At 34.0% G+C, this 67,769-nt stretch overlaps 1 protein-coding gene across 10 annotated transcripts; it reads right to left on the bottom strand.

The window, feature by feature from the left end:
• Positions 1-11,686: 11,686 nt before the first annotated feature.
• On the bottom strand, positions 11,687-65,896 carry ich (zinc finger protein ichor). Of its 10 annotated transcripts, none has more exons than XM_073079401.1 (4): positions 65,763-65,889; positions 64,959-65,059; positions 64,716-64,884; positions 11,687-16,294 (listed from the first exon to the last, which is right to left on the bottom strand). In XM_073079401.1, the coding sequence occupies exon 4, from the start codon at positions 16,213-16,215 to the stop codon at positions 14,833-14,835; it is 1,383 nt and encodes a 460-aa protein (XP_072935502.1). In that variant the 5' UTR covers positions 16,216-16,294; positions 64,716-64,884; positions 64,959-65,059; positions 65,763-65,889; the 3' UTR covers positions 11,687-14,832. The 10 variants fall into 10 exon arrangements, with proteins under 10 accessions (XP_072935502.1, XP_072935512.1, XP_072935504.1 ...); XM_073079411.1 differs by having other exon boundaries at positions 64,716-64,849; positions 64,959-64,982; XM_073079403.1 differs by having other exon boundaries at positions 65,797-65,889.
• Positions 65,897-67,769: the final 1,873 nt, after the last annotated feature.

Here is a 67,769-nt window from a genome sequence, read left to right as displayed (position 1 = left end):
TCCTTAACCACACCCTTTAAACCAGAACACAGCAGTTTCACACTACTGTCATCAAACAGAAATATAATTTTAGTTCGTATCTATAATCAGCTTTAAAAAAGTTTGCCGAAAATTATATGAATCAAACAGTACAGATAAAATTACAGTTAATTAACAATTAAAAATGCAGATTATTCATCGCTTGTTAATTTTATCTCAGATCTTAGTTAACCGCTACTTGTAATTATGTCGGTCTTTAATTATTGCTAAAGACCTGTAAATTATACCGTGTTATTTACAAATCTTTATTTTATGTATCTACAAGAAGTAGTACGCATGAATATTTGATACTTCAGTTTTATTGCTTTTAAATTGGGCCCGAAATTCATATATCTTTCACGTTTTCTCTTGAATTCTATTTATCGCGAAACTACTTTTGAAAGATGATAGTCAGTATAGGGAAGTATAAACGTCCGTTGAGGTATAAGGTGTAAGGGTGAGTTAAATATGAGGTATGAGGCGACCATCCTGGTCGACAGAAGTGGCAACGTATTTGTGATCGGCCGCAGGTAGAACCTATTACATTTGGTGTTGGTCGGAATTTCAAAGGCCGCAGTGACCTCATACTGTCCAGTGAACAGCATGGTCTTTTGCTAATTGAAACACTTCTACTGCATCCATTTTGCATCCACTTAAACAGCTTTCGTGCATCTCTTTGTGTTCTTAAAGTATAGTCCATAAAGTACCGAAGCAACCCTTGGGCAGCATAATAGACTAAAGTACATTCATTTCTTATTCCATGGTACTTATATTTAGGTACTCAGAATAAGAATAGGTCTATGTTGATAAGATTAATGACAATGAATCCCCGGATCTGCGTGACAGACTGGCAGATGACTACTGTGGCACGCGTCATCAAAAATCCGCCTCTTCATAATACGTTAACTGGTTTGTTTAGAGTACTTGTCGAATTATTCAGACAAAGCATAACAGCGTCTGTAACGGGCGGCTCCCGCATTTGTAGTAGACCCCCCACTGGAGGGGGGGAGGTTAGGAAAGTAAAAGTCATCGTCGCAGGAATAACTGTAAACGTATTCGCTCTCGCACAACGACGTGACACAGTTACCGCGGTACGGATTGATTTTGTTTTGCTTTGAATTTTGTTAGCTTTTGAGAATTGTGGTTTCCACTATTTATTATTCATTTGATGGTATTTACTATGGCAATAATGTCATTTTTTGTTATTTGAAGGATGTTAGACAGCGATGGCTTCCCTTCAGGTGAACTCTGTCGATCGCAGTAGATAGTCGCAGTGTACGAGGTCCCATATGGTGATAACTTATGCAGGAAATCCAAATAGCGTAGTGATTTGACTGCAAAAGATGTGTTTTATATATTTTTCTTATCTAAGTCATTGACTATAAGTAATAGATCTTTTTTTGCCTCTTAATGGGAACCTCCTATCCACCTGACGATAATTCTACTGCTCTTGAAAATATGTAATCAATTGATACTGTTAGTCCTGTCTGTATGAATGCGATACTCATTTCTAGTGTAAAGCATTCTGGTGAATCGGTGTGGGTGGTGACTGACTTTCATATTAGTCCTCAGGGGTGGCAAAGCATCTATGATCGACTTCAGATATAACCCCTATTTTATCTAGAGTTGATTACAGATGTCCATGGGCGGCAGTAAATACTTGTACTGACACGTGGGCAAAACCCTCGTTTATTACTTCTATTTGGTTCCAAAATTACTATTTCGTTGAATAAGAACAATGCGTTGCTAAGAAGTATTTTATTTGTTAGCAATAGAACGTTTGTGTTAATTAGAACAGAATTATGCACAACGTTTTAATAAGTTTTTTGCTATGCATAATGAATATGCTGACCGAATTATCGCGCATAGCATCTAGCCGTGGACATAGCAACATCCGCCGCATAGCATCATAAATCGCTTAGTATTTTATCTACAATAAATGAAAACTGTCCAGGGGTGAACAATGTCTATTAAACTAAAAAACCAAACTTTTTTGCACACATATTTGCGCTATTCTTCTGTAGTTTGGAGGTCGAGGTAGAAGACGTAGAGGTCTGGGTATGTTTTTTTTTTATAATGTAAGAGTAGCAGACGAGCATGCAGTCCACCTGATGGTAAGTGGCTACTTCCGCCCATGGACATTTGTAATCAACCCCAGATACGATAAGACATTCCTACCTGAGGTCGGCCACAGATGCGCCGCTACCCCTGAGGACTAAGCTGGAACGCTTCGGAAAAGTCTGTCTCCCTTACCACACCCTTCAAACCGGAACACAGCAGCGCCTAACACTGCTGTTATTAGTTAGAAATAGGTGTGGCGGTGGCGCCGCCGGTGTCGAACCACAAAGAGTTCTACCACCTTCAATGTAAAAGCTGACACTACAAGAGTGGTTTTAACTCAGTTCTCAAGAGTAGCACGTCTATAATAACCTGCATTGTTTAGGGTGAAAGTTTATATTCATCATAAAAATATAAAGGTTCATAATCAAGTCGGCTCGACTCTGTTCTCCTAGTATGAGTTTTTACATTTTGACAAAAATGACTGCTTTTGTTTTTGTTTACGTATTTCCCATATATTTTCAATCAGTTCTGAATTTCTAATACAATCCGCTAGGGGCAAATACGTAAACAAATACCAAAACAATCATTTTTGTAAAAACGTAAAACTGACACTAAGAGTACTGGTAGCACCACCGCCACTTCTTTTCTGTCTTATAACAGCAGAGTTAAGCGCCGCTCTGTTCTGGTTTAAAGCGCGTAGTGTTGCTAGGGAGATATTATACTCGCGTTTATCCGACACATTCATACTTATGAGTAGTTCTCAGGGGTAGCAATACATCTGTGGCCAACTTAGGTACAAATATGATCTTTTGGTGTTGATTATACATTCACAATGCCCTTTGCAAATACCTTTTACTATCAGGTCGACTGCATGCTCGTTTCCTTTAAAAAAACTTCATGTTCAAATGATAGACATCACACAGATTCACAGATGACACTATCTGAGTACTAAATCACCGACAGCAAAATGCAAATCTTTTACCCTAAAGGCAACAACATAGTTTAAACAACGTCATTTGGAAAGGAACACGTTACAATAATTCCCATGCGGCCATGTTTACGGATGTGGCACACTTATCTGTGCCATGGCACACTTTCCATCGTGCGTCTCGCTCGCATGCGCACACTTCGCGCCCCTCTCGCTCGCACACTTCGCAAACGGAAGTTCCGTAAGGTCGCCATGGTCAAGGTTATGGGTTATCGTTTGGACTTGACCATCTGTGAAGGTTTTGGGGAATTTTGGAAATGTGTGACGATGGAAAGAGATGCAAATACAAAAAAATAAATGTCCTAAGGCAATTTATTGAGAAGAGTCTTCATCTCCCTTATCACATTTTGATTCACTGCAGATATGGGCAATTCTGTGAAATCGTTAATTCTGTGAAAAATATATAATATAGTATTACTAATTGTAGATTAGGTAGAGTATGCACTTTGAAAACTTTGACAATCTTATAAAACCTTTAATTTTCTTATAATTTTCGAGGTATATTTCTGTGACTATGACTAGTTACAAGCATTTAAAATTATTTTTTCTTCAGATTACATTTTAAACTATAGCCGCTATGTACTTGTAATACCGTCACAATCTACCTTTATATTGAGTTTCAAATGATAACTATTTTTGTTTGTATGTGTATTTTTATGGTACTATCTAAAGTTATATGATCCCTGTAGTCAGCGTATATCAAAAATCAATATATAAGTAGGTGCTATGGATCTATTCATCAGTTTTTTACGAGGAAAGTCCTATTCAGGAGAGGCAATACTAAGCCTGCTTATTGACTAGTGATCTATCTATCGTGTGGCCGAGGTGGTTTAGTAGGTGACCCCTTCACGGAGATTCGCCATCTTATTAAATGAAATACTTGCACTGTCTGTGTCTAGATCTAGATCATCAGTCTAGACCGATGGCACGAAAAAATAAGATTGGCTGTTATTAAATAAAGATAAAATTTCATTCATCATACACTCATTTCTGTCGTGCTAGACCGGTCTACTCTGAGCTAAAAAATGATCCAGGCTACTCTAGACTGTTTCCACTACACAGTGGCGGACTAAGTCGTCGTAGGGCCGGGGCGGAAAGTTGAATGGAGGACCCCAGTGTAAAAGTTCGCCTGCGATTCTGTCACCCTTATTTTTTGCTGACTTACACATATTTCATAGATTGTTTGGTTCTGACGATCTTTTAGCAACTACGAGTATGTTTGGAGGCCCCCCAGGGTCGGAGGCCCAGGTCGGACCGCTCCTCCCGCCCCCCCTTAAGCTAGCGGCTTATTATAGCCACTACATTGACAAAATGCGGATTGGTAGACTTTGTTCACTTTTGAGACGTTTTTTCTAGAACTCTATCTGTAGATTTCCACGCTATTTTTTACCTTTAAAGCAAGATTTTTAATTTCTAATATGCACATAACTTCATATATGCCTCAGACCGGAACCCTAGCCTCCCGGGTGCAAGAGACCGAATCTCAAATCACTAGATATTCTTACAAAGCAACTAATTTTGATTATCAGATTTCAAATAATTTATTAAATTGAATACACTACTAGAATACATTGATCCACAACTTAATGTCTCACTTAGGACACAAAACGGTCTGAAATTCTAAAAGCCTTTCAAGATTCGTGTAAAAAGTGAGTGTTAGTGTAATTTAATAGTCCCCTTCTCGTTTGCAACACTGAAAAACCAATTTAATGGTCGATTGAGCTGAAATTCAGCGGAGTGGTGCAAATTTACGAGTGGGTCATAATGCCGACAAAAAGAATATTGTAGTTTATAAATTCATTTTTGAACATTTCAATTGTTCATAATTATTAACTGGCTTTCGCCTCTGGATTGGTTTCTTGAATTATAAGGACTGGTTATGTGCAGTTTTGTAGAAAAAGATCTCTATAGAACTCTATAGGAATTTTGGAATTAATAATCATAGATCATTTAGATGAATGGTGTACTGTCTTTTTTACCCGACTGCGTATGTTTTTCGAGTTATATGTCTGTATGTATGTCTTATTCTTTGTTACGCCAGATTCTTATAATAATTGCCTAGTTTTTATAATAAGTATCTTACTTACTTGGATTTTTTCGATTCCATAATAGGTGATACACATACAAAATTGCAATTTTGTTATACATATGTATTAGTAGATGGTTACAACTTTATTAAACGGTGTCTCTTGTGATATTCTCTGCGTCTCGCTTGAATAACTTAATCGATATATTTTTTCCTAGCTAAATGTAAAATATTCAAAATCCTATTTACTATATGGAAATGTTTATATTATTTCTTATATAGATTTTAATGTAACTAACCTAGCTTGTCTAGTTTTTTATAAATTTCGTCAGGAGCATATTTATTATTATTATTATAACTACGGTGGAATCTAAAGACCATATTTATAAGTTCATATTCATTTTGGGAAGCTTTTTAATAAATATTTTATAAGCAAAGGGAAACCATGGATGGTGAAACTTTTAGTATAAGACTGAAATTGATGTGCCATTGGTGCCAATCAATCTCCATTACTTCTTTGTGTAAATATGTTTATATATGGTGTACCAACGGAGTGTCCTCTGTACCCTTAGCATGAGTTTTTACGATTTATGATGTTTGATATATGGAGGGGACTGTTCCGCTAGGGGCGCTGATTGGAAATGTATGGGCAAATACGTAAACAAATACAAAAACAGTCATTTTCAGAAACATGTAAAAACGTAAAAACTCATACTAAGGATACTGATCACAATTTATAGCTGGTGCATAATTTATGGTACACCCTGTATATGTATAAATATTGCACATAGATATGTGAACGTCAGTCATGGTCGGCGGCGCGGCGGCGCAGATGGTCAAGTTCACGAACGAAGTGAAGGCACCACGGATGCAGAGCGGCTTTACTTGAACTTTAATTCTTAGGGTTGTGTAAAGGATTACGTTTTAAGCAGTAACAGAGTTTAATTCGTATTTGATTCGTATTTTAAACGGTTTGCGAGGGTTCGGGTAGAAGTAACTATATATGTCTGTCACGCCATGGATTCTGGGTTCGATCCCTTGCATGGTAGAATAACTGATGAGTCTGAATTTTGGATAAATCCTTGTGTTATTCTGGTATAAGTTTTGTACAGCCTGATTTTAATGATCATATATATGTTCATATTTATTTTGTAATCAACTGTCTACCTATTACGGAGTAAAGGAATCATTTTTATAAAGAATAAACAAATGAACGAACCTCGTAGTTTTTAAAGTCGTAAAAAAAATATTAGTCGATTCCAAAAGATTTCATTGGCTTCGATCGTATATCGTTAATAATTCAAACACATATATTTTCTAACTTATTAGTATTACTATTCAAATTTGTATTCAAACTTATGCTTTTACAATGTATTCTTACGTATTATGGTTTTAACGCTTAAGCACGTCTCAACACCGGTTGTTTGCCATTTGGAAAGCACCGGCTTATCTGAAAAGCCGAGCGGTCAAGTTCAAGAATGAAGGGCAAGGCGTGCGATGCCGCGAACTTTTACTTAAACTCGTAGGGGTGGGGCAGATACGATAAACTGATATAATTCGATATTACTAAGGTTCTTTGTAAGGTTTTAATTAAGGTTTTTAAAGTGATAATGTTTGATAACGTTTTGTAATTAAGTAAGCAGTCATAGCTTAGAGATATAAATGACTTCTCACGTTCAGGATTTTAATATATAATGCTTTCTATAGTTACAGTCTCAAGCTAGTTTGTTATTTCGTCGTAATTGCCATGAACACATAGAAAGATGAATACACAACCTCTTGGTGTTTGTCAGAACAGAAATCTAAATACATCATTCAGATATCTTTATGGCCAGGTATCGAATAAGGAAGTCCACGTGGAACGTCAGCTAAATCCCAAGTATGCATAGAAGTTAATTTGTAATACGCTGTTATTAAATTATTTTAGTATTATACAATACATGCCTTAATTATGAAGACGTAATGAGGGCACTTAAGGTTCTCTAAGGTGTCGCATATAATCTTGTTTGGCCTAAACCTTCGCTAATTTGAGTGAAGACTTTGCAGTTCGATTATAATGACATGATGTTGAACTGCTGACAGTCTTAGCGTCATTGTCCCTGTAGTTCCGGGACCAGAATAGGGCTACGGTATCCTCTGCCTGTCGTAAGAGGCGACTAAAAGGGGGCTTCCGGGGTTGCGGACGGCAAGAGTGGGAGCTCAAACCGCCCGGCCAGCGACCCCGGGAAGGACGGCGGTATGTGTGGTCGCATACTGTCGTGCACACCAGACGGTGTGGTGAGTATCAAGCTCACCTGGGCGGAGCCCGACGGGGCACAGCGCTAAGAGGACTCCGGTTGCGTTCCGTTGGAGATCCCGGAGTCCTCTACGCAGCGCCGAGGACGGCCACCGGGGGGGTTTTAGTGCGGTAAGAGTCCCACATAACCCCGTGTCGCTCCCACGGCACCGGGTACCTTTTGAAGGTTTCCCCCTCGTTAACAAAAAAAAAAAAAAAAAAGTCTTAGCGTCATGTTTTCTATTAGAATTTAAAAAATCCAAATACAGAAATGACGCCTCATGTATGTTCTGTCATAGACGCATCAATGCATCAATCCTTAAAGAATAGATTGGGACTTTCTATATAAATAACTTGTTTAATTTACTACTCCTTAGGTAAGATTTGATCTATCTATCTATCTAAGTAGAGATGCATGCTTGGGACTCAAACCCGCAGAGTTAGAGGCATTTGCAATCAATAGGCTTTCAGTGCTAACGTTCAACCCTATACCTAAAGGTTACGGTGGCCTTTGATTCAGTGTTTTGGTAACCAGTTCTGGGATTCGGGTCGCCGGCACCATTTGATGCCATCGATTTATGATTCAGTTTGCTCATGACACCTCTTGATTTAAGCTCCTTTATTAAACGATGGATTACCAGGGTATTAGGTTCAAATGCATATGTACAAATATTTTAAACATAGAATTGGACTGCCGTGTCGATTTGTATCGAGTTAATACGAGTATGTTCTATAAAACGTTTTAAACTCAAATTAGATTAATCTATTTGGATTGATTGGAGTGTCGCTTTGTCAAACTGAATTTAATATATGTTGTGGCTGTTTTAGATAAAAATGGTACCTTATCATCAAACTACCATCAAAAAATAAAATAGGTTCCGTAAGAATGGAAGAGGACATATTAATAATATCCATATTCATTAAACAACATTAAACACATATTCTCAGTTCAATATACTATAATTTTTTGGAATATATTTTAACACAACTCGTAAAAAATAAATTTATCTGAATATAATAGCATTACTAAATCTTGCCGACGACCGGAAAAATTAATAGATTGCAGATAATCTTGCTTTAAAATAAAACCATATATGCGTCACGCATCTCGCTCAATGGTGTGTGAACCGGGGCTCTTTCTATGCATTGCTTTTGTAATTAACACGTCACATTAATTGGCGTGCTCGGGTTGAACAGTGCGTACAACACGACAAAAGATAGATACATAAACTGTGTATCTTTTCACACGCGACCAATTTGATAATGATATGTTTTCTTTCGAGCTTATCTTAAAACTAGCGCAGTAAAGTTGTAAAAGATATAATTATGATCTGCTTACTTACATTACTTACATCTGCTTGGGTTGAAAAAGACGATAACTAAATACAGTACCCGTATCTCTTGCAGTATGTCTTGGTGTTAAGTGGTCACACCTTGTACCGACTTTAGCTACAAATAGTACCACAAGTTTGAATGTCTCAAACTTCGTTGCCACTGATATTTTACTACTCTTGTAAGCAGTAAAGTTAATACAATGTCTTCGTCATTAATTTAAAATTCTTACATTTTGGAAATCTCAATAACCGGCAAATTAGTGAAAAATAGTGAAATGAAGGTGTACTTCTTAAAATATAGTAGTTTTAATAAAAAAGTTTGTAATGCAAAACAAGCCTTTTACATAGAATATAAGTATTAATCATTACTCGATTTCGCTGAAAAAAATGTTGGTAAAAATTATAGTTCTGTATTGACTTCTTTTATTTTTAGTAAGATTTACCACCGACAGAAGCGGCGTAAAATTCATATCACGTATATAAACACCACGTACGACATGCGTCGCGTTAGTGACCACTAAATATTGCGACTTTGGCTCTTCTTAGAGCCAGTTGCTATGTCGTTAACATTTTATGTTTATAATAATATATGAACACATATATGCGTTTTTCATATTATTTACTTACAAATTATAAATTAATTTGACATGGTTTCTATCTTTTCGATTTATTTCTGTTATTTCGGTTAAAGTTAATTTATTTTAAATATAATTTAAATATTAGTAATATGTATTAGAATTTAAAGCAACCTACATTTTTATATAGTAAAAGCATAGATACTGCATATTTTATTTAATGTGTATGCTGTTACTAAGTGGCATACCTTATTCTCAAATAAGTTAATTTGATTTTTTTTGACATTCGTTCAAGCGAGTAGTATAAGTGGTCGCGTGGCTGTTTGCGTGGCGGAGTGAAATCAACCTCGCTATGTAAGTAGGTTGGAGAAAGAATCTGTACGGGCCGGTAGCGTGCGCAGACTTGATTCGTGCGATATTTTATATATTAAGTTTTGAATAAAATATTAAATACTTTTTGATAATTATGACATACTTTTCAATACGCAGCAAGTTAGAAATTAGTTTCCTTGCGATTAAATAATAACATGAATTTTGATTTTTGGCCGAGTCCTGGTTATTTTGCGAGATATCCTAGCATTTGATTACGATTGTTGTATTTTTTTTAGGTATACGATATCATTGCTATGATAAAATCGTAGAGTATATTTTGCTACAATGCTTTAAAACTAGAAATAAAAACCATCAGTTGCATAAAAATACAAAATTATTTTTTGCTGCAAACATAAACCAGAATGTCTGTCAATAAGTTAGCCATCTTTAAAAAATAAAACGGTTATACCTCAGTGAACACTATATTTATAAAAATACTAATGCAATTACAATTTAGGTAAATAATCTATGACAATTATCATTTATAACCTTTAAACTTTAAACAATTTTCATGCCAACATAAATCTACAATGCTTAACATAATTCTATAATTTTTTTCAATCGCTGCCGATTTGTCATTTTTTTGATTACCAGGCCTCAGCACGAGTCAAATTATTTCGTTATATTATATAAATTTATCGGCAATTGTTGTTTACAGTATCGCAAATTGTAATTACAGCCGCGTCGAATGTGCCTATTTCGGATCGAGGCAATTAACTGCAATTTTGCAATAATCTGCAATTTCATAATTAGGTGTTAGGTATTGCATTTAATTAATGTACCATACCTAGATGTTTTAAAAAAATGTTACACGATCCTTTTTAGAATAGAACCTAGAAAATATTGTAAAACAATATGACGAAATACAATGATTTGGTATGGAAAATACAGTAAAATGTGAATAAACACATAATAACTATAATTAAATTGTAGTAATTAATATTAAAAGTCAGACAGATAGTTTCTTGTAAATTAAAACGTATATCTTTGGGTATATAATTTTGACCATATTACTTACTTACTTACATTTACATACTATTTAGTACTCATTAATTAAGAAATATCATGGCTTATTTTGTACACCGTACACACTACTACATACAAGCAGTTGACATTTTACGCTAGTGTGCTGTAGATGCGCGTTTTCTCTTGCGCCCTGCGCCTGCGCGCGCAAAAAGTAATTTGTCTAGTAAGTGAGTTAGTTAACATGTGTTCTGTAGAATCATCGTTAAAACTTTAAATAATCGATGCTTCATCTTGTCAAGTACATTAAATAGTTTGAAAAATTTTATTGGTTTATTTAATGCCTATCATTTAAAACTTCTTTAACGATCAGTCCTAAATTATTTATTACTTTAATATTGTTTAATATAATAGTATCGTTATTTTATATGCAAATATACCCTATATATAAATACAATTCCCAATAAGAAATTAAGATACCCGCTTCAATCGCACAGTTAAATGTTTTACAAAAATATGATTTCTAAACTCAATGTCATACAGCTAGAAATTATTATTTGTTTCACTTTACTTTTTTATTTGAAAATTTTAATATTAAATCAACGTTGGTCATAAATTTCATAGAGCAGTTAAAATAACCTAATATTCCATAATAAGGTATTGTGTACACGAGCGTTTACAAAGCGCTATGGACGTGCATTGTTGCTATTATAACATCTTACCTGCGTTTTCTCAGCCCCAGTACTTACGTTTACACTTGACAGTGCGTAGTTTCTCCCCGCACCCAGCAAAAAGGTATTTGTCGTACGTTCATTTCACATCCGACTTTCCTCCGCCCGGGAACCGCGTGTGTGAACTAAACTCTTTCTCTAAACAAAGGTTGTTTGGATATTGACCCAGTTGTGGTTAATTAGTTTTATTGTCTCATTCTTTTGTTGTATATCGTGGTGTCAGTTACAAGTGTTTAAGTGCGAAATGTTTTTTATTTGACCTAATTTTTAGATATTTTGATGTCAGTATGAGTAAATGATTTTTTTTAGGTTGTTTTTACAATTAGAAATAACAAATGCAGAGTATCGTTAACAAAAATCTCCGTTTATTTTACATTAATTTACACAATTTACTTATAATGGAAAACCTCTTCAAAAATATAACATTCTCTTCTTAAAAGTAAGCTATTATAATTAAGGCCATATTACACTATCACTTTAATTAAATTGCTGAATTGCTCTTTTGAAAATAAATTATTTGTGACCGAGCACAACAAAGCAACAAATTCGTTAAGAAATACCAAGTTTGTTATGATTTTAACAAATTTGCTTCAATTTTATCGGATAGTGTACCGATCTTTTAAGATACCTACGAACAAAGATTTACAATAAGAATAATTACAAAATTACAAATTACCAATAAATACTTAAGTACTAAACGCCTTAACACTAAAAAGGTACTTTATTAATGTCTACATACATGGCGAGAAAACGCCGCGTGTGAAACACTACTTGCTTAATTTTATCATGCAAAGTTAACTCAAATTGTATCCACATTTTTTTATTTTAAAATAGTAGAAAATAATGCTCTTCTTATCATTAAAATTGAAACGAATATTTTTGTGTATCAACAATAACATGTTCTTTTATTCTAAATTTTACTATGATAATTATGTATCGTGAATTTTAATTATAAAGCGTTTCACAAACGCGCGTCCTTCCCGCCATGTGTAGAGCGGTTTTCTGACCGCTGATATTCTAAAAGGCTGTAAACTTCCTTAGCCAGCGCTGGCAAAAATTGATATGCATTTTAATAATTAATCTTTTATACTGAATCAACATAACCAAAACGATCCAACAATTTTAAATTTAAGTGTTTCATTTTTGTTTTGCTTATTTTCTTCAATTAAGATATTTTCATACTTGATTTCATAACCGCTACACAAAATACAATTTTAAATAATTTTATCTGCACAAAACTGCACAGTTTTTGTCACGCCTATACATAGTAAAATAATGTTGTTACATTTAATAAATATACATAGGAATGTTAGCAACAGTTCGTAGTTTAAGTAGTTGTTCCAATTTACTGGGGACATGGAATGTAAGTCGACTTTAATCTACTTTTAATAAAAAATAACTATGATTTTGAATAGAAAGTTTACAATTATAAGCAACAATATATTATTATGTATACAAAGCTTGTCCGTTTGTGCTACGTGCACGAGCATTTTGCACGCGAGTATTCCGTCGAGCATTTAGCACAATCGAACAATAACATAAGTCATTCTAAATCAAATTAAGTCATTGTACACTTGAGTATCAAATTCTGAATATTATTTACATCGCAGAATACAGAAGCCACTTAATTCTTACATTTTTATGAACACATGTTAATGGTAATTCAGTATAATCATATAATATAAATTGTTTGTATATTTTCTTAAGAATGAAATAGGACATTGAAATCAATAGGATATTTTTGAAGTTATCGGGCAATCGGCATTAATTTCAGACTAAAAATAATTTATTTATGAGTTGTATAGCCACCGAAGTAGTGTTTCAAATACAATCATGTAGTACAGCTATACAACAAACTACATACATCTGATTCCAGAATAAATAAAAAATTTTAGCGCACTGAGAATATCTCTAACTGGTATGAAAATCTTGAAAATTGAAAAAAAAAAGTTCTTAGTTAACTTAGTTAAATTGGTATTATCAAAATTTCTTTGTCCATTAAAATAGATAGTAACCCTTTAAGTTATCGCAAATAGTATATTTCAGGGGGGGCAGTTTTTTTATTATTGTGGTGTCGTTTATAAATTATCGGTTACATTTACATATTTTCACTTGACAGGTATTTATAATCTTTTAATTGTTAAAATGATCCTTATCTGTCTGATGTTCACACGACGTATCCGTCAAGATCCTATTTTTCAATGTACCACGTATACATCATATGCAGTACATTTCAGTTTTTTCCGCCTTGCCCTAAATGCTTGGAGCGCGTTGCGTAACAACGGATCGGAATTATTAGAACATTGGATGCGTTTTTTCCCTCACTTCCCGGACGCGGATCCGGATCGCGTGTGCGCAAGGATCCGACTGTACTCGTACGTGCAGTAGATTAGGATACGATTCTATTTTAAAAAATGATTTTACGTTTTTGAATGCATTCTTAAATTAATATTTTAATGGAATATTTTAAAATAAAAAAGTACAATAGTATTTTATTGTTCTTTCTATTTTAATATTTGTTAATATTGTTTAATATTATTCTTCTTTTATAACTCATTTTTTAATTAACAGGAGTTCGCTTTATAAATTATTCGTTAGATTTTTTTTTCATAATAATTACATTTGAATGTGCCTATGTATTTTATTTTATATTTACGGATGTTGTGCAGTAATAACTATTTGAGCGGGAAAATTGGCTTCCATAAATGTTTTTAAAGGAAATACAAATTAAACATTGTTATTATTGAAAATATTAATTAGTATTAGCTAGAACATTAATTAAATAATTGGAAGTTATAGTTAGCCTCATTTGCTTTGTCTTTGTTTGTTAAATAATACAATAAGTACCTAACAATATACATTATAAAGCTAATATTATTTTTATTAAATTTGACTATAAGTAGGTAATCGGAGTAAGCATTCACATTAAAATATATAAAATTTCGAAATTTATTTTAGTAAGTACTCTAAAATCGTACTGCAATTTAGCGAACAGATGCTATCTGGCATTTACTAATAATAATTGAGAAATAACTTAAGCGTCAATACACATACAAAACATACCGAGGGACACTTAACTAAAGAAATGAGTAAGATAACGCTTATGGGAGCCAAAACTGTCTTTAGACAATTTTGCCTTAAACGTAACGATTTCATTTTGAAGAGGTTCGAAATTGTGATTTAACGATGTCTTTAAACAGTTTTACCCTCAAAGATCATCCGCCTTAAAACTACATTACATGGAATGAACGACGTTCCATCACTACGCAACAATAAAACAATAATTATCTACATCAAATAAATCTGGAGAGCTTAAAACTAGTCAACATTGCACTTGTCCTTAGGAGTGTTATACTACAGGGTGATAGAGTGTTCTTAGGGAATTAACTGGAGTCATATACAATACAGCATGATACGGCAATCACACGCACAATCACACACGGAACTAATCTACTGAAATGCTTTTTGAGCTAGCGTCGAGACCCTCGCCTAGTCCCTGCCGATCCGCTTGTGGATCTGCTGATGCTTGATTAGATGCGCCTTCTGCCTGAACGCCTTCGCGCACACGTCGCATCTGAACGGTTTCTCCCCCGTGTGCGTGCGCAGATGCACCTTGATGTTAGATTTGTTCAAGAACCCTCTATTACATATCCCGCAGCGGTGCACCGGCTTCTCCTTGCCCAACAGCCCGCTCAACTCCGCGGCCGTCGCCGATGGAAACGCTAACGAGCTCCCGTGGAGACTGCTACTGTTCGCCTGCTTCGCTTTCGCTCGACTCCTTTTGCTCTTATTCGACGGTGTCACCGTTGTCGTGTGCGCGTGGGGATAGCCTAGTAATCTCTCAGGACTACAGAGACCGTCAGGCTTAAGTCCTAAAGCGTAATGAGTAGCGTATCTCCCGTTCAAAAGACCCCCGACACCGTCCGTAGTGGAGACCGCATTTCCAGGAGGCGACGATGTTGATATTACGTCCATTCCGTAACTCGTCGAGCTCGGCGCCTCCTGCTTTACGGGTGGACCGTTTTGTAGCCGATTTTGTAGTAAAGGCATGTATCCATGCGTCAGTAAACTCTGAAGGGTAGAACCTGCTTGACCGAGATTTTTCTGTAGAAACTCCGAGCTTTTGGAGAACTCTTGCCCCGGTTTACACGGAAAATCAAGGCCCGAATGGTGACTATTTTGAGATGGAGGCGGCGAGTTGGGTAAACCGAATTCGGCGAGATCCTGCGGCACTATCTTGTCCCCGTGTTGACCGCACGCCCCCGCTATCCACGCATCGATATCCATCCAACTGTCTCTCGAATCATTTCTTTCCGGATCTTCGGGTTGGGAGGGCACTGTGGTGTCTGCTATTGCGGAGCCGATTATAGCAGCTATATCTTCTATAGAACTAATATCATACATGTCTTGTTTGTGGCCATCTTCGAACAATTTAGTGGGAGGCGAGCAAGATCGTGCGCAGGAGTCGGCTGCACCAGGGGCAGTGGTCTCGGCGAAGGGTTTCGTGTCTGGCGCATCTAAGGGAAAGGGTTTCACATCCTCGAGGTCGGGGGGTTCAGAATCCGCAGCGCAAGTGGAGGACGAGACCACGTCGTGATCGGTGCCGTAGCCGCTCTGCGTGGGGTAGTTGTTGTTCTCTTCGGGAAGACGTTGCGCGATTGCATGGAAGTGGTGGCCGGAGATGCCGTTGATGGACAAGTGGCCGGTGTAGCCGGTGAAGGGGGGGAGAGGTTTGAGTTCGGCGAGGGGTGGGGGAGCGAGTAGGGAGTCGAGGAGGTCGGTGGGGGGTGGGGACTGTGCGTCGAGCTTGGGGTCGAGCCAGCAGGCGCCCAGCAGCAGCTCGTCGCCGCCGGGCACACCCGCACACTTCATGCCGCGCCTCACCGCCACCCCGGAACCGAGAGACACCCCGCCACCGCCATACTTGGACGCCGCCACCCTGCCGCGCTGTCTGAAACAATACAAATAATTGTTATATTAATTATTTTCCCATGGAAATTTTCTCAACAATTTTAAAACAAAATAATTATTAACTGTTATTCAATACCATTTTTATGACATAAATACAAGTAACTAATTTATTCTTGGCAAACTATACCTTATACGATTAGTTGTGTAAGTTTTAGTTAGAGGTGGTAGTATTGTTCCTATAAATAAACCATGACTAAATAGTAACTTACATTACAACAAAGCAAATAATTAAATATACTAGTTACGTTACATCAGAGAAACAAAATAAGTTTTAAATTGTATTCTGAAAGATTTTGTAATGGAGAGTTTATGAAATTATCTCAATTTGTAACTTGTGTTGTATATTTTTATGTTTTAGTTCGCGTTTATAGTACCTATAGATAGTCCTTTTTTTTGGAGTTGGAAACCTTCAAAAGGTACGCGGGGCCTTGGGAGCGACACGGGGTACGTGGGACTTTTACCGCACTAAAACCCTCCTGGTGGCCGTCCTCGGTGCTGCGTAGAGGACTCCGGGATCTCCAAAAGAACGTGACCGGAGTCCTCTCAGCGCACTACCCCGTCGGGCTCCGCCCAGGTGGGTTTGTATCACCACACCGTCTGGTATATACGACGGAATGCGACCACACGTACCGCGGTCCTTCCCGGGGTCGCTAGCCGGGCGATTCGAGCTCCCACGCTTGCCGCCCGCAACCCCGGAAGCCCCTTTTAGTCGCCTCTTACGACAGGCAGCGGACACCGTAGCCCTATTCTGGCCCCGGAACTACAGGGACAACCTATACATAGTCCTGTTCGGTGATCAGCCACACAAAATAGTGAGCTGATTTTAATCGGAAACATTCAAACTATACTTAATCAAAAAACTTTGATTGACAATAAATGTGAGTGACACTTTGATCATATATCTACATAATATGCTTATTTGTACGATAATAAATCTCAAAAACCCGTTTCAAATTATTCGTCTGTCTGGACCGATTAATCTTGAAATTGGCCGAACCAATTTTAATGGGACTTTCACACAGAAATGTATTCGAATGAACTAGAATGAGGTAGGTTGCGTTATACTTCGAAAATCTACGTTGAAAATGACAAACGTTTATTGATATACGTTCCGTATGTAAACCGCGTCGGGATTTTGACACGAATATATTCGATTCGATTCGACAATTAGGTTCGACTCCGGAGGCACCACAGTCACACCTATTTCTACCTAATTACAGCAGTTCAAAGTTTCGCTGCGTTCCGTTTTGAAGGTTGCGATGAGAGAGATATACCTTGAGGCGTCCTAACTTGGTAACCTGGTACACCATACCATAGCAACGCAATGACCAACTTCAGGTAGGAGTTTAATCTTATCTGGTGTTGATACATGTCCATAGACGGCAGTAACCGCTTACTATCAGGTTGACTGCATGCTCGTTTGCTAATTCAATATTTAATCTACGGTTCAAGATTACTTATATTTTTAAATATTTTGATATCATTCATAAATCATTGGACTTAACATTTTCACTTTTCTTTTGCGTATCACACATTTATTTTAATGCAAAAATTTATTAGTCCACAGCCACAGCCCACATCTGGTCTCCTTAAATCGGTGACCCAAACATTATCAGCACAATGGCTAAAGTCGCAGATTTTGCAAACAAGGAATATAGGCCATCGTGTGATGCAATCGACACGGTATAAGATACGGAATTTTCAGATTTAGATAAGACTTTATAAGATTGGGGAAGCACACGAGCTTGTCTACCTGATGATAAGAAATCAGTGTCACCAACTGTATTTAGAAAAGGGTCTACCGATCAGACAGATTGTTCAAGGCTCATATGTGATGCCACTTCAGAAGATTAAGATAGGTTGCTTTATATATATGTCAAACAGAGCACACATCCTTCCACTCAAACGCAAGAAATACTTTACGCTACAAAATACGAGTAGATGCAATGGTTCCATCGAGCGACCCAACTCGAACTATAACTACTAGGTTTTCAATCTGTACCTTTTAAATTTACTGTAGATTAATGTATAAGTATTTGAATAATGTATTTTTATACATCCAAAGCAAATAGACACTGGAGTGTTCAGCCGTTTCAATTTATACGTAGATCCGGTCTTAAATTTAATTGTATATTACAATATTAAACATAATTGTGTATTTTAAAGACATATCAATTAACTATTACAAGGAATATAGGCCGCAGTGCAAATAATATAATTGGAAAAATTAGGGCTGTCACATATTGTAGTTTTTGTGTTGGTATTCATTTTACTATGTTAAAATTATGCTTACCTTAATGTATGCAATATTAGAACATATCTAGAAGGTATATAACCCGTTAGCGGAAGCTAAAGACATTAAAAAATAATTTTATTATTATTGTTAACTTAAATGCTATACCGCACTTCCTTTCTATATTCCTACAAACACACTTTACATTTATTTTATGATATTTTTCCGGTTTCCAAGGCTTTTCAAGTGCGTTTCAGCCCTGCCGGCGGTGTCGGGCAACACCGATGCCTAATGAAGCGGAGCGCATGAAACGAGCGTTTGGCTCAATATCTCAATTTCGTAGATATTAGAGTTACTACATTTTCACGGGCGATATTATGCTTTTGTACTGTTTTTGTTTTATGCTTATCGTATGTGTTGGTCTAATTGCACATCCTCGCAGTAAAACACAAAATTGTAATCACTTTATACCATGACCCTATATTTATGCAATAAGTTATTGATGACTGAAAAATCACACCTCTGTGGTAAGACAGGGATACACGAGGCACTCCAACATACTCCTCAGGATATACATTTCAACTACCTTTAGGTAATACTTTGGAGTCTTAGTAATAATGGGTGGTAGTGACTTCTTACCATTAGATGGACTCCACGTTCGCCACCTCTATAATATAAAGAGAATATCGCTTTTCTGGAATCTACTAGTCGCCTCTTACTACGATTATGAAGAAAACTATTAGGTTATTCTAACCCGATAACATGACTGCTAACCAATAATTACCAGGAATAAGAACTTAACGTGCACTGTACAACACAGAAGCGCATGACATTTAGCTACTGTCGTCACCCAGCGAGTTCCCGACCGTACCACTCAATAGATTGGCTACATTTACACAAGCAGAGCTATGCTTATCCGTTAACAACCAACTAATACAAATCTATTCGCGATGCACGGACAACACGATAATCGCGATGTCAGTGCATGCACAATTAACCAAGTTACCGGCCGCCTGACCGTGTTTTTGCAACTTGTTACCCTCTGTTATCCGCGGTATCTGCTACTTGAGTATACGTCTAAACTGTTACGGTTAGATCTTTTTATAGCATAGACGTAGAATAAACCATTCGGTGGTTAGTGTCTACAGCTTCATAGATATTTGTAATCGACTCTAGATAGGACTCAAGTCATATCTGTATCCTTACCATGAGTTTTTACGTTGTGACAAATATGACTGTATTAGTATTTGTTTACGTGTTGGCCCATACAATTTCCAAGTTCTGTTATGATCCGCGAGGGTCACTAATTGGAAATTGTATGGGCAAATACGTAAACAAATAATGGATGGAGTAAACGTAAGGTAAAATTGTGGGATGTTTTGAAAACTCATGGTAAGGGTACTGAGGCGAGCCACAAATGCTTTGCTACTCCTGAACAGTGTGTTGAAAGGTCTCGTGTGTCTCTATCATCATAGTACGCACACTACAATTATAATAAATGTTGTTTTAAAAGCTTCTTCTTCTTTTAAAAAATAAAACTAATAAGCGGTATAGAAAATAGCAAATTAAATATGCTATTTATTTCTTTCTTTTTATTTAAATTTGCTAAAAGTTACTCCAACAAATAGGTAAGCTGGAAGGCTGGCCACAAAGGAAGCACGAGTCTTACCCGTTTTAATACTGAGAAACTCCAGTCTTAGGCAGAAAAATGAGACTATGAACAAGTACGGGATTTGAACCCTTGGCCCTCAATGTGAGAAGCTCGATTGCAATAATTCGACGAATTTCACTATTTAAATCGTAGCGGTAAAGATAAAAGTAACTTGCCTTTGAAGTAACAATAAATATTTTACGAAAAATATCGGATACCGTGCGGCAGACAAAGGAGTTTTCACTTTTACTTTATTTCCGAGAAAACAAGATTGAAGTCTGTACCCTTACCATGAGTTTTCAAAACATCCCACAATTTTACGTTACGTTTACTCAATCCATTATTCTGTTCCGTTTGCTTAGTAGACTGAGTAAACGTAACAATAAGTAAGTGCTCAAGTCTTTTGTCTACCTCACATGCTCGCAAAAAAGAGAGACAAAACATAAAGCGCCGTTTTGTCAATTTAGACATTTAATGTTACGTTACTGACACTATAGTTCTGATATAATCCCCTAGGCGCGCTGATTGGAAATTGTATGGGCAAATACGTAAACAAATACCAAAACAGTCATATTTGTCAAAACGTAAAAACTCATGGTAAGGGTACTGATTGAACATGACGTCATCATGACACACGCACACCGACCCCATTCCTATTGATTTTGTATTCGGAAATTAAAATCTGAGATACTTAAAAATTTGTGTTGTTAAACACTATTTTTTAGGCTGAGATTTATACAATAGCGGTTATTAGGATTTTCGGTAGTCACTGACTTCGGTGGTGACCGTGACGATCCTAAATAACTTCGTACATAGACGTTGTGGCCTAGTCCCTGTATTGTATTTTTTCATAAAATCGGTGCTATAATAATCATGATTGGTGCTCTAAAAAATTATAAATAAAACATATAGGTTAGGTTAGAAGTACATTAATCAATGTTTTAAAACGATTTATTATGCTCGTATCGAAACATCCTCATTACTGAAATTATACACTTAAAATTGACTTCAACGCAGAAATATACGAGCCAAGCGATCATCTACCAATATCCCATATCATCAACATCCCATTACTGTTCCACGGCTGGGTACGGGAGACCCGTCTCTCATAATGAGAAGGATTAGGTCATAGTCCACCGCGCTGGCCAAGTGCGTGTTGGTAGACTTCACATATCTTTGTGATTTTGTTTTATAAATCTCTCATGTGTACAGGTTTCCTCACGATGTCCTTCACCTTCATTTCCTTCACCGTTTAGCAAGTGATAATTAATTTCTAATACGCACATAACTTTGAAAAATCAGAGGAGCGTGCCTGGCATTTGAACCTGGGACCCCTCGATCGAGAGACAGAGTTTCTTAACCACTAGCCACAGCTATCACTGCTTTTTTTTGCAAAATATATCCCATATATATTTTTATTATTAAATTATTCAGAACTAGTTTTTGCCCGCGGCTTCGCCCGCGTTTAAAAGAAAATAATATAACTATATACTAACATACATACATAATATACTAACATACATATAACTGAAAATTCGTACCTTCAACTTTGCTGAAATCATCACTTGATCAAATGCATAGTTTACGATTCAATCCTTACTAATATCGATTAAAATAATCGATGTTTTGGGTCCAAAAGATTGATTCTCCATTAATCGATCTTAGATCGCCATCCCTAGTTCCCGTGGGATTTCCAGGATAAAAACTATGCTATGTCCTTTCTCGGGTCTCAAACTATCTTTGTACAAAATTTCATTAAAATCGGTCTAGTGGTTTGGGCGTGAAGAAGAGACAACCAGACAGACAGACAGAGTTACTTTTGGAAGTATAATATTAGTAAGGATTCAAAGCTAAAGATGATGCTAGCAAAAGGTATCTGAAGCAGAATGGTTCGACCAGGTACTACCATCACATTTATTCCTAACGTAAAATAGTTTTTTTTGTTTTGGTGGGAAGGTGTGGACTGAGGAGGCCAACTTACATGAAGTGAACGTCTTACTCTGATAGCATGGAAGTGAAAATGCGCGTGAGATTTAACTTTAAGATCAAAATACGGACCTTAGACTACCCCAGTAACACGTGTAGTAGGAAATAAGTCTACACCATACAGCAGTGTCAACACGCACATTAAGCAACAAGTAGCACGCAACAATTTGTAATAACTAACGTAAAAACTATCCATTATAATATAAATTTGTCTCGGCTAAGAACGTGGCCTTGTGTATTTTTCGCAAATGCCCACTGCATTGATAGCGATTGCGGTCGTTGGCCCGTGGTGGTGGCGCAATGGTGGTGGAAAAAAATTGGAATTACAAGTCTGGATTGCGAGCAGAACGTGACGGCTTTCAAAAAAACAATAATTTGGTGGTCGCTGAGCAATCGACACTGCGTTGCTGTTCCGCTGGAGAAAAACCTTTGTATAGTAGAAGCTGTATACTAATGATTGAGTTTTGACTATTTTATTTGTAATTTCACTTCCACAATTTTTAAATTCCCCATAAGTGTATGTGTTTCTCGTTAAGATTACATTTTTCCGTTTAATTATTTTTAAGTTATGTAAATATTCAATCTGTTACTGCGTCTAACGTCATATTTCTTTCTAACGTTATATTCGCAGGACAAGTGGAAAGTAAAGAAAATCTTAAGGCTAATTTTAGAAATAAATTTGATATAAACGAGATAGAAACTATAAACATGACTGTTTTTAAATAAAAAATATTGTCATGGCAATGAGCCTATAAATATATTTTATTTTCACTTGGAAAACCTTTAATTTTATTTATGTGTGTTTATATCAGTAATTATTTTATTTCATTTTATTTTAAGAGTATTGAAATACTGCAAAACATAGAAAAACTATTAAGTAAAAACGACAAACATTTAAAACTTTTACGGATAAATGAATACTAATTGCTATCGTGGTAACTAATCTAGAACAATTAAATATTGTTACTCGTTCGTAACTTCAAGATATTTAACATTATCTACGGAATCATTTAACATAGTATAATTTGTCTCTAAGCTAAGCTGTCACGTAATTGATTTATGTTGTAATTAAGTATCAATTAACTGATTACTTCAGATTAAATTGCTACTGTTTAAAGACGAAATTGTAAATCAATAATTTTTCAGATATGATTTTCGTTATATTTTTTATGTATATTATACACATTTACACTTATTAAAATGTATCACTTAAAATATATACTTGGTTTTATAATTTCAATTATTGTTGATAAGTGAAAATTCTAATCTATTTTAAATATGTGAGACAATAATAACTTATTATATAGGCGGCATTAATAACTTTAAACCAGGTGAACAGTCCGCTTATTTACTATTTAAATTTATAGGTATGCTTTTTAATTTCAACTTATAATATAAAATATTATCTTAGTATCCATCGGCTGTCATAAGTTTACTTTTGAATATATTCCTCCCGTAGTAACATTTTTATCTACTCACTCCGCGTATTTAAACATGTTTGCAAGTAGTTTCAGTTGCAGCAGTTTTAAACATATATTTGCTACTGCATTCTTAGACTTAACCCTTTTTCACCACGACATCCACTTGCAAAAATGGTGTTACTATTCGAGGTCGAGATGTTCTTTTATTAATAACAATTAAATTATTGACAGACGAGCCGAATTCTGAGAAAGCGCTCGTTATCTGCTCTGCTGGACCGGCGAGTGAAAGTTGTGGCCATAGATCGGACAGATTATACTAACATATTAATACTATATTTCTATTGAACGCTGATATGATAACGTTTTGGATACAGTTTGTCGTGCTCGACTGTTTATTAAATAGTTATCGTCGTCAACGCATTACTGTCCCACTGCTACGCGCGGGTCTCAGAATGAAAAGGATTAGGCTATAGCCCACCGCGCTGTCCAAGTGCGTATTGGTGGACTTCACATACCTTTTTTTAAAGATCTCCCAGGTATTCAGGTTTCCTTATGAGATTTTCCACCACTGTCAAAGCAAGTGGTTATTAATTAATTTGTAACACATAACTTTAAAAAGTCAGAGATTCGAACTTCGCACCCCTCGATCGAGAAACCGAATTTCAATTATTCACTGAGAAAGCTGATCCTATCGAATTTATTTCAAAACTTAAGTTTCTTAACATATAGCAAAAATGGTCACGCTGTCCACCTGATGTCTAGTGGTCCCTGCTGCGCATGGACATCTGTACAACTTCAAATGTGACAGGTGTCAAAATGTATTTTTTCGGTTTACTGAAATATAACATTTATTGTAGGTTTGATATAAAATATTTGGCAAAATTTTCACAGAATGTAGTGGTATGACTCCAATCCGATTTGCGCTCGGCTTTTTTATAAAATAAGAATTATAAAGTTTTTTAATCATATTTATGTAGTTGTAAAAATAAAAGAGCCTCCGTAATTCTTTTAGCACGGTTACAACATTGTAGTGGTGTATTACAAGATTACAATTATTTCTAGATTAAAGAATAGATAATGCTGAAGCACGACCCTTGTTCTTAGGCGTAGTCACTGAATTCAGAGAGGACTTCAATTCTTGTTCGAAGTTGATTACGTATGTTCAATTGTTCATAGGCGGCAACGATGATTAACCACCAGGTGGATTGCACGCTCAATTAAAAAATACGAATTTAAATACCTTTGTCCATAAAATATGTGCAAAATTATTCCAACTAGCGACATTTCTACTATCACATTTCTTGAATATATTTAGATAAATACAGCGCATAAATAATACAAACAAACATAATGGCGCTGTGTTATAAACATATTTCTTGCAGTTAAATTCAATTAATTATTGGGAACACACCTGTGGCTAAAGAATGGATTCAAGTTTATCAATTAATATGCACTTATCGTCACGCTATATCTTGTGGGTAATTAGAAATGTAATAAATTTTGCAAATGCCATTTGTTTATTTTTCGTTGGAGAAATGTTAGCCATGTTAATGGAGGGAAGATACCCAGTGCATACAAATATGCATCATACAGATCTACATAGATACACTCTCAGACTAAATTAGACATAGTTATTTGCTCTAGGTAGCTATAAAGTATTGTGTTGATTTGCTAGTTAATTTATTAATGTCACACTATACCTATGATAGGTATATGGTCAAGGAATAAGATCAGTGAAAGCAACTTATGATTTGCATTTTAAGCTTAGATAGGCAGTCATTGCACTAAGATGTATAGTAATTGAGTAATTTCGACTTAAAAGTTAAAACAATATACCGGTATATAAGTTATAAAATTTTTCAATGATGAATATCTTTAAGGGAAACATAATAAATAATGAAGCATGTAATAATATCTAAGTAAGTATATAATAATAAGAAATACTAATATATCAGCTGGAAATCTCAAAAATATTGTTGTACCAATATAGTTTTAATTTTACGTAGCAACTTGAAACTAAACAAAAAAATATGTCAAATTATATGACTATGCTAAAACACAAAGTAAAATCATAAAATGTAGTATGAGATACTAAAATTGGAGTTTTAATTACAGGCAAATTTGAATTTAAAATAAGTAACATAAAATTTGAATGCGGTGCCGTTACTATTTCATGACCTGTGAAATGATCAACATCTGACCAACTAACGGATAACTTAAAATGTGAAATTCGTGGCGAAAATATTTTCTATTCTTCTGTTCTTTATCTGAAACTAAAATATTAATGCGTACGAAGTTCATCTCATAGTACGTGGGTTGTTCTCCTGTAAACGTTTACAGTAATATTCAAGTAGGTCGATAATCCTAATTGAAGCCCATCATAAAAGCGATATTGCTTGAAGACTAATTCGGAACGCGTCGTTGTACCACTAATATCAAATTATTCGATCTAGAACATCAGCGCTTGACATTGCTCTTATGAGGAAAAAAGTGTGAAGAAATGCCAACGTAGTCGTCCCTTGACTTCTAAAAGACTAATCTTGAGAATTTAGCAAAGCCGCGAATAGATATATTTCACTAATCACTATTTAGGATGTAACCTGTACGAACGATATGCGTAGTTCCATTTAAAGTTTAGGGCATGTCTTACTAAGGTACTATTAACGGGGAGACATATGATAAAAATTTCGCACACGTAACATGCATGAATTTCTTTCTATAAAACATCCACGTCTAATAGTAGGCTTCTATTGGATAAAGTTATAATTCTAATGAAAAAGTGGACCTCGACGTCACAACAACGTCAATGTGCACTTTATCAACCATCGTGAACCTTATCAAAACATAAATAGAAAGTAGATTTAATCTTAATTAAGAATCACGGTAAAGAATCAATTATAAATTAAATTCTAAGCCAAAGAAATATGAGTGTTGAAATATATAGAGATGACACTTCACAACATCAATCATTATTCCAAGACTTAGATTGAAATTCGTACATTGACATCTATAGACTCTACATACATGAAAAGATCTCTACAAAGAGTCCATAGAGACGTCAGTACTAAATGATAACACGTTTTGCACGTGAAATGCACTTAACCGGCTGCGCGCATCGTTTGGTCAAAAATTTGAATATGTTTCTAACGGCACACAAACACTTGGCCTTAATGCTTTTAATGCGTCTTCTAAGCAAAATACTTACTACGCGTAAAATATAGTAATGGACGGACCTACTCCTAATATTGACCAACTAGACATGCCTATACATTCTTCTCTCTTTAAAAAGAGACTTTATATTTTAAGTTGTTTCTCTAAGTCAATCAAAATTGTTATTATTAGCATACAACTATGTTCACGCGATCGTAAGCCATAGGATGGTAAACTGTAACCGATGGATATCTGTATTCTGTAGTCAACCCCGAATAGGACTTGACTGCTACCAGGTCGGCCTTAGATGTTGCTACCTCTGAGGTGTTAGTTAAAACCTTCCTACACTCTTCAAACCAGAATACAGCGTTTTATTTAAGATATTAGACAGAAATAGCGTGGAGGTAATTTTACTCGACATAGTAATAATCATTATCTTAATTTTAATATTTAATTAAAAATTGAATTTTATCAAAATAACCTTCTGTGTAATTTTAATAAATAAATAATTATCTATGGTAGAGTTATTCTATCAGCGGCGAAATCAGATCCCTATCACTTGAAGTCTATTTATGGTAGTTTTAAAATAGTTCCAGCCTTGGGGCAGGTTAAAAACTGGAGGCTCTAGAAATAAGCAGACATAGCTCCATTGTCGTGAATCAGTACCGTGAAAATCGAAAACCAGATCGCGCGTCGCCAACTTCCGATCGTATTGCCACAGGTCAAGGTTGCGTTTCGAACGCGCGCCACAACAGTTACGATCTACCGACACTGAGTTACGCTTTACGCCACTGACACACTTCCGTGTGGTACCGTTAGCCGGCCCTGTTCCGTTCGCCCGTCTCTTTCACTCTCGTTCGCGTTCGCTTCGAGTTGATACGCCGTCTCGCTCGTCGGAGACAAATTTTCGATGCGGGCGCCGTGTGGGTTGTCCCAAATATTAAATTCGTGATACGTTTTTTTTAAGAATCCGCCTCGGTGGGGGCCAGGCATGTTGGTCAGTGTGTCACGTGGCTTATCGTGCTTTATGCTAATGATGTAGGAACAATATGTGGGATCCCGAATGGGTACCAGATTAGCTCGATTCGGTGAGTAATAATTCCTAATGAGCGGTTAACTGAAATTAGCGGAACGGAACACGAAGGTACTAAAACATTCAAGCGATGTCGTAAGTGCGATTTTCTTAAAAGGCTAGGAATGTCGCGAGTGTTTAAAATGATACCTACCTAACATTCACTTTCACATACACATCACAACATTTCTTTTGAGCGTGACTAATATTTAAGTGCCGTGTGATGCGGTCTCGGCACCGCTCCCTCGATTTCCGCGGATGTCGTAGACGACTAAAGGGATTCCATCATAAGTATATTTTCAAAGTTATTCATCTACTGCCATCACCATTTACAAAGTCGTCCTCTAAAAATACTTATATAAAAATATAACAATAAAATTAAATGCATTATTAGATGAATAGATAGAAAGTTGCTTAAAGGAACTTATAATAATGCCAAGTCGTTGATATTTATTAACTTTATCTACATTTAACAAAGTAAATACTAAGTAACTAATTAAGTAAGCGAGATAGTACGCATCTTTTTATTTTCATACATAAATTGATTTAAACTTTCCTACGAATATCTAAGTCTTCGGAGTTGGCAACGTGTTGGCATTTACTCTAGTTTAGCCGTAAGTCTAGCGATAGCGACCTTTTACTATTAATGAAGTAGATTTGTCGAGATACCCTTTTCTAAGGAAAAAAGTATGTTTATAATTTCAAAATAAATTAAAAGCCTCGTAGATATATTATACAAATTAGTCCTAGACCCCACTGAAAATAATAAAAAAAGTGCGAAATAAGATATGAATATTATTACAATGTTAACTGATTGAACGAATAGATAATAAATGCTAAAAATTACTTAGTAAAACTTAATCCTAATTTCAAACAAAAAATTATGTACTAATAAATTAAAATAACATAACAGTTATCACTTGCCTCATTATTCCAATTAAAATCCACAAATAACACAAAACTTATAAACACCGTTAAAACATTCGCAGATGTTCACCGCACCGGATTACATTTCGGACTGAAGACATAGATAGAAAGAAAGAAAGAAAAAAGTTTATTGCATCATATTTACGAAAGAAAAGATTTTTTTATTTCCATTTGGAATTTGAAGTACGGTTCACGGTGTCGGGTCCTCTGATCCTAATTGCCTAATATAAACATTGACGGTCTGTCAAGGCTGTAGTACCGTTAGTTAGTACAACGGGTTTTTGGTGGTCCGCGTGCGCACGTACAGCTTGACCAAAGTGTGCGTAGGGCAATAGATTATGTTTAATTTTTGATCGAGTGTACATAATGCTATATACCATTTAGGGATTATTTGCTACCCAATTATGTTTTGTTTATGAAGCGTTTTTATTTTATTTAATATCAAGGTTTAGTATCGTTTAATTTTTCAAAAATATAAAGTTTTTAAAGTAATTATAAAATCCATCTTCCATTTTGAGTAATTTTGCAGGTTCAGAACTTAAACTATTTTGTAAAAATGTATCAATGATTGTTTCTTATCTTTCAAGGATTTAAAAAAAATGATGGACATGTTGAGTTTGAATATTATTTATTCTAAATTCTATAGATAATAATCTAAATTACAGTGTAAACTCTTTATAACGCCACTGAAGGGACTGTGCATTTTATGGCGTTATAGAGAGTGGTCGTTAAATGGAGAGAAGAAAAATCAGAATTAGAAAAAGAAAAAGTTTATTTCAGTCTAGTGTTAGTAGTTATGTACATAAAAAAGAATCTTTTTGAACGCTATTGCGTGTAGTCTGTTATTTTTTTCTGAAGTCTTTTGCTGCACCAGTAATTTTGTTGTATTTTTTTAATCATTTTATTCATATCTTCTGATATTGAAGCATCTTGGTGACAAAGGAAGTAATTTTCCAATAATTTTGTGCAAGCAATCCAATTTGTAAACAAAAAGAACGAATTTCTTAGAAAGTTTCGTATGCATGATGCCGACAGACGAGTTTATTGCGGGCTAGGATAATAAAGCGACAAAAGTACACAGGCGCGCAGTTTTTACTAATTTTAGCAACTTAAAAGGTACTTTTTATTAAAAGTAACTCAATTGTGGTCGTTATTGAGAGTGGGTGTAATGCTATGTAGAGTGTATCATTGTATGGAATACAAGCTAACCCAACTAAGCCAATTGTTTTCGACGCTTTAGAGAGTTTGTCGTTAAATCGAGTGACGTTACATGGAGTTTACACTGTATATAGATCATTCTTTAATATTACATTACTAAATGATTTTATAAATTATGCTGAACCCTTATCCCTGCACTCAAGCCCGTAGGTAACACAGTACACAGCTAAACTAAACCAAGCTAGTGGGAGAGACATTTTATTTAACAAACGTATGCATTTCCATTACAAGTGCGAGCTAATTGCATCGTCTTCCGCATGCACAATGCACTCTCAATAGGGTTGCCAACAATATATAATTGTTTATTAAAGATACGAAAATTTGTTCTAGCTTTACCACGTATTACTACGAGAGGAGGGGGAATCTAAACACCGTAATCTATAGGAGATAAATAGGGTTCATTAATTTTTTTTTACTAAATAAACCCTGGGATCATAAGAATATATTCGTTATTGTAAGAATAGAATACTTGTATCTTTAAGATATACAGATAGACATCAGCCGTAAGGTATCACAAATTCCAGGTTACATTTAAATTAAACAACTCAGCACTAAATAACAATAGATATTGTAACAAAACACATAACAGATAACTGTTACATGTACATTACTGTAATGTTAAATATAACAAATAACGTGAATAAAAATATATTTTAAAATTAATACCTATTGATTAAATTTAATACATTATAACAGTTACGAAAAAACATAAAGAAATAAACAACGTGCCCGTTACTGTTGATTACTTGCCGGATCTTCTCAGTAGAGGTCGTGTTTTGATCAGGCAGATTAAGAAGAATATTTGAACCGATTGTTTGTTAGTGCTTCTGAAGCCCTTTACAAAATAAATACATTTCATTTCATTTAATTACAGAAGGTAACAATAAGAACAAAACAGCATTGTTAATCTAGTAATAACGTATCATTCTGTATTTGAAGGTATGCGTCATTTATTTGCGTGGATTATTTACTTTTTTGAACTCTAGTGAACTTTATATAAATTGTAGTATTAGCGCTCTATGTTATTATTTAAATGCTTTGCTATGCTATTTTATGCTTTCAAGGGTGTGTCAAGGGAGCAACACTTATCTTATCCGAGTTCCAAATTAGTTTTTAAGGGTAGCAATGCACCTGTAACCGATCTCAGAATAATGACTTGTCTAGGATTATAGGTGTCCATGGGCGGTTGCCAGGTGAACTGCATGCTCGTTTTCTACTTGCAAAAAATCCTGCAAGAAGTCATCCACTATTATTAAAAGCCTATAATTCTATCATCGCTAACCCTAGCCACTGCACGTTCTATGCAAATACGAGCTTACAGCTTTATTTCCATGTTGGCCGGCCTTGTAAAGAAATGCATTTGCATAACAATTGATACCAATATCGTTGTCTTACGAGGAATTGCTTTAAATGCTTCCAAAAGTTTATTTTGTCGTTTCAAGAAATGCTGTTAATAAAGTTTGTCACCTTTTCAGTTTGTAACATTGCAAATGACATTCGTTAAAAATATATTTATTTTACATTGTGTATTTCATTTAAATAATCTAACATTTAACTACTCATTTTCATGTAATACACTTTTGTGAAATGTTTGTTTTAAAAATAAGATATCTATTAGTAAAATATAACGATATGACCATGCTCTACCTTGTTCTTTAGTTCTGGCAAATGTAAACATTATATATTTGAAATAATTTGCCACTTGGCTACACTATTGTCCTAAATTTAGTGGCAGTAGACTACTTAGCATACACTTAAGGTCCGTTACCTACATTTATTAAGTCCTACATAAACAAAAACATCCTCAATAACACTACTTTGCACATCAAATTGTACCGACAACACAATTACAATGTTATCATTAAAACTCCATAACACCGCTACAGGTAGAAAAAATTCAAACAATACGCATTCGAATCCTTCGGGACATAACGCATCTTGCCGCGGTCAACGCACCCTCTTTTTTGACGGGATAGCCCGGGAGCGTAACGGGACCGCGGGTCAGTGGCCTGCCCGTGACGTAGTGGCCTTGAGGAATGTCCGAATGGCGTTCATTTTATTGGATTACGTGTGTCGGGTGAGTGTTGGTGGTCTACGGGACTGGGTGTCGATTTGAAGGATTATACGGAGATTTGAGATGACTGATACGATTCCATTTTTTTGAGTCAAATTCGTTTGGGTTTTGTGGTTAGGTAAGTAGCTAATAATTTTGAGTGTTGGTAGATTGCAAACTAATTTTTAGTAAGTGATTTTCAATGCTATAAATTGTTTTGTGTGACCAACCGGCGTGACCGTCACCACGTATGTCTGAAACGCAGAGTTCCAAGTTCGATCTCCGGTAACGAGTTATGAAAATTATGATTATGGGTTTGTGTGTTTATATCCTCGTGTGTGTCGGCAACACGTCACCGGGAATGCTATATGTATAATGAATGATGGTAAAATTGTTAAAAGTATTTTTTTAAGCATATAACACACATATAAAGATTCATCGTGCCATTTACACTATCACATGATTAATTGCAATGTATTGCAGGGTACTTATTATATAATATGTTAGACTGTCTTTATAGTGTAACTCATCATTTAACAATACACTTATTATTATACGCACATTTCTTTCAAAATTAACATGAAACGATGACTGTAAATGTGTTGTTAATTTTATAGAAATACAACGCAATCATTTATTTATTGCAGCCAAACGAACTAATAAATAAAAACTTCTTTTTATATTTCACTTTAAGCGAAATTGTGATCACTAGGGTGGATAACATAAAGTATTTGTTACTTTCTTAGTTCTTTAAGAACTCTTTAAGAAAAACATATCTAGGAGTTATTTGTTATGTAGTTTGATGTGACTATTATGCATATAAAATCATTAGCAGATTATGCTGGTATGCACAATTTACGGGATACAGCTTTGGTTATTTAGACGAGACTTTTTTGAAACAACAGTGCTGTGTGTCAAGCGTTGCTGTGTTTTAATTTTAAGGATAAAATAAACGCTTATGTATTTCAACTTAGTTTTTAATATACGTAACGCCCCTAGTCGGTCTTAGGTAGTGTTTCTATTTTATTCCGATTCATTATTATTTTTTTAATTATGGAAAAACAAAAGCGTTCCACTGCCGACAACTGCCGATAAACTGTTACACAGTTTGGCAGACTAATAATATATGTGTGAATGTACCTTATGAGAGAAAACAAATAAAGAAAGAAAGAAACTGATGGCACAAAACAACTGCTGCTCATAGACACCTGTAACCCATTCCGAGTAGGATTAGAGTTTGCCAAAAAGCGTTGTGGCTATTGCGGGCTAAATAAGAACGCTTCGTATGCGTATCTCGCCCTTTCAACTGTTGTTCATGGCGATGTTGTTACAGTTACATTTGCATCTTAAATAAAAACCGAGTGAACTGTGGTCGAAAGCTCATTTCGATATCGCTTGCACAAAGTGAAATTGCAGTTGTTTAATATTGACATTTCTGCACCTTGAGGCAGTTGTGGCAGTTGCGCTCAGTGCGGTGAATTTATTGTAAATATCGTACACGTTGCGCTATAAACAAAGATAATTAGCCAATTTAAATAGTAAGCAGGACTTTAGCAACGAGGATCGGTGAACGTTACTTATAGAAAGTACTTTTGATAAACACTAGCGCTATTTTTTCAAAAAATGTTTAGAATTAACCTCTTGATTATGCAATAGAAGTGGCAAAACTAGAAGTCATTATTTCGTTGACGCTGATGAAATTAAAGTTACTGCTTTAAATTATAAAAAAATCAATAACATAATTATATTTTAAATTTTAAAGTTGGTAGAATCCTCAATGGCCCGACCTCGGCGGCACCATCGTCACACTTATTTCTGCCTAGATACAGCAGTGTTGCTGTGTTTTGGTTTGAAGGATGTGGTAAGGTAGATGTCTTTTGCGAGGCATTCCAGCTTAGTCCTTCGGGGTAGCGGCGCATCTGTGGCCGACCTCAGGTATCAATCTAATCTTGTTTGGGATTGATCACAGATGACCATGGGCGACAGTAGCCACTTATCTGGTGGACTGCATGCTCATGTACTACTCTTATGTGTATTACATTCAAAATATATTCATGTGCCAATAACTACAAGTGTGCAACTACGTATCAGCTGAAAAATAATTAATTCCTTAATTACTTTAAAAAATATCTTCTTTAAAAATACTTCGTCATATACTTCGATGTACAATAACAATAATATAACGACCTCAACGATAAATGGTATTATCAACAATCCAACCGTATATGGACACTGTATTATAGAACAATAACATATACTTTTAACATTCTGTAAATGTAATCGATATCTTTTAAAGTCTCTTTGACTATAATTTTGTAAACTTTTTACAATAATTTTTACTTTGCTACAAATAAATTATGCCAAAACGTAAATATGAGAATAAATGAAGTATGTTAAGGTATACTCTGTTAATATAATATATGTTCACAAGATCTTATATAAAGCGAGATTTGCATATATTGTTTAGACTTATTTTAACTAGTTTAGCCAATGAGTGTAATTATGACTGTCTGTCTGTATGAAGTTGGTAGAACCATTCACGGCTCGATTCAGGTGCAGTACAGCAACATACTTTACTATCTTATATTTGCAACGTTTGGTACTACTATGTTTTCCTATGGAGGACTTCTATCCTATCTGGAGTTAAAAAATAGAAGCTAATCAAAAAATATTGGCTTACTTTGTCAATTTATATAACCTATGCATGCATATCGTATGTAATTTGTATTACTGCAAAAAATCGAATAGAAAGTTTACCCGCAAATACCTCTGTAGGTGACAAATTAAACCGCAAATAGTGCATTTAACATATCGATATTAATTTATTTAATGCTCATAAAATTGTACGTTTCATGAGAATAATGGCTCGGTGTCCTATAGACTCTATAAACTAAGTGGTAGAGTAAGAAATAGTTTGAACGCAACACAACCTTAAGCTACGTGTGTCGCATATCGTGATGCGATTGTGACGTCACGGCACTCCCACAAATACAGGTTGATTAAAATTGTATAAAATGTCCATTAAAATATTGTTACAGTAATCAATAATACTAGTTATTTTTTAAAATAAATAAACATCGCTGATAAATAAGGATGTCGTGTACACATATTTTTTTACGTCGGACATGTTTTTGAACCAATTAATTAATTTTAGCTTCAATTTTTTAACTTTTTTATTTTTTTTTAATCAACCGAATTTCACGTAAATTACTTAATGACGACAGAGATAATGTAGAAGTAGACAGTATTCAAACTTAAATATGGTCTTAAACTGCAACAATTTTCCTAATACTGCTAATATTTATAACAAGAATTGTTCTTCTTATAAAATATTTGTAATAAATTTTACCGAATGATTATTTACACTCGATCTGTGTATGTACAATATTATACAGCGTGTTATAGTTTTTAAATCACATTCTTTCATTCGTCGAAAGTTATATCTTACTGAATTCTTGCGCTTGGTGTCGAACGTCGTGTCATAATTTTTAATAAACTTTCTCCATTTTACACATGTAACTTATAGCCGCAATTCTGGAGCAGCAACACCCTATATAAGCGCGGTCAAGTACCCGAAACAATCGCTTTATTCATTGCGCCTTCGTTTGGGTATTAACTCTTACGCAGGTGCGTTCATGTAAGGTCACTCCCACCGCGTTTGCTAAAACATAATGTAAACGGTTACCGTATCACTACCGCTCGATGTACTAGTACATGCTTCGGGCTTCATCGATTATTATCGTCTGTACGTTTTTGTTCAGTAAAACGGCATTGATAAAGAATGAAAGTATCACTTAGTATGTTTTATGAATTTGACGCATGCAGCTCACTTCATAGTGTAATGTAGATCTTGAACAAAAAACATAACGCTTAAGTATAATCCAAACAGAATTGGAGTCTTTCCCGAGGTCTGACTGATGCCTGTTAGTCATATTTAATGTAACTAATGTTCTGTCCAATTTAAAAAAATTGACAATCCTTACCTGCTAGAACAGTTTACATTTGAACTTTTAAAGCAAAAATTGGATAGATCGGTTATTAATAACGGGTGTAAGTTGGCAAGTTTTGTGTAAAGCTTTACATAACAGTACCCTTAGTATGAGTTTTTACGTTTTGGCAAAAATGACTGGTTTGTTTTTCCATATATTTACAATCAGTTCTGATACAATCCGCTAGGGGCGCTGATTGGAAATGTATAGTCAAATACGTAAACAAATACCAAAACAGTATTTTTTATCAAAGCGTAAAAACTCATACTAAGGGTATAGTTATAAAATAAAAACAGCCTATCAGTAGTGTACCGAAATCGATTCACGAAAAATTTAATTTTATGGGTACCAATTTTAAAATGAATATCATTGTAAGCTGCAAAGTTAATTTACACGTACGAGGGCGGGTCAAGCACCCCAAACAAAAGCCTCAATTAGTCCACGTTTGGGTATAAAGGCTGCCGCAGGTGTTGGCGGCTAAGGTCAGGCGATAGAGTCACCGGTACGAGAATTGTAAACATTCGCAATATCTCTACTTGTTTTTGGACAATTAACTGTTATTATAAATTTGTGACTGCATTCATAAAAACAAATCATGTTTCTTATAAACTTAAACTTGTTTTTTTGGGCAGTTCGGGCATTATTCCAGTTATTATCTTGTAAATAAAAAAGGGGGAAAAAACAAAGATAAGAGTTTATAAAATTAAATATTCTAAGTTAAGGTTGTCTGTCGATCCGATAGCGAATCTGTAATATAACTACAACAAGAAAATATTGTTACTGGTGTACGTACCCTCGTAGTGCAACGCAAAAGTAAATACTTTTCATTTCTACGAATTCTTTTTAAAAATAGAACCTGAAAATAGGTAGACCAATTTCCAGTCCGAAAGTGACCATTGTTGGGATTATTGGCATTGCAAAGCCACAGGGTTCCCCAAGGTTGTTCTGGTAAAGGCGTTTTTGCACTTTTTAAGCAATTTGATAGCATTCCCGAGTACCTTATTAGGACCAATACCATATCTTGTGGCAATATTACGTAGGAATGGAATGATAATAGGAATTTATATCTTAAGTTAATATTTGATAGAGTTATATATGAGCCTAACTGGAATAATGTTGTTTAGTTTTTACTTTGTATACTTTATACTTTACTTACTTTGTACTTTACGTACAAACGTACGTTATGATTTAAATTAAGAGCTCAATATATTTTGGTTCTATGGAAGCACTGCTTGTTTCGATTTATACCCTTAGTTTGAGTTTTTATGCTTTTACAAAAATGACTGTTTTATATAGGTTCCAATGCAAATTAAATTATTTATCATCAAAATGCAAATAAAAATACGGTGGTAGTAATATTTTCGAATCTTTAATTTTTGATACACTTGACATACTTTTCTCCTAAGGGACACGTCTGTCTGTGTACAAAACTCAGTATGAATATTTGAAATGTAGCATTACTTTTACTTGGCAAATAGAAAGGTCATCGTTAATGTACATAAGAACCCCGCAAGCCTTATTGCATTAGCTTAAAGTCTAAATCTGTTCAATACTGCCTTCATTTATCACCCAATTGTCAAGTTTTACATTTCGCACAAAGGCACTAATACGGTTTTCTATCGTTCGTTTTTCAAACAAGGCTTTGGGCAAATATTTTTATACTATGATTTTTGGTAAAATTGAAAGTACATGTATTCCTTATGCCTACTAGTAATCCATATTATGCCTACTAATCCAGTACTGAGAAAAGCATAAATGAACTCTGTTGAAGTAGGTCTTATGCCAACCTCAGTTAGGAATCTAATCTTATCTGGAGTTGACTACAGGGGCCCAAGGGCGGAAGTAGCCACTTAACATCATGCGGACTGCATGTTCATTTGCTACTTCTATACTATAAATAATTCGCTAAGTACGAGTCGTACTCGCACATGGAGGCTTCCGTACCACCAAATGTTCCATATATTTTACTTATTTTTATTCATTTTATTATTTTCAACAATACTTAGTTATATGACACAACAGTAGATTGTGTTGGGGTAATGATGAATGATACGTAAGCAACGTATAATAAAATTAAAATACATAACTGTATTAAAATATGTTTTATGACTCTTATTTGTATTTATTATAATACCAGTTATAATAGTAAACGGATTGTAAAAATTGCATCCGTTTTCCTAGTACGGTTTAAAAGTTAGATCGAAAAATGCCGAAAAATTCCGGTTTGTTGTATGGAGACCCCTTTTAACATCCAACTTTATTTTATTTTTAATATTTGTTGGTATAGCGGCACGGTTATGCATCCTCTGTAAAAGAATCATGGGTCTATCTGTTACGGTTCGGTACGGTTGTGACAGACGGACAGCGAAGTCTTAGTAATTGGGTTCCGTTTTTACCCTTTGGGTACGTAACCCTAAAAAAATGCGAAACAAGCCAAGGGAGCATTAAGCCGTTGATCTTAGTTGCCATCATTGCATAACAGTTATCTTTGTTATATATCTAACGGTCAGAGTGATAACATATCGCATCTGTAACCGAGTGTCACTAATATCAGGTAGGCTGCTTTTTCATCTGTTACGTCAATTACATTGAAAAAACTAAAAATACAATTAAAATCAACGTACACCTGAAGACTAATAGCAAAAAAGAAAAATCAGCATCTCAATCACAATTACTACGTACAACTTCATTAACAAACAAACGTCTTAATTGTCGTTACACGTTACAAATTCTGTGCCCACATCCGAAGCACTTATCTAGTAGAAAAGACATCAACGCGTTACTGACCTACTGAGTCAAGTGTGTGCGTGAACTTGTTACGACTTGTTGTCATTACACATGTGTGTGCACATACGTACACGGATTTATACATGTGTGGTACTGTGTGGGTATACAAACGGCTTTTTTACTCCGTAGACATTGAATAAGTGTCTGTAGTATTTCAATATTAAAAAGTGTGCTAAGTCACTTCGATTATTAATTGTAAACTTTTTTTGTAATGACCTGTTAAGGTAAATATAATAAACGTTTTCAACGACTCTTTTTTACAAATTAGATAATTTTTATTAATTTTTCGTTTTACTTTTACTAATGATTCGATTAACAAGTTATTTTCATAATAATATGTTTATGGTTAGTTTGTGAGTCTATGTTGGATATTGGCTAAATAACATATTTTAGAATTAATAATTGTAATCATCGTATAGTGTTTTTTTATGAATATGTAATTGATATACCACTATTATTTATGGTGACATTTTATAATTGCGTTATTGTCAATAAATAATTATTTTAACATAAATAATCAGGAGGTTCATCATTAAGTTTTAGTGTTCCGTAATGAAATAACACATTCTTCTACCGATTGCACATAATATATCCACAAAATACTAAGTACTTATTTACCAATGTTGTATTTAAAATAAAAATAAGTCAACATATTTTTTTTTCTGTAACTGGGTTATTCAAAAATTCTTATTCTTAAAAACCATAATTTTTCGAGCACGGTTCACGCTTAGTTATTTATTTGCATCGAAATTAAGGTGTATATTAATATGCAGATATTTCATCTTAATATTCAACAGGCGGATGTCTGGAGTCATTACGCCGATATTAAGATCTCCACCGGCTGACCCACTAACTTTATCTATATATAAAAAAGGCAATGTCCTGACGGAATATTTCTATTATCAATGTCTCGATCGAGTAAATTTGTAAGGACAGAAATATTTTTTGTGGTAATTTATATGTGGAATGATTATCATTAGTAGTAGATGTGTTTTTTTATATTCCAACTCTTAAGGAGGTATAATAAAAATAAAGAGGTATAAAAAACATACATTTTTTAAGGCGATAGAGGCTTTTGTGTATCAAATCCAGAGGTATCACAGCAACACATATTATTTCTGCATAACTAATAACAGCAGTGTTATGCGCTTCTGTGTTCCGTGCTATTAAGATGTAGTAAGAGATACATGCTTTCCTGAGGTGCTTCAATTTATTCCTTAAAGGTATGTAGTCGACCTAAGGAAGGAATTGAATCTTATCTAGAGTTGATGATAGGGGCGGGTAGTAACCACTTATCATTAGATAGACTGCATGCTTGATTGCTACTTATACTTTATATAAAAATAGTAGTATTTTTATAATGTGGAAGTCAGAAGATATCTTTATGTATTTACTTACCATAGAGATTCATATATAACTTAAATCGAGGAAAACGTAGTCGCAAGCGGAAGCCAGTATGAGAAATTCATGCAGGAGTAAGTCAGTACTTCTAAAAATTACTTTGTGTGTGTCTTTATCGAAGAACATTTTTTACTTTAAGGAGGTGGTAATTTACCTGTGCTACAGTCGGTGTCATGTTTCAGTTATGGTTAATGTTACTTAACTTTTATGTTAAAAGAAATTACGTGAAAAATCGAGGTCAATTTATTAAATAACTAATTTCATTTAACTAGACGGTTATGACATAAGGAAATGTATGTATGTATTTTTTAAATTATTATTTGTGGTAGCAAGAGTGTTAATAATTGGGCGATTGTGTTTACTGCATTTTGTTTCAATTATTTTTTGGAAGTAGGACATCAGACATAACTACTTCGCAATACATTTTTGATGGCATATATGTATTAATGGTCCTATATGCTAAATCCTTCCTCCCACACAGGACGCGTGCATCGACAAACAATAAACATATTCACCGGCGAACATAATACATTATGAGTTTTAAAAAACTGAATAGTCAATTGTAACGACATTTAATTTTACAAATATAAATAGAATGCATTTATTTTTACATTTTTAATTTAATTTTGATAGCGTTATAGTTCCGTTTTTTAACTTTTACTGCTGAATTTTAGTTCCGATACGGTTCACGAGAGCGCTGTAAGAGCCTATTCGTAAACGTTGAGCGTTTTCGAACAAACGTAAAAACTCGTACTAAGGTTAATGATGTAGTTGTCTCTGTAGTAGTCTGTACGAAGGGCGGGCTTAATGCATGATTTAGAAATATATAATTGTTGGTCGCAGTTCATTGGAATATATGTTATCCAGATCTACTACTAATATAATTTTCTCTATGGACTTAACACTTAACATTAGACTATCTTTTTAGGTCTGATTCAAAACCTTCTACCTTTAACTTGTACATAAATACGGCGGTATTTTAGTATCATATTTATTACTTCACATTTACTTGTGGAGTGCATCTGCAACACACAAATAAACCCTTAGTTGCCATTGGGACCAACTTTTTATAATAAATTATTAGTCCACCTGATGGTAAGTGGCTCCTACCACCTAAGGATATTTGCATTTAGCCTCAGGTAAGATTAGAGGTGGACTTTAATGTTAGTTTGACTAAAGCTGCATTGCTATCCTCTAGCAATAAGTTGGAACGCCCCGATCAAGTATGTGTCCCTTACACCATAAATAGGAACGCCACGTGCTCTAAACCATGCCATCCATACAAAATAGATGGTTTAGCGGCCAGTATGTGACATATCGACTATATCTTCTCCGTTATCGCTGATCTTTATAGCTTACTTCGAAGCTCGCCTGCACTTAGATAAGCTCTAGCAAGGCAATCTATATCTTATCTGTAATCATCTAGGCAGTATCTTTAATCTTTAGTAACGTAATAGACTTATCTTTTTGAATAGTGTTTGATTGAAGAATACATTTTATTAATGATGTACTTTGCATACTATTATTACTATCACATACGTACATGATATAGTAATTTTAAAATCTAAAACATGTAGAAAGTTGGGGCTTTATAGTTACGAAAATTTAGTAATTCGAATTATGATTTTAAATTAGTTATACTAGTTGTTCATATAATAAAAAAAATATTTATTAACAGAATCAGTATCATAATTTCGCGTTATCTATATATGCTCTATTATTTTTATAATAGCATTTTTAATCAAAATATTTCTATAACATTATTGTTTTATGAAATTTGCAGTTGCTATTTTTTCTTTCCATTGTATATTTAATACAAAACCGTTGTAAAATAAATGGCGTATCGACCAAATCTTAACTACTCTATCGTACAATCTTTATTGCAAAGCTCGCGTACGATAGATGATCTCTACGAGCTCTACTGGCCGACTTTATATTGTGTTGGCAGATGAGAAAAGCGCTACTTATTGTAACTCTACATTCCAGTGGGAAGATTAAGTTCTTCCTTTGTAAAGTATGCATGGGTTAATATGTACATTGTGCGTTCATATTATATATGTAACTAGCAATTCTTGTATCTAAATTCGCGTGGCAGAACGGTCACCATGCCGCTCTAACGCGCAAAGGGTCCAGGTTTGATCCCCGCCAGAGAGATATCCGAACGAGGAATAGTTGTTCTGGGTCTGGGTTCTTGTGTATTCATCGTGTGCACGGCCTCAACGACACAGGGTATCCTAATGTAGGGGGTTGGATTTAGAAATATCGTTTTTAAATTGTTTTTTTTTGAAAACAGTTAAAAACAAGTATTTCCAGATGTCTCTTATGTAGTATTGACTATACACCAATATTATATTTAAGATATTATTACTTTGCTATAATATAAGGTATCATGTATTTGTCACTATTATTCGTTTTATGGTATTATCAATATTTTGTATACGTACTAAAATCATCAATATGATAAATTAATAACGTAAACTAAAACCATATCTAAATTATTTTGACGGTACATTCCACAACCTACAAAAGGTGAATACCACACAATCAGAATTCCGTACAATTAAAGCGTGTATAAACCTATCGTTTAACGGTATTGTGGCGAAACGTCTAGTTCATTATGCATCGGCTAACTGTTACCGCCATCATACTGCTCTGTCAAAATAAGCTCGGTAAAGAAGCTTACACACTATTCATAACTTCTAATAATAAAAAAATAAGTAGATAGCTGTGAAATTGTGTATATACGCGTGAGAACATACGCTCTTTTGGCATTAATAAAATTGAAATATATTCTCTATTGTATTTGTGTGATAACTGAAAAATATATTATCACTTCAGTGTGGTATTCAATTTCTATACCTAAACGATGAATAATCAAAAGATATATTAAATTAATTAATATCGGTTATTAAAAAGGTGCGGTGCGAACGCCATGGAGTGGCTACTTTATTCATAATTGTACTTTTGTATGACAACTGTATAATTGGTACAATTATGATCACTGCAAAATAGTAAACGAGACACAGTTGCAATATTATTTTAGTAAAACCGTCAGTGACCGGTTAAGCTACGAGTAGAACGCTAACACGGATCTTGTGAACGCGGCCTTATCGTGATTCCCACCTGTCAAAATATCAGCTAGATAAGTGCAAAAAATATTTGGAGTAATACTGATTGTTGATACAGTTTGAGCGAAGCGGCTCGCTTTGAAAAGTTTGGGGATTTTTTGTAGATGGAACAATAAATAATACATTACGGTGATAAAACAGAAGTCAACTGTATGCCAAATTATTTATAACGCATAGCCTTTTTACGCCATTTGATGTGTAATTAAATGAGACAGAAAATATAGTATACTTAGAAGCTCACATCTTTGTTACATAATTATGTTTGTTAGGAATAAGAAACTCAGTTACAACTATCAGTTTTTTGAAAATAGGAATCGAAATACTAAAGGCGTAGACACTGATATGTAATATATTACTTTTTTACACGTATATTCCGTAAAATTATTATAAACAAAGAAATAAATAAATATAACCATTATTCAATGAAATTCTTGTCTTTTACTAAAGTTATTTAATTCATGAATTAAATAAAAAATAAAAAAACTAACGACGTTACTTAAACTATTATTATTACACAAGCGACTTATTTTAGAGAATATTATTTGAAACACGCAATAATTTACTAAATTATTCGAATAGGTCTTCACACTTTTCTTTATCAAAATTCACACGTCGTCTTAAACAGCAATTAAATCGCGATCCGCTTTTACATGAAGTAAATTGTAAGTTTCATTTGGACGAGTAACGGCGCCTGGATCCGTGTAATTGGGAGTTTGCATTGTTGATGTGCGTGTGGTACAAGTTATAAGCAACAGGCGATTTCTTTTCATGTATTAGAATTGGCAAACATGACCCGCCACCTGTATATAAGTGCTCGTGTCCAGAAGCAATGCTTAATAGAATAGCAATTTTAGTAATTACCATAATTTTAAGTAATTAATGTTAAAATATCTGATAAATAAATTTTATCAAAGTATAGGTTTCAGAAATTTTAAGTAGTAAAACTCAGCGTGATTTATTCAGCAGTGCACCTCTGCCATATATTTCTGTCTAATAATAGCTGTTGAGAGCATACAGCCTTTAAACCAGAAAACAGTAGTTTTGTCATAGTAAAAATTAGGCGTACGATACGTATTGTAAAGTTGCCTTTATCTTTCTACATCGGGTGTCTAAAAAGATGAATGTAATCAAGTAATTAATGCTGAAGCTTATCCCTTGTACCAAATCACGCCATAAATATTTATTTATGATACCTGTGATTACAATCAGACTGATGGACGGACACAAGATATCAAGTTAATTGATGAGCGGAAAGATATCGGGTTTATGAGTAAGAGGTTTTATGATGATATCGTAAATATCGTATTACTAAACAAGTCATACTAATGTAACGAATTAAATGCGAAAGTTTGGGGCATGTATGCGTGGTTCAGTACTTTTGTGGAATTTTGTGTATATAAGCGCTTAAGTCACAGTCCTCCATGGTCTATTTGAGAAAGCGCTAATTTGTAGACTTCACACAATTTTGATAATTAACAGGCGTTTTTTTCTTACATAATCTGTCAGTTATGAAGTTTCTTTGCAATGTTTTTTTGCATTTAAGGAAATTATTATAAATGTATTATATACATAACTTCTACAAATGAACGGTGTTTACGATTTAAACTCATTTTTTCTATGCTCCGTATCCATCATGACATACAAGTAACTCGTGTGCGAAATGTCATATTTATCGACGTATCTATTTAAGCTGTGCATTGTCTGTCAGTCAGTCTTAGAATATTAATCAGTAGTAAGCGTAATTGTAACCCGTGTAAAATTTGAGGCTACCCAAAGAACATTAATGCAATAGAGTTGCGATTTACTATATTTATATATTTAATTATGTATATTTTGTAAAGAAATTGTTGAAATAGTACTACTATTGTTTTAATTTTGTCTCACTAAAACTTACTTTATGCGTTTAACATACCAAAGTTTATTGAAATGAATCACTAAAAAAATATTTTTTTAATACTACAACCCCTACCTTACAAATAACAATATAAATATTTCTCCAGTCTAAAATACCACCGTTGTATTGTACTAAATTAACAAGTGTGCATTTCCAAAAATTTAAAGCGATTTGTTTCCATAGCGACGCAACCTCTAATTAAGGTTGTTAAGGCTGATGAGCTCGCGGGATGAATTTTAAACAGCTAGCTGTTCACGGAGTACGGTCCGCAGCAGTAGCGGCGGTACCGTTGGAATGGTTCATATGTTTCGGTAGTCAAGTTTGCGATGTATTTTGGCGATTGATGGCGTGGAATGACGCTGTTTTATGGTATGATATTATGTCTTCTTAGCAACAACAAAAAAAACAAAGAATAGATTTTGATTTATTTAAGATTGACAGTTACTAAATTATACGATTACTAGCTGACCCGGCAAACGTTGTGTTGCCATATAAATAAAAAAAAAATGTTAAGGGTGAACAACCCTTATCACTCAGGGTATGAAATTTACCAGCGGTTACAGTTTTTAAGCAAAATTTTATTATTTATAGATAACCAGCTATCCTCTACATATTATGGTCCAAACAAAATAATATTTTATTAGACTCATAAAAAGAAGTTCTTTATAGCCTCGCAAACTCCAACTCGGACTCTGTTAACGCGTAGTATTCCAAAGTACCACGTGTTGTCAAAAATGTGGCCGTATGTAGGTTTACGAGCGTCGCGACACGACCGTGTCACCTGTCACGACACACACCTCACGACGACGTGCCATCCTTACCTTTTACCCTTAGTATGAGTTTTTACGTTTTTACAAAAATGATTGATTTGGTATTTGTTTACGTATATGCCCATATATTTCCAATCAGCGCTCCTACCGGATTTTATAAGAACTGATTGGAAATATATGGGAAATACTTAAACAAAAACAAAAACAGTATTTTTGTAAAAACGTATAAACTCATACTAAGGGTACTTAGCTTGTGACCTTGTTTAAGCAAAAACGTTACTTGTAAATTTTACGGTAGCAACATGTAAACGTGTTTCTTTAAATTGTCTCTTACATTGGAGAAATTTATAAGCTTATAAATTAAAGAGGGAAATTGGTTGTTTAAACTTGTGCTAGCCACAATGCCTTGTTCAGAAATTTGAGCTGAAATTATTTTTAGCTATAAAATTATTTACCGCACAACTACCATTTGTCACAATTACTACATGATATAAGACTATGTAAGTGTACCAATATTTTTTTGTACATTTCAATTCTTTTAATGTTACAATTTCATATCGGAATCCAATGTAAATAACTCAATTTTTTGAAGATTCGTGCTCTTTGAAAATTGTGCATTGCTTGAACGGTGAACGAATACATCGTTTAGATGCCTACATGACTGATAATTCTAAAAAATCTCAATGACTACGAATTCGGACGTAGCTTTGGACACTTTGGAGTATGTCTCAAATCTTAGTTATTGTATGAAATCGTGTATCAATGGGACAGTAGGCCTTTAATGCATATAAAAAAAATAACGCTATTACTATTCTGAATACCTTTTCTATACATCGTATTAATCCATTGATAGGTACAGTAAGTACCCTAATTCACATAGTCAAATCATGCATTCTTGTTACTATTGGGGGCAATCTACGTATAATAGTTGGCATACGCAGTCAATACGTAACAAATTGTGCCCGTTACGCGTATTATAATACGCTGGAATACCGTAAATGTAATACGTCAATTAGTTATTATATAGAGATTATTGTGGTCAATTTGTAAGCAACACAAGAGAAATTTATAATAAAAAAGTTTACTTAATTAGTTTTTATTATTTCAATGTTGTCAGGGTTGAGTTTTTAAAGTAAATAAGGTCAGAATATTTTGTTACATGGTACATTTCAAATGAGATTATACCTGAGTATACTCGTAGCTTGCGAGTTAGCTTGATTTGAACTTTTTTAATTTTTAATGTTGTCTCTTAAGGATCGGGTCTCTATCAAAATCAAAATCTTCGTCTTTAATAAGGAGTTCCTCACAGAATATATTTTTAATTTGTAAAAGTTATCTATCATCATGACGTTAGTATTATTTTACATATTAATAATAATATTTGAAAGATTTTCCAGTAAGAAACAAAGTACATATAGATGGCCTATCTATGACTATAGGGTTCAAAGATATAACTTCTAGACGTAAAAAGCATTGATCTCAACAATTTAAATATGTATATTAATAAAATCCTACATTTTCCATACAGCCGGCTAGTTCTATGTACCGGTGGTCCTGCCGAATCCGAACAGGTTTGGTCCCTAACGGGACGTCGACCTCAATACGGTTTTCGGAACCACGCCGCCGATCTCAATGCCCCGTAATTGTTTTTCGGTTACACCCTTCTTTTAGTTTGTTATTTATGTTATTTGTTTTATTTCACTTTGTGGCGTACGATTGCGTATCTTGTTTTTTAATTGTGAGTATTAATTTTCATAGAGTAAACAAATACGGAGACAAGCAGTTAAAATCTGAGGCATATTTATCATATAATACTTTATATTATTTATTCTATAAGAATCTATAAGAAACCTTGTGTTTATAATATGTAATATATTACAGGCTTATTTATAAAAAATATTGCAAGCAGATAGTTATAAGTTATAAATACTACATAGAAATATCAAAATAGAAACTCCCAAGAGCTATTAAATGTATAGGAATATGTGATATTTTATTTCGTTCATTATTTTACTTATCAATAAATACATAGATAAATAATTAGACATTAAATACAGGTAAGTTAAAAATTTAATAATTTATTTTATCATTTTATGTACCAGCCTACCGAACAACACAACATTGAATCAAAAAAAATGATTTGTCTTAAAATTCTTGTCACAGGATGAGTCTTAACGGTGCGCCGCTAGCAACTGAATAAAAAGCAGGTTTTTAAATTTTAAACACTGGCACAAGACCTCGTTAACCATCGTAATTAACTCAAACCTCTAGCACTGGGGTCACTTTTCGGGTTTCTTGTCGGAATTCATCGAGACCCAAGTATTTGGGTCAAACAGTTTGGGCATCCTGTTGTTCGCGGATGCTCCGCGCTGTCACGTATACAAATAAAGGTTTATTATTTTGGCTTTTAGTCTATATTAATATTGATTTGATTAATAGTGACTGAGAGATTAATAATGCTACTAATATAAAATTATATTAGGCAATTCGATTATTGAAATAAGTCTAAATTTGATTCTATTACTAAAAAATAGCAAATAAAATGTCACTTACATAGGTTTCAATGTATAGATATTTATGGAATTATATTTTAACAATAAATGTTATTAATATATAATATATGCATCAAAAATGTATTTATATCAATTTTAATTATACCATTATTTCATACAAGTTGTAAAAAATAAGTAAAAAAACCGCTCAAAGTGTAATTCTTGCAGAATAAGAGAAAATTAGTTTAAGCTACACCGATCTACGATTTCGTGTAAATACGAGTATATCGTTTCTGAGTCTAGTGATACAAAATTAGCTAGAATGTATCTATACATCCTCGAATATGAGAGCACTTATTTAAATTAAAAAACTCTATTGATTCACACAAAATATACCTATTTTTTAAATATTGTTTTACATTTATTAACAAGAAGGATAAAATAATAAATGAATTTAATCATTTAATCTTTCGTCTGAATAAAGTAATTAAAAAACGAAGTAGCATGCATGACTTAATTAGAGCCGATCGTTCTTCACAGTACATTTACATTTAGTCATCTCTGAACCACTTTGCTCCATGCAATGCAAATCCGCGGCAATTAGCCACGAACGAGCATTTCACTTTCCAGCCCCCCTCCCCTCCCGCGATTGGCCGCCAAACCTCCTTTCAAAGTCAAGTACAGCCTACGTGGTGCGGCTACGCTTTTGTTTCTGACCGACTTTGCCGTAGCACTTTTTATGCTCCGATTTACCGTGTAGCCTTTTGGTGGTCTTACGGTAGACTGAATGGCCGCTTCTGTGAATTTTAATTCTTGGTATTGTGTGGTTTTTAATTTTGAGCTGTCATCTCATTGGGTTTGCTGCTAATTTGACATTTGCGTTTATTAGGCTTTTTTGGGCATTGAAAAGATTAACGGGATTGTTTTTTGCCGTTTTTATCAAATAGTAGGCGTTTTATAATTGAGAACAAGAAGCTTCGATTGAAATTCAAATTGACAATGACGATCAAATTGTTTGTAGAAGAAAGAATACACCTATGGAACAGAAGGTACCTTTAGACAACTGATACGATAATACATCTAATTCTGATGGAAGTTGACACTGCCTCTCACAGATATATCACACAGTGTATTTCCTACGTACTTAGTCTTCAGGGACAGCTGGAAATCTGGGGCTAAACTCAAGTAGTAATATTACATACATTAATACTCCAATTACATATTTCTATCTTTCTTAACAAATCCACAAGCCAGCCTGTATGAACACCTCTCGATTCACAAGAATTTATAGCAGACAACATATTAACGAGTGCAACGCTTCATAAGCAGATCTAGGATCTTGCGTGCTCGCGTGCAACCCAACGCTTGAGTTATGACTGTCGTACCGACGTACTGTGAGCCTATTCGGTTTGTATAACTCAGTTTTACAATCGTAAGATAACTGGTAAGATATAACAGAAAAATCTGGTAATTATCTGCGCGACATTACCTACTACTATTTGCTATTACCCGTAGCAAATATACTTGCATAATCATGGAGTCTATTTTTAAAATAGATTTTGGATGTTCACTACTTCATAAAGATTTTAGTAGTTTTCTTCTGTTTAATATGATTAAAGTAACAGTACGTACGTAGACTATGATTTAAGAAATCATATAAATTGCCATAATCAAAAATACAAACGTTTAACTTTCGTTATAGGACGCCAAAACTAATCTAAGATTTCTTATTATTATTATTTATCATCGTTAATGATAAATAATAATAATAATAATGATTGCTACCTTACACTATGCCGTAAGTACCATAAACATATACAAAAAATGAATAAACAACCACACAGATCCAGCCCAAAAATTAAATTTCCCTATTTTGGAATTCATCATTCATTCAATCAAACTAGTCAGAGAAGAAAACCGAAATCCTCCGCGTGTCCGATGTTCGTGATAATGTAACTTATTTCATGTTGTATTGGTGTGTGAACCATACACACCAACAAAATAGCAAAAATAAAATGCTTCATTTCTTTGAAATAAATGTAAAGTGCTATTCGCGTACTATAAAATAGAACATTTTATTCATTTATAAAAAAAATTGGCCGTGCCGCATAATAAATTGATTGTAATATCTATCTCTGTTTCCTTCCTTATTTTACAATACATATTTTCCACCAAGGACCCCGCGCAAAAGAAACTTGCGACACTTTCGATTTGATTGCAGAGCGCAGCCTACATCCACAGCGCCGCTCCATTGAGCATCAGTGCGCTGTGCACTTTGCGCTACCTTTGTTATTTGTACGTTAAAAGTTATATTTTGTGGTGGAAAGTCTTGTTGTAATTTCAACTTTCGAAATATATTCTATTTAGGCTATATTCAGACAATTTTTTTAACGAGTATTTTTGGACCATTGATGGGCTTTGATTTAGGCTCTCTGATCTGATCTGATCTCTGGAGGTAGGCTAAAAGCATCTCCAAATAATTAATACACAAGTTCGTGGCTAAGAGTCGTTCAATCCAATAATCTCTAATAAACCATGACAATATGTATTGTTTTATAAAATAATAAAAACTAATTATGTCCTAAAATAGTCACTAACGGTCATACTTTAATGGTTTAACAACGGAGAGTGGCTTATATTAGTTACAATTTAGTAAAGTGTTATCATTACAATAACTTTACTTCTAAATATTTAATTATAATCATATTCAACATTAAAGGAAATTCAGACCATAACGGTGAAAACATCGTTAAAATGTAGGTATGTATTACATATTAGCATACAAATATTTATAAATTAAACTTATACGTTTTTATTATTTTTGTATCTACATGAAGATGAACTCAATAAAGTTTCCATAGTTTGCATTACCACTTAACATAGCGGATTACAACCGATACTCTATGAACATGAATAAATAAACCTTATTATTACATAGAGTCCTAACTGGACCCGACTCTACATCCACAATAACGCAACATGAATCTACAATAACGTGTACACGTGCGCCGCGACATGGATACAATAAGGCTGTATTTGCACGTGCAATATGTTCTACATGTGTTTTAAATATACTTACGATAGATCGGTAATAATATATTTAAATGAGAACGACGATGTTTTTGGATGATTTTACGAGAAATTCAAATACATTTGTATTACTCACTCAATACAAGAAACCAAAATATTTATATATATAATATAATACAAAATATATAGTGGAAATATCATATTTGAAAAATCGATTCCAGTCTTATTTAAATACCCATATGGGTATTTCTTTAAATCGAAATGGTGAAAAATGAAGTTTTATTCTTGTTTAATCAACTAATAAACTCCTTGAGTATTTTATATTAAATTGAATATGTAATTTCAGGAAGAGGTGGAGGATTTTTTTAAATTTTTGGAGTTCAAAATTATATATACACGTTCAATAAAAATGCTATACATTTTACTACAATCTTTGTATACAATTGACTTTGTTCATAAAATTGTGACATGCCATTATACTCCGTCACATTCGCTGACAGTAGTACGACGCTTTATGGCTAGTACTAAAAGAGCCTAACAACGTGCATCGGTTCAGTAAATGCAGTTTGTACGGCTTACGTGCGGTACAGTTACAGTGACGCGGCTAACTGCGCGCACGCTCCGCCGCGCCCCAAGGCCGTTCAGTGCCCGACACGTGGCCGCTTCCAGGCTCATGCTTAGGTTACTGACTTAGTAGTGACATTGAGTTTAGGTATGATGTCGTATCAGTGCGGAGGAAATGTTTCCCCAGCGTATGTGTGTTTGTATGTATGTCTTATTATTTGACACACCCTACAGTCCGAACTGCTTGATGGAATTTAACATATGGCGTGTCGTTGGATTCGTCTTAATTATGGGTGTGACCATAGGCTAGGCATATATTATAAGGCAGTCAGATTTTTTTTAAATAATAATTACTAGTTACTCTCGTTTCCTGGATATTGTAAGTATATTATTAGAATATGGTTAAAGTAAGTAAAGCTTTCATTTAACTTTTTCGTAATTTAAGAACGAACTCTATTTTTAGTGTAAGCAATTTACTGAAACTAAACACTGTACGGATTTTCTGTTTGATTAAGATAAATGTCATATTCCTTCATGCTTGGAAGATTTGGTAGACTTCACATATATAAAACATTTTTATGGAGAATTTATGGGCATTTAAATTCTTTCGCCATTAAAATAAGTGATAGATAATTTCTGTTACCTATACGTATTCAATTATGTTTATCTTTTATCAGAATAATATATGAGATATATAAGAAATAATTTAAATTTTAAAAAATGTATTCAAACTTGGAAATGATTGTTCAAAAAAGAATTATTTTTACCATAAGTCACTTCTAGTAACTTTATCGCATTAACTGTTTTCTACGCTTGTTGAGTTATCGTGATCCTAAGCGGTTTTAATTTCACCGGTGGTTAGTTTTTATAATGATACGTACGTTAAGTTTTCTTATGGTTTAATTTGGTTATTAATAAACTTGAAGGCTTAGCAACTAATTATTTCCAAAAAACGAATAAATCAATTGTAAAGTGAATTATAAAAACAAGACAAAAATCGAATATCCCATATTGCTTGCTTAAAATCCTTTCTTAAAAATATTTTCCTTAAAAGTCGCACTAAAATCAATGAAAAATAAACATGGTAAAATATGTAAGATTAGAAACTAGCCATAAAAATATTTTGAAATAATATAAGTACATAAAATTACAGATGTTTATGTGTCATCAGTCATTAAATCCTAGATATATTTGAAGTTCTTTATATGTTTGCAAAATAAAAACATTTTTGACGTTAATACAACATTAATGATAATCTACTCGTATACAACCAAATTTATGGCATTTATGGCAATTGTTATTCAAATTGAAAGCCTATAAAAGATAGTTAAAGAGGTTGTAAAACAGCATCAGTAATACGAGCCTAATCCGTGGTCAGGAGAGCGACGAGAGACCGTTACACCGGACAAGGACCTCGGTAGAGACGCGTCCATATTGATGTAGAGACGATGGGAATATATATTTATAAAACATAATTACATACACATACATAGTTATGTATACTTGTTTATTTTGGTTTGTTTTCTAATATGATAGGTATATTTTCATATAAATAATCTATGAGTACATAAAGCTGTTTTTGAAAATAACGGTTACATCTTAAATGATCTTAAATGACAATAATAAAAAATATATTTTCCAAAGATACATTATTAATTAAATTCATAGCTATTAAAAAAATATTCGATTAGATTTTTAACGTTATCTAAAAATAAAAAATGATTGCAAATTATAATAGGTACGTACCTATATATTGCGTGGGGTATAACACGCTGGAACTACGACGTGACGTTGCCTTATTAAACTATGTCGTACAACTTATTAGGGGCAAGCTGCATAACCCAACAGTACTTGAGCTGATCATGCTGAACGTCCCAGACGGCTACGTTTGGTCGAGAAGACGGAAGCTGTTCGCAACACCAAAGTGTAGGCTCTCGTTCGGGAAGGAGTCTCCCTTGCTTAAAGCAGTGACACTGCTCAACGGTTTACTGACTTGGAACCCAGCAGTAGATGTTTTTTTTACACCAATTGCCGTATTTCGCAGGACGGCAGGGGAATTTCTCGAGAAGCTTGACAAACGAATTAGATAAAGTTGTTATGTTTGCCTAAGCTATGTATATAAAGTTGAATAAATAAATAAATAAATAAATATTTAGACTTTACCTTTATATGGGTTTCCAATTATTTCTACATAGATTTAAGTTATGTATTACAATGGGTAGTTAAGACTTCACTCTATAAGTCCTTTAACTAGCTCAGTTCTTTAAGTGCACCTGCACTGTGACGTCATACGTTTCAAATAGTGTGACGTGATGCATGAACCCTTATCTAAGGTTCCTGCCAGACTCGCTCTCAATGAAATGTGGGTCAAGTTTATTGACAAACCAGGACGTTGCCCGGATTTTTTCTCCCTCTAACGTATGGTGCTGTCTCACTCTTTCTTGTACAACTAAAAAAACCCGCTTAGGAAGACTTGATTTGTAGAGGAATGAAGTTAAATGAGTTTTTAGTATGTTTTAGGAAAAAATAACAGTATTTTAACTATTTTACTTATAAGCCTAAAATTTTAATAACGGTTCATATTTTAAGCATTGTAATGAATACATTACATAGTATGAAGTCTAGATTATTGAACATCATTTAAATGGTGTTCAAAGATATTACTACCTACGTAGGTATATATATGACAAGGCATATGTCTAATCAAACGACATGCTAACAACGACTTAAAGTAAATTAATACAATGACTTCGCGTATGTTAATGAATTATAACACCTGATATATCATATTAATGGGATATCAATAAAAAATCAATACTTGATACAAACTGGGTCAAGGGAAGGGTAGAAAAAACAGGATCCCATGCGTTCATAGAACTGCACCCCATCATTACGGGGTTCCCTTAAATAGTAAACAACCCTTTATTTATCGAAGCCGGAAGCACCGGAAATCGTTTTAATAAACGGATGAGACACACGTGTTGTAACTCGATGCCTTCGGAGGTTGGGAAGTGCGTTGATGTCTTTTGTTAGAGTACAATGATTTGGACAGGTAGCTTTAAATTTAGAGCCTTTTCGCATTTCATACTTTATTATGCATAAAACGTTTTTAGAATATGGATAGGTAGATTACCCGTTTAATCTATTTTAGTGTGACATTACAACAGTTTAATAACAGAATTAAATATTTTACTAATTTGGGACATTCATTCAAGTACTTTACTTAGTGAAATGTACATTGTACATGCATTTTATTTATACAAAATTCATTACTTATATTTGTAATTGAAGTAAATTTTTAATAATCTGTATTATTTTTGGAAATGAAATAATAGAAACTTACATCTGTCATTAGAATACATTATTTATTAGAGAACATGAAAAGTGACGCGATGTAATCGACCTTATAACATGTAAAAAATCTAAATTCATTGAAAATATTCACCACCCATTATTTGTATTTTCTCTCCAACAGGTGCGTTAAATTTATAATAACGTCGTCTTGAATCATTATAACAAATGTTTTGACTGATCTTTAGTGATTTGTTGAGTTGATAAATGATGAGTACCTTTTTGTGATTCTAAATGTGTTGATGGTTGTAAGGCCTTTTGTTAATGTTCGTCAAATGTTGGATGTTCAATAAATTATATTAAAATAAACATTTTTCAAATTATCTGCAATTCATGTATGCATTTCACCGTTTGTTTCAACTATAGTACTATTGTATTAGGATTATTGTGGTGTAACGTTCATTCTCGCTCAAAAATGTGGGAAATCAGAAATATCTTTCACTCTACCAGGGTTTTATAAGGTACATATTTACTGTGTGATTTATTTTATAATATTTTTATTATATTGCTAAATGAATTTCCAAAATATAAACTGTCCTAACAATTCTATTGAGTACCAACGCGTCCCACACATTCCCACAGGCAACACATGCTCATTTTTTGTACCTTCCAAATTCAAATATTGACTGATTGAAGGGTTCGCGGGACATCTGTCGTAGGTCCTTTATCATCGGAGAAAGCCTCACGCGATGGGAAAGCTACTCTACAATGCTCTACATGTTTTTGGTAACATGTGCGCTAAAGAACCTTATTGTTAGCTGTACGCATGTGTTATTTATGTAAAATTTCTTTTTTTCATTACACACGACAATATCGAAGGTGTTTAAGTAATATTCGTTATTTTGTTTCATACGTGTATTTTTTGAGTCATTTTATTGCGAGTGTCAAAGCATGTTTTTGTCTACTGAAATCTGCCTCCTTATGTATGGCTGCAAAAATCTATATATGTATTGTATATGCTAGCGAAAGTTTAGTGGTATTACTACGATAGTATTATTGCCTTAACATTTTTTAAAGATTTTTGTTATTTATTTGTTTTTTAAATAAATGTTGAATATATTATTTCAAATTCTACAATGTTCTTTAAAGATATGAGTTAACACCTATGAACATATCGATACACACATCCTACATACATTCAAATCTCTAGCGTTCATCCGAAGACTTGCAAACGGATGTTAGGCACTTTCTCCAAGGTAGCGGTTCCGATTACCGTGCGCTAGGAGGTAGAGTTTCCTCGTGTTATGTTACCAAGGCACTGCATGACGATCGTTTAATTAACATTTGTTGATGTATTTGTCATTCGGATATGAATATGATGGGATGTAGTTATATACAAACTACAGATATTTGTTGTATAATTTTTATAAGTGACAGCCACTGATTTTTATATGGCAGTTTTTATCTACTATAAAGTCCCTTTGGCTAAGATTTTTCAAAAATGTTTTATTTATGTTCATTTATACTATAATTAGTAACAACTTTTTGCATGAATTATCTTCTAAACCTGTGTTTAAACTCGCTGGTTATCTACCCGTTTAATCGGTACTGTCTATCACACAGTTGGTATTAGTTTTTTTTTTTTTAAGTAAAGTAAATAGTTACTCAATCTTACTAGATATTGATTGCAGATATTTACGAACGCAATGATACTATCAGTAACCTTAGTATGAGTTTTTACGTTTTAACAAAAAATACTGTTTTTGTATTTATTTACGTATTTTCCATACATTTCCAATCAGTTCTGATACTGTCCACTAGAGGCGCTAATTGGACACGTATGGGAAATACTTAAACAAATACGAAAACAGTCATTTTTGTCAAAACGTAAAAACTCATACTAAGGGTACAGGTACACATATCCGTCTGCTACTTCAATTATACAAAACAGCTTAAAACTACCAAATATATTTCTATACTAGTTATTTATCTTTTTCTAATGGTAGGTTCTGTAAACAATGGAGGTTGTCTCCACTGATGTTTGTCCGTTTGTGTTATTCTTGACAAAGCAAAAGACTTCGGCACCTTTTCTAATAGCCAACGCAAAAACGAGCTGCCTGAAGCCCGTTTGGCTGCGGCGGCGGCGGCGGCGGCGGCGGCTGTGCCCGAAGAGAAAGTCGTGGACCGGTCCCGACAGACGCTCCTGACCTAATGCTGCGGATTGACGCACCACACGCTTAATTAACTTTGAGATCGCTGATAGATCGCCGGCTGATATTGAAGCGATGTAAAGTATCTATCGATTTAGTTTTCCATTATAATCAAAATAATTGGTATTTCTTGCCCTTTCATCTCCACGTAGAAATAAAAGCGATGGTAGCCAAGCGCTTCACATCGGATTGTCTATTCTTAAAATGCGATGGATATATAAAAGACATCAAGTCTCCATCACCTAGACTTCACCCATAATGAAACATTTTTTACTTATTCTTAGAGCCAGGTAGTTAGATTTTTTGTCGTAGTTGTAATTATTTTCCTCATAGAACAAATTTCATTTAAACCTTAAACATTATATGAGCCAAAGCAATATTTGTTGAAGTGCGTGAAACCGAAACAATAGCCAAGAACGTAGTTATTGCAAGCAAGAAAATAAAAACACCTTTTATCTATTTCGTACGATGAAATAAAAAACGACTGCTAGCGAATTTTCACATGAAAGTTTTCCTGTAACAAAGAACTGGCAAATCGTACTAAATGTTAAGAGATCACCCCTCTAGGACCTATCCCGATAGTAGTAACCGCTACTACTATAGATTATCACATTTACATTAAATTTCTATTACCAAGTTCAGATCGAAACCTGTAGCCGATACTTCGTAACATCCTGAACTTTAAAACTTAGTATGTCATCGTCCGCAAACATTCGCATACAATAGAGTCGCGAATCAAGGCAAAAGGTTACCGCGTACGCTCAATCAGCTGATGCCGCTTTCTCCGGCGGCCAATGTCCGCGCCTAGTTGTGATTGTACCGTCGCGTGCCGCTCCTACACACGTACTGCACGGTAGGGTTGCCATATGTGCTTCTAATATAATATATTATAAAAATAATGAATCCTAACTTCTTAAAACTTATAAAATGAAAAGACAAGTAATGTAGTAATGTGACCCTCAAAATAGAGACGAATCCAATGACACCTCAAGTGTTAAATTCCGTCAAGCCATTGAGACTATAGGCCGTGCTGAAGAAGAGGAAAATAGGGTAAAAACTAGAAAAAAGAAGAAGTAGAAGAAGAAGATCTAAAATAACGAAATAAAGAAAAATTAATATTAATTCATCTCAAACCCATTTAAGTTGGGGCCTGAATTAAAAACCAAACACGACAGATCTTGAGAGTCTTGAATATGTAATTGAGGCACTGAAGTTTTTTCGAAGTTCAGTCTAAAAACAGCTTAAGGAAATTCACAAGGTGGTAGAGAGTTGTCCAAATATATATCGTAGGTGAGCGAAGTCCTTACACTGTAACTTTGGTATATAGCCAGAACCCTTAAACTGAGAGTAACTTGAAAAACAATTTAATGTTATAAATAATATTGGAAATATTTTTGTCATACCTGACTGTATATTTGCACGCCTTAAAGGTAACATAAGAGGAAATAATACTTTGTGTTAACACCCATTGTACCTTATTTAGCGAATAAAGATTATGATTATGATTATTATGATTTTTATCAGTTACTGACGTTAACCAGAAATTAAATTAATTTATTTATCGTAATGCAATATTCCGTTGCAACCCTATCACTCACGTATGAACGTGCAGTGTGCGTGCATAATGGACATGTGTGAGTAAGCGATTTTATATGAAGGCTCGCGAATCGTATTGTTGAATGGGACGGGTTTTTGGAAAGTATGTACATAGTAGTAGTCTACTTAATGCTTGTTTGTACGTAAAATCAAAAGTGCGAAATGTAGATATGTGTTCCTTTTGTTTTGACTTTACAGTATTTGGTACGATCGCATATGATTTAATGTGATAGGCCTAGTAGGATTAGTAGATAATTAAATGTATTTAAACAAAATCTTATAAAAATAAATATTTCCAGTGGATTAACGTTTGTTATGTTGCTAGAAATATTGTATCAGATAAATGCATTTTTTAGATCACTTTACAGAGTTCTATGTTAATTTTATATATATATCCTATCTGAATAACGCAAAATACGCCCTGTGTAACCTTTGAAGGCTTTGGTTGGTTTTAGTTTAGGTGGTTGTGGTAAATCAGAGGACCACACCCCTTAAAGCGAAGATAGAAGCACTTAAGACAGCTATTAGAAGGCAGAAATAGACGTGATGATCGTACCTCCGTGGTAGAACCTTTAAAGGTAACATTTAATATCAACTGACAGATGTACATTAATACAAGTTCGTATTCACCATTTCGACATCTCCCAGCCTCCTAACCTTGCCGAGTCTTGACATAACACATGAGTATCTGTGACTCACACTTGCAAGTGATGCCTCCTTGAACGCCTAATGTGCCGCTGGAAATGCCCGGGTTACACAAATGTTGCTTATGAAGTCATTGATTTACAGAATCCTGTTGTATTACGTTATCCTGACATTTGCATAAACAATCATATCGATGGTCAGTCATAAGAAGTTACGAAAAAGTATTTTCTGAAGAAATTCTTGAGACCTTCCGAAGGAGTAGTAGAAGGAAAAATGTATTTGTCGCAAAGATAATGATAAGATAATAAATGTAAGGACACTCAATAAAGGTCTATCTTAAGCAGAAAAGAGCGGAAGACGATTGAAAGATATATTTTGGTAAAAGAGTGTCGCTAAATACATTTCACATGTAATTTTGGTTACCAATAGGTATGATTGTGGCAATTTTATTGTGGCACTTTATATTTGGCTTAAAAACATTCTTCAAATTAATCAATTAATTTAAATTTATCTAATTTTCAGTTCAACTGCGAGACTTAAATGCCGTTAAGTCGTAAAAGCTTAGTGACTAAATAAGGAGAGTTTTCACTAAGTACTAACAACTCACGGCAATTATAAATTATCATTAACGCTTTATAAAAGATATATCGGGACCGTTATTAACGATAAATTAGATTCTTAACCCGTATTCTAAAGATACAGTAATGCGTAACCTTTGTTGACTAATTACAAGTATAATTAAATATTGTAACGGAACGAAAATACGCATAAATTTTCCTATTAACAGTTAAGATAAAGAGGCATTTAAATTAAATTGACATTTTGCTGTAACAAGAAAAAATTACGGCTTTTAAGTGTAATTAAAAATTTAAACATAAATATGGTTATGTAATTTTATGTTTAATTTAATAACGTGACATTATTGTACTAAAAACGATAGTCTTATTGCGCAAAAAATAGATGAAAATCTATTTGACAATAATTTGATTATTGCGTGAACTCCTTTGTTAAAATGATTATGGTTCAGTTTTATATAATCTCAATTTTATATTTATTTTTCAATTATTTAATAGGTAATTTATAATTAACTGTATAAGAACAACACGTAACATAAATATAAAAAGTTACGCTTAGGGGCATTCACCGTGTTTTTATTTTTTATCGAATTTAAACAATTTAGACTTTTTATATGTGTATTAGTCGTCTTTGTGTGGTCCTAGGGTAGGAGTGTAGAAAGTCTCATAATAAGGTACTTACTAGGCAAAATATTAATGATGGTTATAATAATTAAACGTACATTAATCGCCAAGCCCGCTAATTACCGCTACCCGCCTTGTTTTATCTTACGTGCAATGTACGAAGCAATATTATATGAATCTTTTGAAATAAATACAAATTTTATAAAACTTCCTTATCTAGTCGACCTTAATTATCTTATCACATATATTCGGGTGCATATGTTTGTGTAATGCAGGATTTTAAAATATTTTTTTCTCAAAAAGTAGCCAATGCTGTTCTTTTTAAAGCTAAGCTAAGAAGATGACCGTTACTTTGGAATCATACAATTCTAATTCAAATATTATGAATAGAACAAAATTTTCGCACGTTTTAATATGTAAAATGCAATAGAACCTCTTAAACCTCGCCCTTAAAAATAAAAACCTTATAAACCCCCCTCCGTAGGAACAGTAATTTCATACTCGTATGCACAAAAAAACTGATCTACCTATACATGTTGCTATGCAAACACATAACCTTAGAAAATGACAGTACATCTTCAAAATCACAGACTTACTTATGTACATATCGCGATCTGTTGACCCAACTCGAGGTGAAAATTCTCCGCACTTGACATTAGCGCGCATGGCCATTGCCGCGCATCTGAGTGAAAGTTGCGGGGTGGGGGTGGGGGGTGGGGGGATCTGTGTCACTGGCAGACCTAGCTCTAGACGCTACGCCACTGAATATATTCAATGCTTACTACGTACGAGGTAGCTTGTACTGCGAAATAACGCCGGAGTTTTGCTTAATGTATGTTATCGTGTACTACAGTTTTGTTATGACATTGTTGTGTTTTTTCAATAAAATAAATACAAAAGACATGTATACGTTTTGATTATAGTTTTCCTAAGAAAAATGTAAATTTTAATATTCCTTCCTATGCGTTGTTGTTCAAAAAAGTAAGACTTATTACGACTATCAATGTATCATCATCATCACCATGCATTAATAGTAAATGTACCTTGTTTGTTTAGTACGATCGACCTATAAAATATAACTATATCACATTACAAAAAAAGACAATAAAAAAATTAAAAATATCGGAGAAATAAAACAATGAAAAATGATAGAGCTTTCCATACAGTATACAAATATTTAATTAACTCTTATATGCCTATATCAATATATCAGTAATGTAGATTTTTGCTGCTCATACACAACCAGTATTATTTTATGAAATTGATGTGGCAAGTGAGCATGCAGTACACCCGATGATAAGTCGTCACTAGTCACTACATCTCTAATCAATCAAAGAATAGTGAAGTCCTACCTGAGGTTACTCACTTCTTTGCTACCTCTTCGGTTTGAGCACTAAGGAAAGCTAACATATTAAATCATAAGACCAGAACATCATAAGACAACTTAATTAGGGAATAATGTAGACCCATAATGTCACATAATTCCTTAAATAAGTAATAAAAGTTTTGCCCAACAATTTTATGTCAAAAATGCGTATTAGAAATTAATTATTACTTGCTAAAACGGTGAACGAAAACATCGTGAGGAAACCTGCATACCTGAGAGATTTATTAAAAAAATCTTAAAGGTATGTGAAGTCTACCAACACGGACTATGCCCTAATCCTTCTCAATCTGAGAGGAGACCCGTGCTCAGCAGTGGACCAATAATGGGTTGCTGATAATAGAGAATTGTGTTATAATTTGTTTATAATATGTCATTTTTCTTCTTCTTTAATCAAATCCATGTAATCTAAGTAAGTAAGAAACATACATTTGGTAGCTAAAATGTTTTAGTAGTTATTAAATACATATTAATATGTGGATAGTTATTTGAAGTATGTTATTATATTATTAACTTAAATCAATTTCCAGGTTTTAATAACCTTTAAGATTTAAGTTCTATTTCTGGGGGCTCTGCTCGCTCTGGGAGAGGCAAAAAGGCGTTGATCCAATCATCATCAACAATCTTGAACCATGATTTTTGTTAAAGATAAAAAATATATAAGTTTAATTATAAAGTATTATGTATATGTTTTTAATCATTTATGGATAGCCATTGCTGGTCGGATAAATAAAAATAAGATTTTGCCCTATTATATATTGATCTTAAAATACGTGAATTTCCTTGCCATAGTCCATTATAATATCCGATCAACATATGATCGGATATTATAATGGACTATGGCCAAAACCCTTCTCGCCGTGCCCATATAACTGAGTCCAAAATGCCAATTATCGTTTGATTGTCCTTTTGACTTCCTTCCTCCAGACCTATCATAAAAATAACTTGTGGTTATCGTATTAAAGGAATAACGTCTAACTAATAAAAGTGTTACCCGATCCTTTTATGTCAAAAACATGATAATTAGTTAGATGACACACGCATCCTTCAGACCCTCTTAATAGTATATCATGACTCACATCGCAACACCGTGGTGAAGCAATCCCACTGTAGGCGTTAGTATTATTGTTATACGCGACAAAACTGTTATTTGCCACATTAGATAATCCACTCTTTACTACGATATAAGTTAACTACACTTATACATTTTAATAAACTGTTTTGATCATTTAAATTAGCATCGTTGTCCACCTGGTAAGATATGCGGTCCAGTTGACTCTAAAACAGGATTAGAATCCTACCTTCTTGACCACCGAAGTGTTGCTGTAGATGAGTTAAAAGCCTTGTGTAGTTAATTGTAGTAGTAATATACTTATACATAAAGCTACGGATACGGTTGAAGTCACTAACACAATGGAGACTAAATATGATCAATCTAAAAATAAAAAAATAATATTTGGGAAACGCTGTTTGAAAGGACAGTTAACACATAATACTTTGATTTTTTTTATGTTATATAAAAATTTAACGTAGATATGTAACATATAAATAATATATTCTAATGACTTTTGCAAATAGTAGAAAACAATCGGATTCTCCAAACAAACTGTAATCAATAATTGTATAAGACCACACTACTTATTTTTTTTAATAAATTTGTCCAATCCCGAATATATGCTCAGATATCTTAAGCACAAATTGCATTAAGCGTTATCATGCCTTGAATCTCGCGTACGAAGAGCCTCGAGAAATATCTAGTAAAACATGTATTTCATTCACGTGTAAAACTAACTATTTCAGGTTTCAGTACACCACGTGTTATCGAACTCGCACTGAGCAACTAAACAGGTTTTGTAATGGCTCTGAAAACCTTTAACCCACAAACTAACTAGTTCATAACAGGTCGATTTATTCTAACCCGTGAATATGCGATGTTTGGTTACTGAAAAATCCGATGCAAGGGTCTTAAAGACCGGTATCGATTGATATGTAAGCGATATTATTTTAGGGGATATATTATTGACCTTTATCAGCGGAATAAATAATGGTTGATGCTCTTAAATCAGATAAGAAATCGATAATAAGATATCATTTAACCAAATAATTTGCAAGTATAGTGTTAGTAATTCCGAAACAATATAAAATGGATTTATAGTCTACATTACTATTATAACCAGAATAGGATATTTCTCTATTGTATTTAAAATTGTTTGACTTCTAACCCAAAAATGCAAAGGGAGTAAGAATATTCCGCGGCCTAAAAATATATTACCGCTATAGAGTTTAATAAAGAATGTGTACAGTACTCACCTGTAATTTTGAAAGAAGATGTTGTCCAACCGTGGGGTGTCAAATCCAACACATTATAAACTGTCTCCACTGCTTACTGTTCATTAACCACACTATCACGTTCAGTTCAATAAACCAAGAAGCAAGTCCTCGTTCTGTCCAGAAAGAAGAAGGCGCCGTAAGAAGGAGACTAGAAAAGAAAGAAGGAGCTTACTATAGTTGGTCTTAAAGACCCTACCGATGAGTTTGTAATTGCATACTCACCTATTTTAGGGTTGGTTAATTTAACTTGGTCGCATTTTGCAATACGTTGTTTGTTTTGGGAAAAAGAAACAAAAATAGGGAGTTTTGTTAAGTATATCGTTCTAAAAAATGGGAAGATTGTTTGATTTAGAAAAAAAGTTGTTAGTATATGAATGCTTTGGATAACATTAACATTGTGCAACTTGACCTACTTTTGAAAATAGGCGATATTACCTTTTTTAAATGTTTTCAATATTTATTTCGCATCAATACTTTAATATTCAACACGGAAGAAATATTAAAACAATGGATATATATTTTTATTTAACAGCCAACGTACAAAACGTGACAGGTGGCATTTTGCGTTTTACAAGATAAAAGTAAGTTATTGACATAAGAAAACAAAGAAATGTGTATTAATTCGTGCAAGCGGGCGCGCCGTTAAAACTGTAAAAAAACCAGTTAAACGACCTTCACGTTATCAGCCGAAAAACAAACCCGAATAGATGTGCGGAAAAGACCCACTTTTCCGATGGCATTTGCTATGTGGCAATACCGATTCTTGATTTTTTAGTTTTTGTACTTAAGTCGACTAGGATCTAGTGATTTTCGAATAAGGCATGCGGTTAGTAAGAAAGAAAAAGAAAGGAAAACGTGTGATTGGCATGAATAAAAGGAAACAACTAAACGGAAGCTCGACAGGATAGATAGAGCTATGAAATACAAAACAAAACGTATAACGCAATTCGTCCAATTCACTGTTGCACTTCACTTTATTGATGCCAATTACGATTTCCGTAAAAAAATTAAAAAAAAACGCATCACTCGAAATTTGGAAAAGATAAGTCGTCTAACGTACACTGGTTGCAGAGTCACTGTCCGGTCGGTACGGTATTGGTACGGTACGGTACGGTATCACTCACTTCACTCCGGGCGGGCGGTCGCCGCGCGTGTCGAGGACTGACTGCCGGCGCGCGCGCACCCCACTCACTTCCCACCAAAAATTTTCTACCACCATTCGATGGGGTACGACAGCTACGGCCCGCTACGTTGTAGAAGCCACGAGGCGACTTATCTCGTAGCTAAAGTAAACATTTATTAATTTGTCACGCGACTCTAACTTATAAGAGTATTTTGCTAAGATTTTGTGATTTAAACATGTTATTTTTTTAATTATCTTTTGATTTGTTCATGTCACTATTTTAATCATGTTATCAAATATGTTACAAGCATTGGTCTTATCGCCTGTCACTAATCCATTTTTATTGATTTTACACTGACAATTAATGATATAGTGGTTAAGTTAGGGTAAATTACTTTTGTAAACATAAGCCTTGCAACTGTCATAAGCTATATGAATTTGGACTGCGTCTATGAAATTGCATGAAAAAGTAGCAATATGATTATTACTTAGCCATATTTGTGACTAATAAGAGCATTTATTATATCTGTTAATTTTATGACAAATACTAATCAGTATTTCTTAATTAATAAAATTAGATAATAAGAATTAATTAAATTTCCTAACCGTATTTAGTAAAAATAAACATAGGCATGTTGTTATAGGTATATTTATAAATAATCGCGTTAATTTAGGTGTCGATAAATTTGTAACTTGTACAAAGTTTAATGACCCGAGTTCCACTTAACTAACGACATAGTAGTGATTACGAAATTACTTTTTTGCGAAAAGTAATATTGCTATCATCTTTACCTATGAGAATTTATTTTATTGTATTATATCTGTAAGGAGTAAATGACTACACTAATTAGAAGATTATTTTTAGTGTCATAATTAAACCGAAAATGTACACAAAATTAAGACATCATTATACAACGAAGATTTATTATATTCCAATGAGTATTGTACAGACTGTTATAAACTTGTAGAATACTTTTAGTTATAGGTAGTAACTTTTTTCTACTTTTTTTAAATAACAGTTTCTGTGTTATTACTTAATAACAAACTATGTAAATGTGTATATATTTTATATTAAACGTCAATTTATCCTCATTCATTGGGCTTACAATGTCATGATTATAATAAAAGCGACGCATTTCTCCGAAAGTTGATCACCCCTTTCGTTTGCTATCTCGCTGCGTATACGCACACTCTCCCATCGCCACACCGCTCACTCACACAGAGACATGCCAGCAGGCCTACAGACCTACAAACAGTACTTTCTTTTCAACTTTTACTTATGTATATCGTTATAGAGTCGAGATTTGTTCAGCAAGGTATAATGTTTAAATTGCAAGCTAGTTAGTAAGTAGGACACCCAATGATTTTCTTCAAAGGCCCTAGTGAGGGCCTCCGAGGTCCTCTTTAAGGCGGAGACGGCGTGTACACTAATTTGTCTCAGCTGTTATAATGGCAGCCTTTGAATTCAGTTCCGTTTGAACGGGTAAATATTAACGAAAATTGTTTTGTTTGTGTGATATATACTTTGCTTTTGATGTTCTCAAGACAGACGGTTTTTCATACATCGTAGAATATAAGATACGGCAATATGTAAATTTAGGTTGTAAAGCTGTAGCGAAATATGTAGATTTATAAAATTTAAAAATATTCTTGTTTCAAAATAAATTATTCATATTTTTATTTAAATTCATTGTAAATTAATATAAATTTGTATTTTAGTCCTTGTCGCGGTTTTGGTAAGCTTGTTATTAAACTGAAAACAGACAAATACCCTCCAAATATCTTTCAATCTTTAGAGTCTCACGTAAAGTCGGTCAATCTTGACATAGTTGCTGGGCCTGACTAAGAACGCCTTATGTGTGTGATTTAACTCCGTTACGACGGAAATAGATGTGACTGTGGCAAAAAGC

This window comes from Epargyreus clarus, unplaced genomic scaffold, assembly GCF_041222505.1.
Source record: "Epargyreus clarus isolate Ecla_fem2 unplaced genomic scaffold, WU_Ecla_fem_2.2 ptg000014l, whole genome shotgun sequence".
Classification (NCBI taxonomy): domain Eukaryota; kingdom Metazoa; phylum Arthropoda; class Insecta; order Lepidoptera; family Hesperiidae; genus Epargyreus; species Epargyreus clarus.
This window is presented reverse-complemented; position numbering and strand designations above follow the sequence as displayed.

Bases quoted from the DNA above. Each gene is read 5' to 3' on its own strand.
- ich (XM_073079405.1), bottom strand. From the start codon at position 16,215: ATGAAGTGTGCGGGTGTGCCCGGCGGCGACGAGCTGCTGCTGGGCGCC.